The 71,268-nt window shown below is 48.9% G+C and overlaps 1 protein-coding gene and 1 pseudogene across 2 annotated transcripts; both read right to left on the bottom strand.

Annotated features, from left to right (window-relative positions):
• Positions 1-3,783: 3,783 nt before the first annotated feature.
• Positions 3,784-36,245, bottom strand: TRIM62 (tripartite motif containing 62). Of its 2 annotated transcripts, none has more exons than XM_067725365.1 (6): positions 36,175-36,245; positions 35,213-35,737; positions 21,134-21,229; positions 16,231-16,487; positions 15,283-15,398; positions 3,784-6,359 (listed from the first exon to the last, which is right to left on the bottom strand). In XM_067725365.1, the coding sequence occupies exons 2-6, from the start codon at positions 35,618-35,620 to the stop codon at positions 5,809-5,811; spliced, it is 1,428 nt and encodes a 475-aa protein (XP_067581466.1). In that variant the 5' UTR covers positions 35,621-35,737; positions 36,175-36,245; the 3' UTR covers positions 3,784-5,808. The 2 variants fall into 2 exon arrangements, with proteins under 2 accessions (XP_067581466.1, XP_067581467.1); XM_067725366.1 differs by having other exon boundaries at positions 36,084-36,207.
• Positions 36,246-53,238: 16,993 nt separating this feature from the next.
• On the bottom strand, positions 53,239-53,839 carry LOC137210239 (protein FAM136A pseudogene; annotated as a pseudogene).
• Between the last annotated feature and the right edge of the window lie 17,429 nt (positions 53,840-71,268).

Genomic DNA, 71,268 nt, shown 5'->3' on the forward strand with positions numbered 1-71,268 from the left:
AGCCTCTTGAAAGGCCCTCCCTTGTCATGACGTCAGAGTAGGAAGCCCCTGGTCCTCTGGTCCAAAGTGTCCACCCTTCCCCTAGTTCACTGAATTCCTAGGTTGAATGGTGGGTATTTTGTAATAGAAATATGATAGAACTGTCAAAATTTTGAAAGAAGATGGAAGACTGTTCTTTTCTCTATCTAGGGTAAACAAAAATCCACATAATTTAATCCAGATAGAAAAGAAAAACAAAGGAAAATGAGCATATTTCAGAATAAAAGTATCCCCCCCACTATTTTTTGGAGGCTGTTCTTCCTGAATGCATCTCTACTTCTCTCTCCTTCCCTCCCCCTCCCCCCTCACTCCCTCTACTTCTGATTTCTGCTCTGCTTCCCATCACCCCTTGTTCCCCCGAGACACTGGCTAGAATTGTAGGTGTCCCAGAGTAAGGAGAAATCATCATGCCCTGGTGGCCAATGACAATTCAGCACCTTGGCCAGCACACCACCCCTCCCCCGACCTCACCACTCCTGGCCACCTGCATTTAAGCCTGTGACATGGTCCTTTGTGATGGACATTCTGGTGGAGCATTTGAGGATAGTGAACAGGGCAAGACTCAGGCAGGAGGGGAAGAAGCCAGGAATTCTGCCCAGGTGTGAACAGTCAGCCTCCCAGGATGTCCTCTCTGGCAGGAGGGAAGGCCCATCCCTAGAGCCCCTGAGCTGAGACTGTGCTGTCAAGAGACCTTATTTCCTCTCTCCATCTTCTTCTCCTTCTCTCTCTCTCTCTTTTCCCCCACCCCACGTTGGGCCCTCTCCCCCTCTCCCTTTCAAAGCTGAGCTAACGGGAGACTGTTTAACTTCACTGTTTCTATAGGAGCCTGTTGTAGTTTAACTCCTGCACACCAGTAGCTGAGGTGAACAAAGGAGAGACTCGAGGTCCAACTATTCATCCTTTCTTTGCACTTAAAAAAAAAAGGAAAAAACACACAAAAAAGAGACCTTATCTCTGTTTTTTGTTCCTGCTGCCTGCTGCCACCCCAGAGAGAAAGACCCAGAGCTAATGGCCTTGTTAGGTGCTGAGCAGGCCAAGCCCTGGGGCCAACATTAGACTTAGAGAATCCTGGATCATTAGAGCTAGTAGCTTGGCAATCAGTTAACTAGATCCCTAGCCCCTCTCTAATAGAGATGGAGAAACAGAGGTCGAGGAAGGGAGAGGGACCCGCTCAGGGTCACATAGTGCCTTCATGAGTCCACCTCTGGCCTGGGAAGTACATGAGGCGGAGCCTGCAGATGAGACTTGACTCACAATTGTGTAATTCTTTTTTTTTTTTTTTTTGTGGTACGTGGGCCTCTCACTGTTGTGGCCTCTCCCGTTGCGGAGCACAGGCTCCGGACGCGCAGGCTCAGCGGCCATGGCTCACGGGCCCAGCCGCTCCGCGGCATGTGGGATCTTCCCGGACCAGGGCATGAACCCACGTCCCCTGCATCGGTAGGCGGACTCCCAACCACTGCGCCACCAGGGAAGCCCCCATGAGCAATCTTTAAAGCTATATTAGTCTTAGGCTCTGCCTCCATTATTCATAATTAAAATGATGAGCAAGATCTTCAAAAATAGGAGGCCCATTTAAAGCTCTGCCTTTTACTAAATCTTTGCTGAATATTGGAAGTCTAGCGCCAACAGGCATACCATTCTTGACAGGCTTCTATTATGAGAAAAGGACAACGGAAGTAAGGCCAATCTTTCAAAAGTTCTTTACATTAAATAGATGAAGTAATCTTAATCGAAATAATAAACACTAGCTCTGCTCCCATATGGGCTTGTTAAGGTAGCAGAGCCTGGTACAATTGCACAATTCAATGGTGTGCAGCCTGGGTTAAGCTCCCATCTTGAATCCCACGGGGATCACAGCTCTGGTGGCTGCTGCCTGTCACTGAAGCGGTCCTCGAAGTTGAAAGGCATTTCCAGGGAGGTAAGTGAAGAACTGGTCTTCAGCTTTGGACAGGCCTGGGTCTGATTTCCAGCTCTGCTGAGTACTGGCTGAGGGTTCCCCGGCAAGTAGTGTTTCCCAGCTCAAACACTGAGATAATGATACCAACCTCATGGGCTTGTCTTGATGTTAGAGAAGGTGCAAAAAGTACCAGCGCTTTGCTTGCTGACCACAAACAGGGATGCAAATGGGGTTTCCTGTCATTCTATCAATTCTTTCCTGCTCTGGGGAAGATCTTTCCTGATCCCTCCTTCCTCTCCAATGCTGTGCTGCCTTTACCTCCCCTCTTTGCTTACCTGTTCAATGTGGGGTTCCTGGTATTAGCCTGATAATCCCAGATTCTTTCATTCAGGATTTCTCTGGACACTTCATACCTCTTAGAGGTACCCTGATTTCCCAGAGTTCCCAGTTGTGTGTTCAGATTAGGTCCCTACAGTTACTCCCAGACACTTGGAAACTGGGAGTGAAGACTGGGCAGCGACCAGCCTTTTTTGGACCTGGTGCTGAGACTGAGTGGGGGAAGGCGAAGGAAGGAGCATGGATGGGGTGCTTCTCCTCCAGAGGACAGATCCACTGAGCAAAAATAGAGGGGTGTGGCTTTGGGGGAGTCACAGGGATCTGAGAGCATGGAGCTGGGGGGTGGAGATACTCTAGTTCCAGTATCAACTCCTACAACTTCTCTGTAAACTGGGGTGTTCTCCATCAGCCAATCAAAGACCTCTCCCTCTGCCCTTGCCAATGGCCCCTCCTCCTCCTTGTTCATGTCCCTCTTCTTAGAACTGCAAACAAATCATGACTGGGGTTGTTCCCTCTCTCCCCTTCCCCGCCTCCTTGTATAGGTGAAGGTCCACCTCAGAGAGCATCCAGTATAACCTCCCTCATTCTGCAGGTGAGGAGACTGTGGAAAGGACCCTCACGGTACAAAATGAATCAGCACAGAACGAAGACTAGGCCCAGGAGTCCTGTTTCCAAGGCTGCTGCAGTGCACAACTGCAGGGGGTCCCAGTGGCCTTTCTACTTACAGTGTGAACAGCCTTTGTGTCCACATACAGGGCCCTGTCTCCTGGCCAGGCTGCTTCCCCATGAGTCAGAGGTGGGATGGACCTCCTTCAACACAGCAGACCTGGGGACCTTCCTGGCCTAGGTGGTCCCACACCCCTCACAAGGCACAAGGAAGAAGATAGACTGCTTAGGGGCAGAGCCAGCCCAGAGGTTCAGAAAACCCACACAGTTCCAGGCACTGATTCTGGGTGGCAGCTGGTGTGAGGGGCAGGTCCTCCCTAAATGCACTGCACTTTGCAGCTTCTCCTCCAGAGGAGAGCCGCTGAGCAAAAATTATGTGAGATTGGTGTGATTATCCCCATTTTCCATCTAAGAAAACTGAGGTCCAGAGAGGTTAAGTCATTTCTCTAAAGGCATCCGGTGACGGAGCCTGGATTTAAGCCTAGGTCTGCGGGGTTCCAGTGACTAGGCTCTTGCCACTGTCTCATAATCTCCCCTCTGTCTGCTCCCAAGGCTACCACCACGCCCTCCTCCAGGCAAAGACTGACAGTCTTCCCTGGCTGGTAAGTTCTGACGTGAGTGCCTTGGGCTCACTCAGTTCTAAACTCACTTACCAGGTGTGCGACATGGGACTGTAGGCAAGTCATGTCCTCTCTATGAACCTCATTTTTCCCCCTCTGTAAAATGGGCATAATACTATCTACCTGGTAGGGTTGCTTTGTGGTTTAGCCATGCTGATGTATGTATGCTGCCTGCGCCAGGATAGATGGGCCTCTGTGTGTGTCAAAATGAATGGAACTGACCGCTCACAGCCTGTAACTTTAATTTAATATAAATGCATCATAACTCACAAAATGGGCAACATTTAAAATAAAAATACTGCTGGGGGTGGCCCAGATTCTGGTAGCTGAATGGTTGGGGTGAGACTGAGGATTCCTCCCACCCAAGGGAGGCCCCAGTGGGCAGCAGTTGTGAGGTGGGAGCACCCCCAAGTTCAGCTAGTCTGGCTCCTTTGAGATGGGGGTGGTCAGAGACGCCAAGTTCAGAATCTAGGCCCCAGGACTAGAAAGAAAAGCTAAGGCCTGGGAGACATTTCAGCTTGGTCCTGCAGGCCCGCTCCTGGGGCTCCTGTCCTGGACAAGGACAAAGCCACGGAGCAGGACAACTAGAGGCTCTGCTGCTTCAAAGCCAAGGCCTAGAGGTGGATTCCAATGGCGAAAACTGAAGGTGGGCTTGTTCAACAACCATTCTAACTTTCTCCTATTGTGCCTTTTTGTACGGATGAGGCTGGAAAGAAGAAAAGTACATTTCCCAGACTCCCTTGCAGCCCAGGTTCTGGATCTGACTTAAGTTTCCCCACACAGAATCCCTCGTAGACATTTGTTTTTTGTTTTTTTGCAGTACGCGGGCCTCTCACTGTTGTGGCCTCTCCCGTTGCGGAGCACAGGCTCCGGACGCGCAGGCTCAGCGGCCATGGCTCACAGGCCCAGCCGCTCCGCGGCACGTGGGATCTTCCCGGACCGGGGCACGAACCCGCATCCCCTGCATCGGCAGGCGGACTCTCAACCACTGCGCCACCAGGAAAGCCCCCCCTCGTAGACATTTGGATCTGGAAATTGAATTGAATGGGGGGAGGCGGCCCTCAGGACATCCACTGACTGGCGCGGACAGTAGCAGAGTCAGCGCAGTTCTGCAGCCAGCGGCTTCTTCATGCAGGGGCTTCCTGCAGATGCGAGCAGTGTTCCTGGTCTCAACAGACATGATGAATTTGGCGGCTGGGAGCTGTTCCTGGAAATTCAGCAGAGTCTGCTCCTCCAGCCCTTCCAATGATTTTACAAAGCCACTAGGGACCTGGTAATAAATCCTTGTCTAAAGCTAAAGCAGCTCTTGTTTTCTGCAACAGGATCCCAACTGAGACACATGCCAAGATTGATGAGGGGGGCCCAGCTGACACCCACCCCAGTGCTCAGGGCCTGACTAAAACACTGCTCCCCACAGCCTCGCTACACCCTAGCCTGGTCACAGAGGCCTGGCTGGACCCTTGTTTGGAGCTGCTGGGGACCTCCACCATCCAGTGATGCTTGTCCTACGTCCGGGTGTGCCATTATCTGGCCTTAAGACCTGTGGGCAGGAAGGTGGTGGCACAGTGACCGTAACATGTGGGCTTAACTACTGACAGTCTTCCCTGGCTGGTAAGTTCTGACGTGAGTGCCTTGGGCTCACACGGCCTGTGCCTGTGGCTTCCACAGGCCACAACATCATTTCTACCCGCAGATAAGTGGGAAAATCATGAAGCTCTTGGTACAGGGATGGAAGGAGAAGGTGGTTCTCAGGCAACCCTGGGACTAGCTACCGCCTGTGTCCACTGTGGGCTGGGATTGAGGTTAAAACGGCCCATCACTAGCTTGATCAGGGGCAAGTCTTAGGCCTGGAAGCATAAGAGGGTTCTGTGTCTCTTTCAGGCAGACAACTGCTGGCAACCACTGACACATCCTGAGCTTAGGGCATGTGGGCAGGAGGGAGACATAGGGACGCAGTCCCCTGCCCCTGAGAGGAGGGGCATGAGGGTTGGGCAGGGGCTGCCCTGAGGAGAAGCCACGTCACACCCTTGGACCAAAGCTGCATCCCCAGTAAGTTCAGAGCTACAGAACATCAGTGCTGGAAGAGCTTCGGAATCGTGGAGCACAACCTCCATTTTACAGGGAAACGAGGGTAAACAACAGGCCAGAGATATCAGGTTGGCCCGGCTGGGCTGGAGTCCCGGCCTCCGCTCTCCGGGGCAAGGCTCTCGCTGGTGGCCATGCTCAGGCCTGCGGTCTCCCTCCGCGGCACTAGATGCGGACCGTGTTGATCCGCAGCGGCTGCACGTTCTTGCCATTGGCGTGGCTCTGCCCGGGGCTGAAGTAGGAGCAGAGCTTGCCGGGGAACTTCTCGCGGAAGGTGTACAGCCAGGACATGTCATCGGCGTTATAGAAGATGAGCAGGCCTTGGTCGTAGTCCAGGAAGACGCCCACCTTGTCGAGCTTGTCGCGGACATTGAGCCGCGTCCAGGGCTCGGTGCAGGCGCTGTACTGGTTGCCGTCGTGCATGACGATGCAGTAGAAGCCGCGGCTAGGCTGGATCTGGATGCTGCCCTTACGGCTCGCGGCTTCGTGCGCCAGCCCGATCACCCACTGGGTCTTCTCCGCCACCACCACCTCCCAGTAGTGGACGCCACCACTGAAGGCCTCAGAGCCCAGCACCGACACCTCCACATCGAAGCGCTTTGGTGAGTCCTGCAGCGGCTGTGGGTGCAGGTTGCCGTAGGCCACGATGGTGCAGTCGTCGGACAGGATGAGGCGCTGGTGGGCGGTGCCCGGGTCCAGGGTCAGGGCGGCTGGCACTGCCAGGGATGGAGGAGGAAGAGAAGATGAGTGGAGAGAAGGCGGTGGACCCACTCTATGGTTCCTCCCTGAGGACAGGTTCTGGTTGGCCCCCAGGAGGCTGTGTGATGCTGAATCTGAATACAAGCCTGCCCTCCCCGGGCCTCAGCTTCCTCCTCTGTAACATGGAAGGGCGACAGCTAAGGTCCTTTCAGATTTTAACCTGGCTGCAGGGGACAGGAGCTATGGCTGCTTGCTCACTGATGGTGTCCTGGGGCAAGGCACACAGTGGGCACTCCACAAAATTTGTTGAATAAATCTGAATGCGGTCCAGAATTGGGTAATTTCAGAGCTGGGAGGGAGCTTAAAGATTATTCGGGGGTTGGATAATCACCCTATGGGGTGCTTTGGAAATTTGTTGGGGTGGGATCCAGGGATGCTAAATGCCCTGTATGAAATGCACAGGGCGGTCCCATGCCCCCACCGATGAGTTTCAGATGCTCCACCAGATATTCGTGTGGATGAAAAATCTTCACAATGACCTGAAGCTACAGCTTAACTCCGTTTTACATATAAACATGAAATAATTTTTGTACAGTTTTAATATACACTGAATGTTTTGAAATGCAATTACCATATAAACTGGGGGAAGACTGAATTTGTTTTGTCTGGAACGCCACTGAGAATTGTTCACTTTTTTGGAAAATACATCTCTAAGAACACTGTTGACCAATAAAACCTACCTAGTTAAGACTGCATTTGAGGCAGAATGATATTTTAGCTATGGTGTGAGCACCTGACTCGTTCACTATGTTTTCTAGGGTGGTTGTGAGTGAGCATCTACATATTGACATATACAATGCTTTATTATACATAATTTCCTTCTATTTTTCCTTTATATCATAGAGTATATACACACATATACGTATATATGTATATGTGTATATATACTTGAAATTGTGAAAAGGTCATACTATCTTTGAGACATTACAAATTATTTGTTATGAAAAGTAGATGATGGGTCTGAAAAAGTTGAAAACCCCTGATTCTAGGCCAACTCTCCCATTTGACAGATGGGGAAACTGAGACCCAGAGAGGAGATGTGACTAGTCTCAGGTCACCAGGCAAACACTGGCAGAGCCAGGTCTAATCAAGACCATGGGCAATCCAGCCCCAGCCCTCTTCCTGCCTACCTCTAACTCAACACCCGCCACCCCACTCAGGCCCAAAGCCTTCGCCCAGACTGTTCCCTCCACCGCCTCATCTCTGCTTGTTGTAATCACACCCCATGAGGCTCAGTTCCAGGGCCCATCCTCAGGGAAGCCTTCCTGGTTGCCCAGCAGGTATGCTCACTCCTTACTCTGAAATTCCTTAACTTTGTTTGTGCCCCTCTCCTGATACGTGGGGTAGTCTTCTGTGCCCATTTCTTACCCCCATGTACACCAGGAGGGCAAGGACTGGGTACTCTCCTACCAGGCCCTCCCTGGTGGGCCCATTGCCCAGCACACAGCCTGGCATGCTGAATGTTTCCAGAAAGGCTCACCAAATTAAACTGACCCCGCTTGTGTTGGTCTTTGGGCAGGCAGCACAGGCTGGGGCACCCGGTTCTGGGCCAGCCACACTGGCTTAGCAGGTCTGGCTCTCAAAGTCTCATGAACTCTTGTCAAGGACTCTGTTTACTCTTGCCTCCCTGAGGGAGCTGATGCTCAGCCGGAAGGAGGAACCTAGAATTGGCTCTCATTAGCCTGGATGAGCATTTCCAGGGCAGAGTAAGGCAGAGGGGAGAAAAGAAGAAGGAATCCTGTCACTAGTTCCTTGGAGCAAAGAAAGGACTCCTCCAGCTGGCTGTCTGGTGCTTTCCTTATCTGGCAGAGCGGAGGCATGACTATACGTGGCAGGAGCATCATCACCTCCTACTGGAGCCACCTCTGCTGGCTGCATATACACAGAGAAGTAAAATGCCTCAATGATGGCAATCATCTCTAACAGGGGGTGACAGCCCGTCCCTGAACTGTGCTCCTGTTCACAGTCCACTGACAAAACTGGTCATTGACTTGCAGCAAGCTCATTCCATGAGCTCTGTCAGGAATACATTTAGTCTTGAGTTTTACACTCTTCTTTCCTGTTCTTAGAAGTCAGAGGGCTGTATGGAAACAATTAGCCCTGTGACTAGAGGGGTCAATGCAAACACAATTTTCTATCCAGGGACATAGAAGAGGGGAGCCATGAGAAGGAGTTCATACACTGAGTCAGCGTATGAACGTTTCGCCCTGTCATCTGGTCACAGCGCAGCCTGTCGGACCAGAAGGCTCCTGCCGTGTGGAATGTGGGTGTTCCCACAGTGGGATCCAGAGGTAGGAGGCGGAAGCGATGTAGGAAGTATGTGTGAGGGGGAGCTCGGGAGAGAAGAATCATCTAATCAGACACACATGGGGCCACTCCTACTGGCTGTGGAATGTGGGTCATACTCAGGTGTCTATGGCAGAGGGGCAAGAGGGACAGAGCGGGCACATTGCCAAGGTGTGGGCAGCTGTGGTTGAGTGCCTCACGGGAAACTGGGCCTTATGTCTCAGGTGCCCAGGATGATTTGAGGAGACCAGCGACAGGTAGAAACCGAGGTTAGAAGGACCAGTGGGGAGACTAGCACGCAGGCAGGAGGGCTCAGCCCCATACTCTTAAGCCTAACTAGGGCAACGTGGGCCCTTTCAGTGCCACTGATGAGTGGGGAGGACACCCTAGGAGGCAGGCAAGTGGGCTTTCAGTGGGTTCTGAGATTGGGCCTGTAGGACGGAGGAAATCCTCACTGCACTGAGGGCTAACTCCTTGGCGTGGACCCACAGGCTTGAAGCACAAGGGACTTACCGGAGATAGGACCTGCCACTCATTGGGTGTGCTTAGGGGCGGGGTCTGCCGTTCATTGGTCAGTTCTGGCAATAGAGGCAGGGCTGGGGGGCGGGACCTGATCCACAGGGGGCAGGGCCCAACAGCCCATAGGGTGAGGCTAGGGGCAGGGCCTGGCATTCTTCTGAGGCAAAGGGTTGGCCTGATGCTTAGGAGGCTTTTACACCCCAAAGGGTGGGCTGAGGTCCACCTCCTCATAAACAGGTCCTGTCTTCGGGCCTCTCTCAAGTCCTCCCAGGGGCTAGGGCTGACAGGCGTTAACAGCCTTTAGGCCAGAGAGGTACCCAGCTGGGGACATGGCAATACCTTTTCCCCCTCTGAGAAGTCAGTCCCTGTGCGGGGACTGGCAATCCCTCCACCCATCCTTTATTCTCAGGAGAGGTGACAGACTCGTCAGACAGACGCAAAACAAATCCCGTCCCCTGGGGTTCACAATTTTACAGGTCAGAGCTCTTTTCTAGGTCCTGGGACACTTTTATAAAAACAGAAAGCAGGCACTGAGGCAGTCCATCTGGTCTCCAGGTGTGTTCTCCATCCATTTAAGCCTCTCTGAGACCTCCAGGTCAAAAGGCAAGGAGCGTGGACTGCGGGGGGCCCAGGAACTGTCTCCTGGCCACCATCAGCCACATACCGCAGTGGCCCAAGCGGCAGAGGAACCCCAAAGTCCAGCACCATCACCTGGCAGCGAGTGGCTTGTGCCTCTTTGTTCTCGAGGACAATCAGCTCTTTCCTCTGGCCAGGCCTTTAAGAAGTCTGGCCCCTCAGTCCTCCTGCCTTCTCAGGCCCTCAGCTGCACAGTACAGGCATTCGAAAAACATTTTCACACCTTCTAGCTCATGGGACCAGTACAGCAGCTCCAGGAGCACAAATTACTATACCCATTTTTCAGAAGAGGAAACTGAGGCTCCAGGGAGATTTCTCTGAGTTAAGTGGCTTGCTCAAGTTGCCACTTTGGGTGGAAGCAGAGCTGGAACTTGAGCTAATATCTTTCACACCATGTCCTTTCCTTTATGTGGCCCTAGAAAGCCTGTTCAGCAAGACTGAGGAACCATCTGATAATTCATGATAATCATAAGAAACAGGTATCAAGCATTTACTAAGTTCCAGGATTATTATCACAAATAAATAATCTTATTTAATTCTCCTACCTACCCTGGGAGACAAATCACACCTTCCGCATCCCTGTTTTACAGATGAGGAAACAGGCTCAGAGAAGGCAGACGTCTGCCCTGCGTCACACAGCTAGGCAGTGAACATGCTGGAACCCAAAATGATTGGATTCAGATAAGCAGGAGGAGGAGAGAGCAGCCCAGGAGAGGGAGGTGGCCGGAGCAAAGGAAGTAGTGTCTGGTGTCCTCTGGACAATGGCCACCTGGCCTGGGTGGGGAGGAAGTTTGTGCCTGGGAGCTGGGGCAATCAGGCCAGGCAGTTGGAGGAGAGTTTCCAGTGTCAGCTGAGAGGTGGGGCAGGGGTGTGGGTAGTGGTGGAGAGTGGAGGTTCCAGATCACGGGAGTGACAGGTGCTCTATGGAGTTCTCAGGTGACCCAATAGGAAGGCTGAACTGGAAGAGGGGCAGGCAGGAAGCTGCTAGAATCCAGGGCTAGGTCCCTGGGGGCACCTGCCCCTCCCAACTGGACAAAAAGAACCTTGGTTTTGGTAGAGGAACCAGAGTGACTTCACAGGTCCTACAGACAAAGGAAGGGGCCCAGCTAACCAGGTCACTGTTCTCTGAACCCCCAGGGGCCACTGTCCTTGGCAGGATGTTCAGGGCATACCCTACTGCTCCCTCAGCCCCCCTCCTACAGGCAGCTTTCCCTGGGGCAGCGGTTCTTAACTGGGGCTGATTTGCCCCATAGGGGACATTGGGCAATGTCTGGAGACGAATTTGGTTGTCACAGCTGGAGGGGGTGTGTGCGGCATCTAGTTGGGTGGAGACCAGCGATGCTGTTAAACGTCCTACCATGCACGGGACAGCCCCCAAGACAAGGAATTATCCAGCCCCAAATGTCAATAGTGCTGAGGCTGAGAAACCCTGCCCTGGGGCAATCAGCAAATTCCCACATCCATTTGTCCACTTGTGAGGGAGTCAAGGAGGGAACACTAGCACCCTTATAATACAGAGGAGGAAACTGAGGTTCAGAGGGAGGAAGTGACTTGTCCAAGGATGTGCAGCAAGTTCCTTCATTCAACAAATAATTACTGAGCACATACTTAATGCCAGGCCCTATTCTATTGGGTTGGCCAAAAAGTTCATTCAGATTTTTCCATATGTAAAGGACAAACCTGAACGAACTTTTTGGCCAACCCAATAGTAACAGAACTGAGAGCAGGACTCATTCATTTCTTTATTCATTCATCCACAAACATTTACTGTGCTGGCTGCTGGGGATGCATAGTGATGAATCAGACTCAGCCCCTGACCCCTCAGAGCTCACGGTCTAGTAAGAGAGACAGCCATGCAGACATTAACAAAACAGTGAGACCAGGAAAGCCCAGGGCTACCTGGAGAAATCCAGGAAGGCTTCCCAGAGGAGGTGTTTATAAACTAAGATGTGAAGGAGAGTAGCAGTTAGTCATCAAAGATTAAGGTTTGTGTCGAGTGTTCTTGGCAAAGGGAAGAGCATGTGCAAAAGTGCGGAGGAGAGGGAATATGGCTCATGTAAAACCTGAAGATGGTTCAGTGTGGCTGACTGTGATACAGAGGGGAGAATGAGAGAATGGCTGGGCCCAGATCTCATAGGGCCTTGACTGTCAGGCTGAGGTGCCTGGGTTGCCTCTGAGCTGTGGCAGCTGAGATAAATAGAGCTCCTGAGACCATCTGCCTGAGGGGCCTCCCTGGGTCAGGGGAGGGGACAGGACCCTTGGAGGGGCTTCTTGCCTCCTTCAGTTATGCTGCTTCACCCATGTGTGGCCCTCACCCTGCTGGGTCCCAGTGTGCAGGTCTCTCCAAGGCTGGGAGCACACAGAGACCCACAACCCCAGGAGGAGAGCCAAGAGCCCCACCCAGTCGGCTGGAAAGTGGGCCCTTCGCCCAACTACTGCCCCCTTTGTCAATGAGGGCACAGATCCAGATTTAAGGGCTCTAGGAGATGTCCCTTCACTTTTGTGCAATTGGTCATGATGCATCCATCCAATGAGGTCTTCAGTCACCGGGAGGGGAGCCCCATCCCTGTTCAGCATTCACACCCTCAGTGATTGTCCTCAGTCCTTCTCCATCTGTACCTGAAGGCCAATCGTGAACATCCTGGGATCATTCATGCCCCTGCCCTCCCCATCGCCTTTGCCTACACAGTTCCCAATGCCAGGGATTGTCCGAGGCACCTCCAGGCCCCATCCTTTCCTGAGTGGGAAAGCCCTCAGTTTTCAGCGCTCAGTTCAAATATCATCTACTCAGTGTTCCCCTGGCTCCTCCCTCGCCCCATCCAGAGCCTCCTGTTGTCCCTCTGGGCTCCCATGACCCCATGTAAGTCCCTCATCATGGTCCTGGTCCCACCGGACTATCAGGGTCTGTTGTCCCATCTGTCACCCCTGATTCTGAAAGTGCCTCGAAGGACTTTCAGTGTTTGTAGATCAAAAGAATGAATCCAGATAGGTGGAAAGAGCACTGATTGCTGTGTGACCTTGGGAAATCAGTGAGCCTCTCTGAGCCTCAGTCTCCCCAGCAGTCTTCCTGGGTTGGTAGTATGAGGCCAGAGAATGCCTGGTTAGTTTAGTAGGTAAGGGCACAGGCTCTGGCATCCGACGTGTCTGGGTTTAAATCCTGGCTATACCATTTACAGGTTGTGACCACGACAAGTTCCTAACAGCTCTGTGCCTCAGTTTCCTCATCAAAAAAATGATAATAACAGTGTCTACCTCTTAGGGAGAAATCTCCTCTATATCTATATTGTCTCACCTCTAAAGGACATTGCGCCTGACTCAGGAACACAGAAGGTTCCCTGCTGCCAATAGGTTCCACTCTGATGCCCTTGTGGGTTGTGTGATTTCGGGAAGGTGTTGACCTCCCAGTCCCAGGGTCTACTAACTCTACTAGAAACCCATTTCAGACTTTCTCCTCTCTCGGAAGATTTCCCATGACCTCCTCTAGCCCATCCTCATCTCAGCGGATGACCTTGCTTCCTGCCTTACTGGGAGAGGTGAAGAGAATTCCCAGGAGCCCCCACCACTGCCCGCTCTGCTTCGGGGCCCATTCATTCTACCTTCTCCTGGCTCCCAGCAAAGGCAGAGGCAGGTCCCACTCGTGGCGGTCACCCCGGCACCTCTCCCTCCTTCACCCTCAATTCTGCCTTCTGCTACTGGATCTTTTCCATGCCCCCCACCCCTCCCATATATGCTGCCATTTCTTCTACCTTAAACAAATAGCCACGGTCACATTCTCTCTCCTTCCCTTAAATAAAACTCATTGAAAGCACTGTCTCCACTTCCTCTCTCATTTTCTCTTGGACGGTCTCCAGTCAGGCTTTTGCCTCTATTGCTCCACCAAAGCAGCTCTTGTCAAGGTCACCAAGACCCGGAGAACAGTCAGTTCTGATCCTCCCACACTTGGGGTCACAGCTTTGCCACCATTATCCACTCTCTCCTCCTCGAAACACTTTCTCCACTTGGCTTCCAGGACAGACGCAGGTCTTCCTCCTATTCTCTGGCTGTTCCTTCTCGGTCTCCTTGGCTGGGTCCCCCTCCTGTCCTTGACTTCTAGGAGCGGCCCAGGGCTCCATGTGTTAGAGTGGCCCTCTCTCTTTTCTCTCTACCCCCACTTCCCAGGTGACCTCATCCCGGCTCATTCAATACCGTCCACAGGTAGACAATGCCAGCCCTGACCCTCCTCCCGTACTGCAGACGTGTCATTCCCACTACCTTCTCCATGTCTGCACTGAGACTTCTAACTGGCATCGCGAACCTCACAGGATTACAACTTCATCTTCCCAGTCACCTCAGCCAAAATCGTTGTAGTCTTCCTTGTCATTTTTTTCCTCACACCCGAGATCCAATCCGTTAGCAAATCCTGTTGGCTCTCTGTTCAAAATAGATCCTAAATCCGATCACTTCTCACCACCTCCACTGCCACCACCCTGCTCCAGGCCACCATCATCTCTCACTTGCATTGTTGCAGTGGTCTCCTAACCTCTACCCTTTACCCCCTGCAGTCTATTCTCAAGCCAGCACCCAGAGGGATACTTTAAAAACTTAAGCCGGCTTATGTCACTTCACTGCCCCAAACCTTCCAATGGCTCCCATCTCACTCAGCATAAAATTTAAAGTTTTCATATGGGCCTCTAGGCTCTCATGGTCTGGCTACTGCTACTGACCTGACCTCCTCACCTCCACCCTCCCTCTCACTCATTCCACTCCAGCCACGCGAGTCTCCTTACCGTCCCTTGAACATGCCAGGCTTGCTCCTGCCTCAGGGCCTTTGCACTTCCTATTCCCACTGCCAGGAACACTCTTTCCTCAGATACCTACATGGCTCATTCTTCTCTTTCCTCCCTCAGGTCTTTACTCTACTGCTTCCTTCTCAGGGAGGTCTTCTAACTGGATCCCCTACTAAACGTTCAATCCTACCTCAACATCCCTTAGCCCCTTTCCTTATCTTTTATCATTTTCTAAAAAACTATGTATTTTACTTATTTAATTTTGTTTTCTTTCTCTCTCACACCCTAGGATGTAAGTAAGATGCACGAGGGTAGGGATTTTTGCCTGTTTTGCTCACTGCTATATCTCCAGTACCTAGAATAGTGCCTGGTGTGAGGTAGGTGCTTGATATATCCTGTACCCATAGAGTGAATGAGTGAACCACCCAGGGCCTCAGTCTCTTCATCTAGAGAATGGGTACACTAGTAGAACCTACCTCCTCTTGTGCTGGTGCCCAGCACAGGCCCTGGAACACAGTAGGTGCTCAGCAAGGCACTCTTCTCATCCCTCTGCCCTGCCCCCATGTCATGTGTAGAGCAAGGGGTGGGCTGGGCCGGGCCCCATCTAGCTCCAACCCATGATAATCCTTGCCTCTTCCTGAGCCCTACTGGAGAGTGGCAGGAAGGGTCTTACCTGGGTGGATGTCCTGGAACAGGGACTTCCAGATGGTGTACTGCAGGGGGCCTGTGTACTTGGAGGTTGGGAAGTCTTCGTAGGTCAGATTGGTCTCATGGATTTTCCCTTTGAGCCTGGAAGGAGAGCAAGAGAGCAGGCCACATTGGGGGCTGGATTCCTGTCCCAGCACCTCAGGGAAGCTGGCATAGGGCGAGGTCATGTGTGGGAAGTCTGCTGGACCCAAGCGCCGACTCAAGTGCCTGCTTGTGCCACTTCCTAATTCTCTAGCTATTGCCCTCAGTTTCCTCATCTTTAAAATGGGTACTATGATAACACCTGCTTCCTAGGCTTGTGAGGATTACATGGCATAATGTATGTAAAATGCTTAGCACGGTACTTGGCTCAAGGTCAACACTGAATACATGATGTTAGCTATCAGTATTGGTCATTAATGAACCAATAATTAAGTGTTATTATTATTAAAGGCAGCTATGGAACTAGAGAGACCTGGGCTTGAATCCTGGCTCCCCCACATACCAGACGAAGGGTCTTGGCCAATTGCTGTAGCTTCTTTGTGTCTCAGTTTCTACATGTGTGAAATGGAGATGGCAGTGGTAACTACCCCCAAGGGGCTATTAGGATTATAATAATTTACATATTATTATTTATTATATATAGTATCAATGTTATTATAAATAATAGATAATGTAAAACACATATTTGTAATATAATATAAAGCACAGAAAACAATATCCTATATGATTATAAGTATTATATATAAAATAATATGAACACATAAAGCTTTTGCCCTAGGCTCTGGCACATAGCAGATGTCCTGCGTATTTGATGGAGATTTGAATGAATGAATTCTCTGCTAACCACCCCATCTACCTCCAATCCCAGCATCCCACAAGGGCCAGGGAGGGGATACCCCCTGGAGAAGACCCACAGCAGGCGGGTACTTACCGCTCAGACAGCGAGGCCACCCCGGCCAGGAAGGTGTGCCGGTCAGTTTCAGCCAGCCGCTCCTGCAGGATCTGGGCCCCCTCCTGCACCTTGCGCAGCTGCTGGCTGTAGCGCTGGACTTTCTGCTCAATGTCAGTCAGTGTGCGGGCCGTGTCTGCCTCTAGCTCCTCCAGCATGGCCTTCTGCCGTTCCCGCAGCAGCCGGTGCAGCCGCTCAAAGACCTCCCCAATGGTGGTCCGCAGGCTTTTGGTGGAAGACTGTGGAGACAGTCATCAGGGGTCAGTCAGGGAGAGTGGATGGGGTGATCCCTGGGTGAGAGGAGGAAACCGAGCGTCTTGGCACGCACAGAGGAAAGGGCGGGAAAGGCATGTCGGTGAGGGGATGGCACATGCAAAAGCATGGTGGCAGGAGAGAACTGGCATAGCAGGGACAGCAGATGATTGTTCTCCATTAGGAAACTAATGAAATGGTCCAGGTGAGACAATGAGGCTTGAACTAGGGGAGCAGCAGATGGACACGGCTTGAAAGACATTTGTAGGAGAGCCTCTTTGACCCTGGTGACCAACTGGCTGGCTGTAGGGGTACAGGAGAGACAGGTGTAAGGATGATGTCCAGATTTCTGGCTTGGCGTGGGAGGGATGGGGAAGCTGGCAGGAGACGTGGGGGGCAGGGAGAGGATGCTGAGTTCAGTCTGGAAGACGGTGAAAATTTTATTTATTTATTTATGTGGCTGCACCACATGGCTTGTGGGATCTTAGTTCCCCAACCAGGGATCGAACTTGGGCCCACGGCAGTGAAAGCACAGAGTCCTAACCACCGGACTGCCAGGCAATTCTCTTAAATTTTTATTTTTAAAAAAATCACTCATGGGGCCGAAGCAAAGATGACAAGATCACAGATGTTAAAGAGCTTTATAAATGGCAATGTGCTGGGCAAAGCTTGGTGGTCACTCGCCCTGTCCCGCCACCCCGAGACCCTCTGGGAACAAGAGCTGGGGGGTTAAAGCCATCGTCACAGGAGACAAGCATGGACTTTCGTGTTTCTCTCTGCCCCCAAGGGCACTGCCAGGCCCAGGAAGGGTTGAGTGGTAAAGGGCACAGCTTTGGTGCCCAATGGCTCTGGGTCTCCAGCTGTGGCAACCTTAGTTGCCTGATATCTCTGAACCTTAATTTTCTTATCTGGGAAAAGGGTATACAACGACATTGCAGGGCTATCTATGGTAAGTGAGGGAACATTCACAAAGTGCATGGTATTGTTTGAGGTGCAGACCCAGAGCCTGGTTATTAAAACACTGGAACAGGCACATCCTAGAAGTCTTCGTGGAGAGATGACTTCTGAGCTGGGGCCTGAACGACGGGCAGGATGTCAGTTGGGTGGTGCGGGCAGCGGGCCGAGGGGACAGCACGAGGCAGGATGACACTGGGTACACAAGTGCAGCTCGGCTGCAGCAGCAGCGTGTGGGGCCTGCCTCTGCAATTTGACTTTGTGGGATCCTGGCTGGGAGTTCACGGAGTCAGAGACCCTGCTGTGTTCAGTGCCCAGGGCTCTGTGGGAGGCTCCACAAAGGCTCAATTAGGGCCTGTTCCCTCCCAGTCGTCGCGGCTGGCTGCGGGCTGCCTGCGGCAGGAAGAGCTGCTGGCAGTGGGCCAGCCTCCCTGCGCATGCCCACCCAGTATGCAGGGCAGACAAAGGGGGTGGCCGAGAGGCTGAGGATAAAGGGCCAGGCTGTCTGTGGCCTCCCGGAGCCCCCTCACCCAGGGAGGGCCAAGGCTCCGGCAGCGGCAGGTCACGGTGGGGAAGCTGGGGCCTGCCCTCCCTGCACCGTCCGCCACTGCTCTCCAAAGAGCCCCAGATCTCATGGCCACCCCTTCCGGCTGCTCTTCGGCCAATCTGCAGCAGCGTTTGGCCCAAGGGCCACCCTCTACTAATAGAAACTTCTGGTTTGCCTCCCACCTCTGTGGCTGCTCCCTCCCTGCCACCCCTGTTCCTGAGGACTCGTCCAGGCTGGCTCCTTTGTTCACACCCCACGACTCCCACTGCTTCGAGGATGGCTTCCAAGTCCATTTCGAAGGTCTTACACGTCTCTTGAGCGCCACATTCATCTCTCCACCTGCCTCCTCCACGCATGCCCCTGGGTCCCACCAACTCACTGGTTCCATGTGTCAACTCCACATCTTTGTCAACAAACTTGCTGCCAGAGTGATCCTTCTAACGTGCAAACTGGGTCACAGCCTACCTCGTCTTTAGGAAACCTTCTTGGCTCCTTGATGACTAGTACAGTGCTAAATTTCTTAGCCTGGAATTCAAAGTCCTTAATCTGATCCCTGCTTACCTCTCTAGTGCTACTGCATCATAATTCCACCTGCCTAGAGTGGACCCCTCCCCCAGCAAATGCTTTATTCAACTGACAAACTCCTACTCATCCTGCAAGACTCAGATCAAAAGCCACCTTCTCTGTGATACCTTCCTTAACTTTTCCAGGCAGTTAAATAGCTAAATGTTCCCAGAGCATTTTGTAAATATTCTGAATATACTGCCCCACATTTTATGTGGCTTCCCAGTTAGTGGATGAACCCCTCCCGGTAGGAATGACATCTTCCTTAGCCCTGCATCCCAGAGCCTGGCACAAGGCTGATGGTCAGGACCTGCTTGAGAGGTAAAGGAGGGAGAGGTCTTGCCCAAGATTGCTCTGTAGAGGTGGGTGCAGACTCCATCTTCTCTCTCAGGTAGGGGTCCAGTGTCCCCAGGACAAGAGGAGAGAAAGAGGCTGGGAGAGGGCAGCTCAGAAGTGGAATATCAGCCAACCCAGGAGCCCGAAATATGTCCCTGATGGGTTCTCCAGGCCTACCCGGCTTGCAGCCCACAAAGCCAGAGATCTCGCTGAGGACATTCCAGCATGAGGCTGGAATATGCACTAGGCTCAGACAGAACTGGACAGTAAGGTCTCAATTAGCTCCTTATTAGCTGTGGGGCCTTAGGCCTGTCCCTCAACCTCTCTGGGCCTCAGTTTCCTTGGCAATAAAATGGAGACAACAACTATTCCTACCTCAAAAGGTGTATCTTTTCCCCCCACTCATTTGTTCCACAACTATTTACTGTGTGCTAGACACCGTGTAGGTTCTGGGGAATCCTGCAGTCATGGAGGGGACATTCTGTGCGGTTCGGCGAGACAATGAATGGGGAACACAGTTCCCAGCACAGAGAAAGGTTCAGCTAAACCGGTGTGTCCCATTTACTCTAGTTTTTTCTAGGGCAGAGCCAGCCCCGCCCCACTCCCAATCCCTTCAGTCACAACTGGGAGAGCAGCTCCCACCCTGACCCACCACATCCCTGGGAACACACTGGGGCCTGGAAGAGCTGGGGCCATTTCAGAACGACACGCTGCCAAGAATGCGTCACTCGGTCAGGGCCGACCAAGGAAAACACTGGGCTGGGGGAGGGAGCTCAGACAGGCCCTCAGGCCGGGCCACTGAAGGGGCAGGCGCCACAGGAAAGCCGAGTCAGGCACCAGGTGAAATATGACCCCCAAAGCATCCATAGGCATTTCTTGTATAAACATCCCAGTCCAGACAGGAAGCAGGGCTGGGGGAACTGGAGGGGAAGGTGGCCCCAGAGGACACCCCAGAGGTAGACAGATGGACAGGAAGGCAGGGGAGGAAAAGGTCAGCGGAGAAAAACAATGCGGGTGGGGAGTGGAGAGAACAGAATGCTGGGGAGAAGAAACAGACCATAATATTCCCCTCTCATCCAGACAGAGGCTTCCATTTGCTTCTCTTCACCTGAGAGGTGTGGGATCACCAGGCAGGTGGGGAAAATGAGGCTGTGAGAAGCAAAGAGGCCAGAGTCCTGTGACTGCTTCCCAGCTGATGCCCACTGAGGGTCCTGCCTGGAGGCACTCCAGAGTGTTCTCTGAAGAGATGTTCGTCATGACTTCCCTAAGACCCCACAGTGGGTTGGTGGCCAAGTTGGGGCACAGGTCTGGATCTCCAATGGCCTCTCCAGGCCTCAGGGGGACCTCTGGAGGCCCAGAGCATTCCAAAGGCTCTGCTTCAGCTGCTGCTGGCAGTGGCACTCCTGCAAATGGAGTGGAGCCACGCTGAAATCACCCAAGAGCTTAGCAGTCAGGCCTGGGTCCCCAGTGCTTGGTTCCAGAAGGACAGCAGAAATCAGAGCAAGCCTTGCCCAGTTAGGGGTATCTGTGGGGGACTTGGAGGGAGCCCCTTGGAAGTGTGCTAGGATCCAGAAGATCACAGCTGGAAGGAGCCTGGCAGAGTCCCTACAGCACGGATGGGAAGACTAGGGGCCCAGATAAGTATGCAGTTTACCCAAAGTCACACAGCACGGTAGTGGCTGGATCAGAGCCCAGGGCCTTCCTCTCAGGTCAAGAAAAAAGCCTTTTCTTTTCAAACCACTGTGGCCAGAGCCTGCAGGGTTTGACGCTACTTTTCAGAGTCTATATCTCCAGTCAGAGTTGAAGAGGGGAGCTGATACCAGGGCTGAGCCACAAATCATCAGGAGGGCTTCGAAGGAACATTCTCAGGATTGGTTCCTTGGGCAATGGGTGTGTTTAGCAACGGGAGAAAAAAAAAAGAGACTAGGTACATTCTTCCAGCCCCGCAGGACGCCAGGGTTTTCCAAAGAGTCTCTGGTCCCACCTCAACTTTCACCCAAAGCAGGAAGGGAGAAAGGATCCCACTTGCCCTCAGTCATCTTGGAGTGGGTCCCCGCCCCATTTACCTTCAGGGAAGCCCCAGCCTCCGCCCCACCCCCATGCCCCGGCCTAACACCTGGAGTTTGGACCCTCGAAGCCCCGCCCCCACAGCAGGCCCAAAGCCACGCCCCTCAGCTTCCCAACGGGCCCTGCCCCCACGAAGCCCCGCCCCCACGTCCAGGCCTGGCTCACCTTGGTCTCCGCCAGCTGTCTCTTGAGCAGCTGCAGCGCCTCCGTGTGCTCCCGCTCACTGTCCTGAAGGGCCTGAAGCTGCTCCTTCAGCTCCCTCTGGAACACAGACAAGATCGGGATGGGGGCGCGGGTCAGATCCGGCCCGGGTATTCCGTGGTGATGCAGAGCCCAGGCCTGTCCACTGCGGGCACTGGAAGCTATCCTGGCCCCGTCTGTCTCCTGCCCCAGCACCCGCCTCCCTTCACAGTTTAACAACCACCACGTTCCGCAGAGTCTGTCTCCTAACTATCTCCAGAGTCTGTTCCCATCTTCCATCTGGAGTTTTGCAACAGCCTCCACTCTGGCCATCCTAGGGGCTCTGGTCTCCCTGTTTCCAATCTACCTCCACATACTTTCTGACCCACCCTGATTTGCTGGCCAAGACTCCTTGCTTAGAATCCTCTGGCAGGAACCAAGCCTGTACTGCTGTCCAGGGCTATGACTGACTGCCAACATCACCTGAGCGCTTCCGGTGGGCTAGGCACTGTTCTTAGACCTTGGCTTGTCATTTAATCCTCTCAATAACCCTGAGCTGGCACTATTATCAGCCCCCTTTTCCGATGGAGACACTGGTACAGAGAGGTCGAGAAACTGGCCCCGAGGCATACAGCTAAGCATGCAGGGGTAGTGCCAGAAATGGAACTCAGGAAGTCTGGTTCTGGAAACCATGATCGTGACACCAGGTGACATGTTTTCTATAGTGATGACACCCATGATGAACAACAACAAAAATCCATGATAGACAACAGGTCAAATTTTTAAATAAGGGCAGGATCGGTATTACTCATTTTTCCTTTGCATCTGGTTCCTATACGGCTCAGCATGACACTGCTAGTCATCTTGTCTTTATTTAAAAATATGATATTTTGTTCCTCATGGGGGTTTTGGCATTAACTTTGATTTTTAAAAATTGCATTAGATATTATCTTGATTACTGAGTTTTGGGGCGCCTGCTTCAATTTTGCACCTGAAGCAAGTGCCTCAGTCCCCTGTCCCTAGTCCCACCTCTGTCTTCACATCCTTCCGCCATCACTCCCAACCAGCCAAAGCTGTCTTCTTCCTGTGCCTCCTGGCACAGGAAGACAAGCCCGCTGGGCTTGTTTCAGCCTTATGACTTTGCACTTGCTGCTCCCTCTGCCTGGTGCACTTCACTCTCAGATTTTCTCCCTGTGATTCCTTTGTATCATTAACGTATCAACTCAGATGCTGCCTCCTCGGAGAGGTCTTGCCTGACCAGCCCATGCACAGCAGCATCCCTTCCACCCTCCTGTTTAGTGGTCTCCATAGCACCTCCTGCTGTCCATGATCTTGCATATTTATTTGACATTGTGTTTACTGTTTATCTCCTCCATTGGCATGTGAGTTTTATGAGGGCAAGAATCTTGTCTGGCTTGTCCACTGTTCCATTCCCAATGCTTAGAATAGTGTCCAGCACACAGTAGGGTCTCAGTAAGTATTTGCCAAATGAATGAATGGGGTATGGAGGCTGGTGGCCCCCAGTACTTCTGGACTTTTAGCCCATTGTATCACAGCTCGTTGTTCTTCTGGCTGTCCATTATCCATCCCCATGCAGGGCAGGTCCTCGCTACCATTTTCTCTCTATATCCCCCGTACCCATCAATGGCCTGGCACTGAGATGGGGCTCAAGGAAGTTTGCTTTGGGAGTGAATTTCCAAGGAAAGAGCCTCTGAGCAGGGCCCGGGCTCCCTAGTCAGCCTGGGCTGTGAGTGATGCCAGGGAGTTGACTTCCCTGTTCACACTCACCTCCTGCCCACTCATCCCGTCAGAGCAGGGAGGGCCCTCAGAAAACATCTAGTCCAACTAATTCTACAGACTAAATAGCAACATGAGAAAATGGTCATGATGACACACTAAGGGATTTCTGTGCATTAATTTTGTATCCTGCTACTTTACCAAATTCATTGATTAGCTCTAATGACACACTAAGGGAAGCATGTAGAAAACAAAATGATCTGTGCTTACTATCCCTTATTCACTCAACAAGTATTTACTGAGCAATTATGATGTACCAGGCACTGTTGAGGCACTCGGGACACAGCAGAGAACCAGACAGATGCAGTCCCTACTAATAGGGATCTTCCAGTCTAGTGGGGAAGACAGATAATAACAAGGAAAATAATAAAAGAATCAGAGAGCTACCCATTATGGTCTATGCTCTGGAGAAAATAAAGCTGAACGGGATGGGTGGTGAATTTAGGTAGCGTGTCGGGGAAGGCTTCTCTGTGGAGGTCACACCTGAGATGACAGCTGAAGGATGAAGAGGAGGCAGCCTTGAAAATACGAGTTAGATAGAAAAATTGGAATAGCTGGTTTTGCGGGAGTAGAGAGCTTACACAGATATAATGACTGGAACTCTGGAAGCCATCTCAGGCTGTAAGGCAGCCAGAAAGATGGATGTGACAGGCTGAAACCAGAGAAATAGAAGGAAGATGCAGCCTGGGTCCCTGATGGGGTAGCCACACCATCACTGCACTCAGTGATATGCTAGGAAGCTTGCCCTCTGGAAAAAAGAAAAACAGCCCCAATTTATAGTGTTGGCCAATTTCCTTGGTGTAAAGGCTCCCCCACAAAGCCAATTTGAAGCTCTCCATGTGAGGTCACCGGATGCAGAGCTGGGAAGAGATCTGCACAACTAGTTCTCAGGAACTGGGACAAGCTGGCTCTGGCACACCACTGCCTGGGGTCCTGTCCTATAGACCTGTTTTACGTGGGAAAGAAATACACCCCTATCTAATTTCAGCTACTCTGGGCAGCTCTCTATTACTAACAGCTGGAAGTCATTCCTAATAGATTCATGTGCATCAGAGCCACTGGAACAGACAGATCGTTTTCACCTAAGACTACTCCTCTCTGACTGCCTGGGGTCTGTCCAGCTTGGGACATAGTCTGCTAGAGACACAGATTTTGAGGAGATGAACCAAATGCTACAACCCTTCCCCTTGGTGGTCCTCATAGACCCAGCCACCCAGGCAGCTCTTCAGAGTCTCTGAGAAAACTGCCCTGGAGGCCACGTTCCTCATATCACTCAGGGCACCCCAGGGACATGGTCAAATTTCTCCCTGCTTTCAAGGCCAGGGAACAACGGGATCCCGGGAGTAATGGAACACTCATTCGTCCATTCCGCAAACATGTGCTGAATGAGGCCTCCTTGGGCCCCACATGCTGCTGTGTCAGCGACAGGGAGAGGGATGGGGTATGAGTCTCAACCCATGATGCCTCAGGAAGTGTGCAGATGGGCTGGGGGGAGACAGGGACATAGACACTCAATCACAGTGGATGCTGGAACAGTGGTACAGGACCCCAAAACTGCCCCTCCTCCACGTTCCCCATCACAGTGAAGGGCACCCCCCCACCCCCGCTGCCATCCAAGCCAGAAATCTGGGGGTCACCCTTGACATGGCCCACGCCCCCAATCCAATCAGTCATCAAGCTTGCCCTGGAATTTGTTCTCTCCTCTCTATACCCACCACCCTGGTTCAGTTTTCATCACTTCTTTTCTGGACTGTGGCCCCAGGCTCCTCCCTGCCCCACAGAGCCGCTGGGGTAATCGTTTGACAGGACAGATGTGTCCCTGCCTCTCCTCCCCAGGCCACTGCAGGATTTCTACATTGTCTGGGAAGAAGGGCACGAAGCCTGAGTGTGGCATTCAAGGCCTTTCACTACTGGCCCCAAATTTCTTCTCCAGCCTTTTCTTTTCATCCAGACCTGTACTGTTCAATACAGTAGCCACTAGCCACATGCGGCTATTGAAATTCAAATGAATTTAAATGAAATACAATTGAAATTCAGTTCCTCGGTTATACCAGTTGCACCAGGTTGCACATTTCAAGTGCCCAATAGCTCCAGGTGACCAGTGGCTACGGTATCAGCACAGATGCAGAACACTTCCATTATCCCAGAAAGTTCTACTGGACAGCGCAGCTCTAGACGCACTAAACAACTTGCAGTGCTCTCCGCCAGGCCTTTGCTCATGCTGTTCCCTCTGTCTGGAATGCTCACCCACATGGTTTTCTCCACTTGTCAGGCTCATGCTCATCTCGTAAGATCTAGATCAGACATCACCTCCACTGAGAAGCCATACCCCAAACTCCATTCTGTCCTCAGACAATCCTCTGTGTACAGAGCCTTCCCTCATACTATCTGGCACACACTGTATTTTAACAGCAAGGTGACCTGTCAGTTTTCTCCATGAGATATGGGCTCTTAGGCCAGGGACTGTGTCAGATAGATTTTCACACTATCAGTACCTAGGACAGGGCCAGGCACAGAGTTTACGGAATGAATCTGCCCACAGAAGAGTCTGGGCTGGGTCAGAGCTCACCTCCAAAAGGGTAGGAGGAGATCCCAGGGAGACAGCTCTCCTCAGGTGGGCTACTGAGCCTGAGGGAACAGCTAACTTAGGAAAAACAAAACCTAGAACCCACAGAGCAAGACTAGGAGGCAGCCTGCACTTTGTCACCCCCTCTGCCTTCCCTCCTTCCAGGCCTGGGACCAGACCTGATTCCCTGGGTTAGGAGACTGGCTTTGCCACCCACTAGCTGTGTGACGTTGGGCAGGTACCCTAACCTCTCTGTGCCCCAGTCCCTCGTCTGTGAAATGGGGATAATAATACCTCCTAGGGTTGGGAGGGTGAAATGAGATAACAGTAAGTTTAACCACAGTGGAGAGCCTGGCCACACTGGCTGCTCGGGAGACAGAGAGGTCACCATGTCCCACATGAGGCTCCTGGGTCACTTCTCCACGTCCCCACCGTTCACTATGTCCAGGCCCCTTCTTTCCTCCTCAGATGGCCAGAGCAGGAAGGAGCCCCAGGGACCATCTGGTCCAACAATCTGGATTTCTAGAACAAGAAACTGAGGTCCAAGAAAAGTGACTGAGTGGCCCATGGCCACACAGCTTTACAGAGAACCAACTGGAAAATTTCCTCCCAGCAAAGATCAGACAGGAAACAGGAAGCTGTTGATAAACTCCTAAGCAATAGAGCTAACTGTGAGGAAGGACACTAGCCATGCCAGAGGCTCAGAACCATGTCTGGAGGTGGTATGGTTTGGGTTTGAACTTCACAGGCATCATGTCACTTAATTCTCACAACAGCCTCATGAGGTTAGTGCCTTTATCACCTCAGTCTCACAGAGAGGGAAATGGAGGCTCAGAGAGGTCAGGCAGGTTGCCTAAGGTCACACAGCCCACAAGAGTCAGAAGTGGGAATTTGAGTGACTCCAAAATCCATGCTGGAAACCGCTCGGCCTCTCTGCCTCCCGCTCAGTTCAATACAGCCATCACGTCCGGGCACCCACGGTCAGGCGGAGTGCCAGCCGCTCCGAGTCTGCAGGTTCTAGGGGAGGCAGAAATGCGGATAGGTAGACTGTAAGGGAGAGCAGGACAACGCAGAGGGGACACCAGGAAGCCGGCTGTGTGTGTGACACCCTCCCTCCCACCTCAGCTTCCAAACCTGTGAAGTGCAGCTAATGACAGTGCCAGCTCTGTGGTTGCTGTGAGGATTAGGTGACTTAATACCTGACCTGAAGTGAGGCACAGGAAATGCTCAGTCACTCGTAGTTATTGTCATTATCATCACGATAATTATAATTGTATGTGAGGGCTTCCCTGGTGGCGCAGTGGTTAAGGATCCGCCAGCCAATGCAGGGGACGCGGGTTCGAGCCCTAGTCCGGGAAGATCCCACATGCTGCAGAGCCACTAAGCCCGTGTGCCACAACTGCTGAGCCTGAGCTCTACAGCCTGCGAGCCACAACTACTGAGGCCTGCGTGCCACAACTACTGAAGCCCGCGCACCACAACTACTGAAGCCCGCGCGCCTAGAGCCTTAGGCGCGCAACAAGCTCCGCAACAAGGGAAGCCACCGCAGTGAGAAGCCCTTGCACCTCAACGAAGACTGGCCCCTGCTAGCCACAACTAGAGAAACCCCGCGGGCAGCAACGAAGACACAACGCAGACAAAAACAAAAAATTAAAAAAAAAATTGTATGTGCAATAGGGACTCAGAACTGTGGGAGTTTCTTGGTGAGAGTTTATTTCTGATGGGAGGATCAGGGAAGATGGATGGATGGATGGATGGATGGATGGGCAGGGTCACTTCAAGTCTCCAGGGCAGGGCCAGAGCATTCCAGGTAGAGAGAACAGGAAGTGGGGGGGGGGCAGTTGGGGATAGCGGGAGCCAGGTGTGTGGATGGAGTTACAAGCTGGAAAGGCCAGTGGGGCTAGCAGGGGTGAGGGCAGTGTGGGTGGGGTGGAGGATGCCTTGGAGGTCAGCCTGGGGAAGCTGGATGCAGCAGGCCCCATCAACTCTGGGGCAGGGCAGGAATCAGGGATGGGAGGAGGGCCCTTCTGAGGGCAGAACCATAGCTCTGTACCCCTCCCTCTGGAGAGAGGTCAGACTCAGGGCTGGTGCAGACCTAAGCACACAATTATGCAAATATGTCAGCTGAGAGGCTCTGGGGCTCGGGCAGCCACTGAGGGGGAGAACAGAGAGCCAGGGCTCGCATGCCCCAAAGGCCAGACCTCCCCTCCTACAAGGCCATCTCTCTCCCGGCCCAGAGGAAAAAGCTGTTGCCGGAAGCCATCTCCCCTGGCTTCAGGGACCGACACCCTCTCCCCCCGACCCCCGGTCACTAAGCAGTGCTGCCCAGTGGAAATAGCATAAACTTGGGTGTCAGAAAAACCTGGGTTTGAATCCTGCCTGCGTGCCCTTGGGTAGATCATTTCCTCCCCTCTCAGTGTCCACCTCTCAGAGCCTTATCTATAAAATGAGGACCGGAGTCACTCGCGGGGGTGCGAAGAGGATTAAATGAGATGACACCCTTGAAGGGCCCAGCATGACGTGGCGCACAGTAGGTGCTCAAGGCCCCCTCCCCTTCTCCGTGCCCAGTTACTGCCTTCTCTTTCCCTCTCTGCCCCAAGGGGACACCAAATCTTCACATGGCAAACTGAACTTGCCCCTCTTCTCCTTTCCCCCAATCTCTCTTCTACTCGCAGCCCTCTGATGTCCTGGTCCTCCCGACAGACCTGAACTCTCATACATCTTCTCTGCCTCTGAGCCCCAACCCTGTCCACTCTGAGCCTCGCGGTCTCTGGCAGGCAGCACCTCATGGCTGCTCCCCTTCCTCCAGGCTGCCCCCCACCTGTCCCACCTGCACGCTGCCCCTCAGTGCACACCGACCAGGCCAGCCTCACCTGCTCCAACCTGTTCCTGGCTCCCCCGGATCTCCAGGATCAAGTCCAAGCTCCTTGGGTAGGGGTGGCACCTTCGAGGTCCTTCATGAGCTGGTCAAGCCTCACTTTCCCACCCCTTCCCCTGCAGCTACAACGAATCACTGGCTCCCCTCCATGCCTGCCCCTGGCTGACTCAGATCATCTGAGTCTGAGTTCTAGCTTCAGCGACACTTATTGGGTATGTGGTCTTAGGCACAGTTTCTGAGCCTCAGTTTCCTTATGTATAAAAAGGGGTAATGAGGGGCTTCCCTGGTGGTGCAGTGGTTGAGAGTCCGCCTGCCGATGCAGGGGACGCGGGTTCATGCCCCGGTCCGGGAAGATCCCACACGCCGCGGAGAGGCTGGGCCCGTGAGCCATGGCCGCTGAGCCTGCGCGTCCAGAGCCTGTGCTCTGCAACACGAGGGGCCACAACAGTGAGAGGCCCGTGTACCGTAAAAAAAAAAAAAAAAAAAAAAAGGGGCAATGAGACCCACCTCCTAGGGCTGCTGTGAGGATTAAACGAGAAAGGGTGCCTGCCCCCGGCACTCTCTGCACCCAGGCAGTGGGGCTGTGGATGTTGTTACTCCCTCTGTCTGTAACGTTTCCTTTCTCTGCTCTCAGGATTCAGCTCAGTTGTCAGCTCCAGGGGGACCTGGGCAACCCTGACGTATGGCCAGAGGAGCCTAGGACATGACCTTGCGGCTTCTGGGCCTATCCCCCAAGAACCACTGCAGGGTCAAGCTTGTCCTACTCTCTTCTGGGCCCAGGACCTGGCCCTCAGTTAGCTACAGCAGAAATGTTGACTGAAGAAATTATTGAATGAATCCCTGAATCCAAGATAGAACCATCTCCAGATCCTCCACACCTGCCCCAGTGTTCAAGCAGAATTCAAGGTCCGCAAGGTAAATGATGCTGTGAAAATAGCACTGGACTGAGATTCCAGGGAGCTGGGCTCTGGACCAACCTCGGGCAAGTCAGTTTCCCCATCTGTAAAGTGGGGAGAGGATGGAAGTGGATGGTTTCTGAGGTACCTCCCCATTTGGATGCTCCCTGAGGCAGTTAGGGTTTTGGTGAGGAGGTTGAGTTCTGAGCCAGGCAGACGTGAGTCTGAATCCCAGCTCTGCCTCCTGCTCGCAGTGTGGCCTTCGGCAAGTTACTGAGCCTCTGAGCCTCAACGTTTTCTTCTGTGAAATGGGGCTGATCCTAGCCCCACTGGGGGAGTAGGGAAAGGGAAAACGGCTGCTGTGAGGATTCAATGCCCGTAACAGCACCTAGCACATAACAAGGGTGCAATACCCTCTGACTAGAGTTTTTTTTAGGGTTGTTACTGTTTCTGTTGTCACTTCCTACCAGATCCTTTTCTCTCTAGAAAATAAACATCCTGCGGCCCCAACTTCAATTCTGAGTTTTGACACCGTGGCCTGTGCTTAGCCAAGGTGTCCTGGATGAACAGGCTTTCCTGGCTGCTGACTGACAGACACCTGTGAAGAGGGAAGTAGAGATGCTAACAGCAGCCCAGGGTCTGACCCATTGCCAGCCTCGCCCCCATGGAGGCTGCTCTTTGCACACAAATCCTGCCCTCTCTTGGGAAAAGTAACATCAGAGGCCACTTCCCCAGGACACAGACAACCTGGCTGCCTCCCTGTCCACAGCACAAAATAAAGCACCTTCACATCAGTTGTCTCTGGATAGGCAGCAACTCCCTCTCCCTCTTTATACATTAAGTGGACAGTTTTGTTCTTATTTCCACTTCCCAAGCTGGGAAACGGTGCAGAGAAGGCAGCACCTTCCACTCAGCTGGAAGAAGCCAGCACCAGGATTTGAATCCAGTCCCCCAGCTCTGTTCTTTCCCCGTGTGGCTGCCTCAGCGTCTCTGAATCCCTATGCCCAACTCCTCAGGGCTCCCATCCCAGGCTGATCCACTGCTGTCTCCCTTGGCACGAAGGAGGCCTTGGGAAGGGCTCCAGTGGTCACATGAGACCTGGAGAGGGTGGCTGGGACTGCATCCAATCCCTCCTCTGGAGGTTAGGAAGCTGAGAAGGCCAGAGAGCCGGATGCCATGCCTGAGCAAGATGACAGCCAGCACCTGCCCTCGGTGCATCAGCTGGCACGGGCAGACTGTGTCCTTAGCCTGACCCTGTGCTGAGTACACTTGAAATACAAAGACAGACAGGGTGCAGGGGAGACAACTACCCAGCCCTCAGAGGCGGCTCCGAGGCCATGTGTGGCCAGTTAGCTAAGCTTCAAATCCTGTCCCTGCCATTTACCATCTGGGTGACCAAAGAAGTCACTGAATTCCTCTGAGCCTCTGTTTTCTTATCTGTAAAAAGAATAAATTACAGTACCCACTCAACAGGGTGTTATGAAGATTAAATGAGGCAATATCAGAAAAGCGCTTAGTATAGTCCCAGGCAGTGGGCTAGGGCTCAGTAAGTATTGGCCGAGAAGCCCCCAAACCCTTCTGAGATGGGGCTCCTTCCATCCTCTTTGCTCTATGGTCCAGTGCTCAGCAGTGAAAAAAAAAGGGAAGGTACATGCACACACGCACACACACACACACACACTCACACACACACACAAAACATGCTCACATGCCGTTTACACAACAAAAATTCTGTAGAACTATAAAGCAAATCTTTAAGAAAAAGACCATGTTTTTCCAAGGGGTAGAATTATGGGGGATTTTAACTTTTACATTATATAGCTCTGTTTATTATGTTAATTTTATAATCAGAAAAAATAAAGATATTTAAAAATTGTCGTGTGCTGTGTGCCAGGCACAGCATCAGGCACTTTTTTTTTTTTTTTTTTTTTTGCGGTACACGGGCCTTTCACTGTCGTGGCCTCTCCCGTTGTGGAGCACAGGCTCCGGACGCGCAGGCTCAGCGGCCATGGCTCACGGGCCCAGCCACTCCGCGGCATGTGGGATCTTCCCGGACCGGGGCACGAATCCGTGTCCCCTGCATCGGCAGGCGGACTCTCAACCACTGCACCACCAGGGAAGCCCCATCAGGCACTTTTGATACAGCCTCCCTCACCCCTACAGCATCCTTCCCAGGAAGGTCATGTTATCCCCACGTTCTAGATGAGCCGGTGGAGGCTTAGAGAAGTGAAGTGATCTGACCAAGGACACACAGATTACCAGTGACGATGCCAGGATCTGACCCCAGTATTGGAATCTGGGGTACAAAGCGATTCTGCCTGGCAGGTCAGGGGAAGCTTCATGAAGGAGGTGATATCTGCGCTGAGCCTGGAAAGCTGAGTAGGATTTCTGTAGGCCTGGGTTCTCAGCCAGGGGTGACGTTGACGCTGGAGGACATTTGATGAAGCCTGGAGACATTCTCGGTTGTCAGAGCTTGGGGTGGGTGGTGCTACTGGCATCCAGTGGGTGGAGGCCAGGGATGCTACGAAACATCCTACGGTGCATAGGATTGCCTTGCATCACAAAGACTTATCTGGCCCCAAATGTCAATAGTGCCAAATACGATGTAACATACTAGAGCTGTCATTTATCGAGTGCTTACTATGTGTCAAGTTCTGTACCAAGTTCTTGCAAATGTCGTCTTACTTAATTCAACCCCATTATTCCCATGCTGTGAACGAGGGACCTGCGGCTCAGAGATGATAAAGAACTTCCCAAAGGTCACACAGCCAGAAAATAGGAGTGCAAGATTCGAGCTGCCTGAATACAAAGCCAGAGCCTTTCACCTTTCTGCTCTGCTGCCTCTAGGATTTATAATAAATGAAAAAAGCTCCAGGCCAACTGCTAAGCAGCCGGGTGTGAGGAGGAGTAGCCTCCTCTGGCCTCAAGGCCTTGGGAAAGGTCCCCCCTGCCCCGGGGCATTTCCCCATCTGTCAAATGAAGTTTGTATCAGGCGATCTGCAAGGCCCTGCCGGCTCTGAGTCTGTTATTCTCCAGGAGAGGGGTCCAAGGCTCCAGGAGCCCTGGGGACAAACCACCAGCTGCTGGGAGAGGAAGGGGTGTGATGGCCAGGCTCAGCCTCATTTCCAGTGCATAACTAGCTAATGAGCCCCACTTCCCCATGAAGAGAGGGGGTGGGGTGGGGAGGGTGGGGAGTGGCTTGAACCTCACCCAGGAGCTTACTTCTCCAGGGGGAGGCATGTTTCTCTGCTACTTTCTTGCCAAGCCCAAAGGAGGCACCAAAGCAAGGCCTCCTGCTCAAGTGAGAGGCAGCTCTGGGCATTTGCCCAGCTGGGCACATGAGTTCTCAGAGGTAGAAGGAGAAAGAATGGGAGCACTTGCCGATCCAGCCCCTACCAAGTGCCAGGCATCTATCTCAACACAGGTTCATCTCAGGTCAGCCTCATGAAAATCCTGGTAGGAAAGAATCACCCTGACCCCGGTTTACAGGCGAGAGAATCAAGGCTTCCATGTGCTGATTACACAGACAGTGCTAAAGGAAGGTTTGGAACCCAAGTGTGACTGACCCCAGGACAGTACACTAGAGGGTAAGTGAGTGGCAGTCCTTTTTTTCTTTTCACCCAGGAATGACAGTGTTTCAGTAACGTTTGGGGAAAATATATGTTCATTTTCTCCTGCCTGCCCCAGGTCATGGAATGGACTGAAAAAAACCACAACACAATAATTTGGATTTCCTGGTTTGCGGACAGGGGAACAAGCCTTGGAATACAGAGTTCTCTCCAGCTAGCAAGTCAGACAGGGAGAGGAGGGGGTGAGCAGGAAGGGTGGGATCCAGCCGGGGTCAGGCTGAGCTTTCCCGGCCGGTGCTCTCACTGTCTGGCAGTGTGGCTTTGGGTAAGTCACATAGCCTCTCTGGACCTCAGTCTGCACATCTACATAATGAAGAGGTTGGGCAGATGGTTTCAGACAGAGTCCCTTCAAACTCATGACCTGCACCTAGTCCTGTCCAAGCTTCTCTCCTCTTCCCTGTTTATGTGATTTCATAGACGGGGAGATGGGGATACCAGTGCCTGACCCCGGTTTACAAGAGGCTCTGGGGGTGGACGGTCAATGCCAATCTTGTGCAAGCTCCCAGAGGCACCAACTCTTGCTCTCCATCCTCAAACAGCCAAACTGGAAGGGAGTCAGTGGTGGTTGGGGATTAAAGGGACAAGGAGCGGGTAAGGTGAACATGGAGTCATTTCTCCTAATAGGGCCAGGGCATCTGCTGGTGCAGGCTGGCTCACAGAGACTCATGTATAAGTTGGGGGGGGGGTGACCCCCTACAACAGGGAAAATAGTTATTTCGCTCCTGCTTAAGGAGCCAAAAACCTTCTTCTTCTGAAGGCTTCACAGCCTGGGCCAGCTCAGGTCAGGACTAGTCATTCATTCAGCCTTTACTGATGTTCACTGTGGGCCAGGCCTTGTGGCAGGCTTTGAGGCCATAGATATGATGACTGAGAGACTTCTCTTGGGGACTGTGTGCTAGCCTGGTATCCCAAGGCCAAATACACGGGGCTACTAGATTTAAATGGTTTAGCTTGAGAAAAAGATTCCAGGCTCAAGTAACCTTGGGAATCATTTTATTAAACACAGCAAAATGGGTTTCTTTGCTACAAGATTTCTCCAAGCCTTTAATATGCAAATGTACATTGAGAATCCTCCAAGGAGGGTATAGAGAATATACTATATATCCCAAATGTAGCTAATCTTGGAACACTGTTTTTTTTAAAAAACATTATACTTATTAACAAAGATTGGGAAGATGCAGCTCTAATGCTATTGTTTTGGCCAGTGGAGCTTAGAGAAGGCTTACACAGAGAGGGCATTTGAGCAGGGCTTTGAGAGTTGAGTAGGAGTTAGTCCGTGAGGACAGGAAGGCTTAAGGGAGACCAATTACAGTCCTAGGCTGACTATGTTCAGGTTACCCTGCATGTACTGTTTCATTTAGTCCTCAAGTTCCTGATGCTGGTGACAGAGCTAAGGAGGTCACCAAAAGTCCCCGGAGACTTCTAGAGGTCCACCTCCCTCGCTTTTCTTGAATCACCTCACCTCGGGGCCTTATTCTCCAAATCTTGAGTCTTTAAGTCCTGTCCTCACTCTCAACTTGGCCTCTACTGTGATTTAAACCCAGAATGGTCTTTACAGTATCTGAACTTGATCCCAGCCTTAGCCCCTCATACACCTTGGCCTAGCCCCTGGCACCAAAACCTGCTCTCTCAGCAGTTTGCTGACACTCATTTAGACCCTCTCTTAGATTTAACCCTGACCTGCCCAGAGCGATCTAGCCCACGTACTGCTCCCCAGGCCCTGATGCATACCTGATTGAACCCCGGGTCATCATGCCCCAAAGCCTGCAGCTCAGCTACTCCGTATAGTCCAAACTCATCCTCGGATGGCGGCCCCACCTCCTGTCTAGCCCCGACTTTGTCCCATTCCCCATCTGTGTCTTTGTCTCCAACTCAGTCCTGAACCCTTCTTACGTGGGTCCTGTCTCCAGGTCCAGCCCCATGACCCCTTACAGTGGCCCTGCCCTTGCCCAGCTCTGATTCGGCTCCGTCCCTAACCTTGTCCAGGCGGTACCTGGTTCAGCTCTGATTTCATCTGTCTCTGCCGTTCTACTCCATTGGTGATCTCTCCCCAACTATGGACCCCCCCACCCCCCACTTCAGGTCTCTCTGAGACCCCGCCTGGTGAGCACTGCCCAAGGCCCCACCCTCAACACCGCCTCCTCGCCGCGGCCCCGCCCCGTCCTAATTCTGATAGGGCCCTGACCCTGCCGGCGGCCCCGCCCCATGGCAATTCTGACTGGGCCCTGCCTGCGGTCCAACCCTGACCCCGCCCCCGGGCCGGCCCCGCCCCCGCCCCAGGCCCGCCAAGCGGCTCACCTGCAACTCCTCGAAGGCGTCATCGATGCCCGTGACCTGGTGCTGCTCGTGCAGCGCGGGTTCATCGCAGAAAAAGCAAAGCAGCGCGCGGTCCGTGAGGCAGAAGAGCTTGACCTTGTCGTGTGCCTGGCAGGGTCGCGCGGCACGGCGTGCACTGAGGATGGCGTCCAGCGGGAAGGCGCTGTAGCGCTCCACGATGTTGGCCAGCTTGAGGCTGGGCGCGAGCGCGGGCTCGGCAAACGTGCGCCGGCACTCGGGGCAGTCGCGGGCGCCCTGAGCCTCCTGCCTCACCCAGTGCTCGGTGATGCAGCGGCGGCAGAAGTAGTGCTCGCAGCCCAGGCTCACCGGGTCCTGGTAGATGCTCAGACAGATAGAGCAGAGCAGCTCGTCCTTGAGGCTGCACGCCATGGCGCCGGGGACGGCGGAGAGGGTCCCCCGAGATGCAGGGGGCCGGCTAGAGAGCGCGACGCTGTCGGGGACAGCACCTAGGGATGGGTGCGGGGAGCAGGCCCGGAGAAGCAGGAGCTACAGGAGAAGGAATGGGTGCTGTCTGGGAGTGGGGTAGCGCGAGTAAGAGGTGTGGGGTAGAGACTACCCGGGAAGCGAGCCCAGGAAGGTGGTCTCGAGGCAGAGGGTGACCCGGAGCGATGGGTGCTGGAGGGAGGGAGCCGTAGGTGTCTGAGGGAAGGTGCACCTAGCAAGAAGCTTCTCGGGAAAGGGGCAGTCAGAAGGGATGTGTGCTGGGAGAAGGGGCTCTAGGAGGGGGGCGGAGGCCTTGGGGGGCTGTAATACCGGTATGGGTGCGGTGGGGGGAGGGGGAGAAGCTGGGGATGGGGAATTCAGGGGGAGGGGAAGCCCGGCAGAGCCTCACCTCGGCTGTGCCTGGCAGAGGAGAGGAGGGCTGTGAGCACGCTCAGCTGCCCGATCCCGGCCCCAAGACCCGGCCCCGCGCGGCCCCTTACCCCCGCCGGCTCAGCGGCCACTGCTCCGGTCCGAGCGCCAGCCTCTCAACCCGGAACCAGCCGAGCCTGAGTAGCCGGCGGAGGCGGCTCCCTCCCCGCCCCCAAGGGCGGGGCCTCAGCGACTCCACCCCCGCAGCGGGCGGGGGAGAGGAGGGGCGTGGCCCGGCCTGCAGCCAGCTGACCCCCTCCCGGCCCCCACCATTCACCAGCTCCCGGGGGTGCGAAACCCAGCTGTTCCTTCAGGGTGTGCACTTGGAACAACATCCAGGTCTCTCTTGGGGTCCCTGCGGCGGATGGGGGCTGGGGAACAGCTAATTTGAGAGGATAACGAATAAAGGAGGCATATCTTGTTGGATCATCAATGTGAAGATTTGGGAAAAATATTTTGTATTAAAACAAACACGGATATGTTGTTTAATCTGCATAGAATACAACTTTTGCATAAGATATAAAGATAAAACTCGAGAAATACCCTGCTTGCTTAGAGCAATTTCAAGTCCCTCACACTCCGAAGCCCTGGGGTCCCATTTCCTCTTCACTTTCTTAAGGAGTGCTAGCTGGAGAAGTTGGAGAGCCCTGGCCCTGACTAATATCTGACCCAAGGAGTTGTCTCCACTCAGCAGACATTTCTGGAGTGCTATATTGTGTGCGTGGGGGTGGAGGTGGAAGGGGGAGGAGGGAGAAGGAGAGAGGGAGGAAGAGTAATAGGAGACCTTGACTTGTATGCCAGATGGAGAGGGGATAAGGGATTTCTAGGCAGAGGGGGCAGCATGTGCAAGAGCATGGAGGCGTGAAAGGGGAAGGCACATTTGGGGAAGTGCAAGTGGTTCTCTACTGTTGGGGGTGGGGTGGGAAAGGGGCTAGGGTGAGGTGGAGGACATTGAGGGTCATGGTGATGGATTTCCTGAAAGCATTGGGCTTTCAAGCAGGGGAATGAACTGGTCTGATGTGGATTTCAGGAAGCAAGGAGATGCTCATTATCCCACCAGCAAGATGAAGGCAGGGGCGCTTTCTGACGTGCCTGCATATGTGCAGCGCTCTTTGAACAGTGAAGGTATGTCACCGAATAACAGTAGCAAAGATGTGGATTTCAGGAAGAGAGACTGGGCACCAGTAGATTACCATTGTCATAGTGCCTGCGGGAGATGAGACCTGAACTGGGGCCATGAGAGTGCATAAGGAGAGAAAACCAGGGCACTGAAAATACAGACACTACGAAATTTTGTAATGGATTGAATAAGGGGTGAGAAGGAAGGAGGCATGAGGGTGGCTCCCCCAGGTTTCTGGCTCCTTCAGCAATATCTTCACTGGAGTTAAACTTTATTAAGGCACAATTTAAGAAAAAGCTTGAGGTTTATGCCTCTGCTGTTTATGTGTCCTCCATCACATCATCGTCTGGTTCCATGTCTCCATCATTGCCAGAAACAAGTTGGTAGCTCACGCAGCAACCATTCATTGACTTTTCCTTGCAGTCAGAGCCTTGATTTTGTTCAGGTGGCCCCCTTCCCCACGTGACGAAGGAATGGCTGACCTCAGCCCCCCTCTAGCGGTAAATCCCGTTTGGTCCAAGTCTGTCATGGTGGTTGCATTCCTCTTACCAGTGATGATTTTTTTTTTTTGAAATTGGGTAAATTGTAATAGATTTGTATCCTAAGAGACCATTAATTAGCATGAGTTAAGTATTTTTCTTTAAATCTTTTTTTTTTTTAACATCTTTATTGGGGTATAATTGCTTTACAATGGTGTGTTAGTTTCTGCTTTATAACAAAGTGAATCAGTTATACATATACATATGTTCCCATATCTCTTCCCTCTTGCGTCTCCCTCCCTCCCACCCTCCCTATCCTACCCCTCCAGGTGGTCACAGAGCACCTAGCTGATCTCCGTGTGCTATGCGGCTGCTTCCCGCTAGCTATCTACCTTACGTTTGGTAGTGTATATATGTCCATGTCTCTCTCTTGCTTTGTCACAGCTCACCCTTCCCCCTCCCCATATCCTCAAGTCCGTTCTCCAGTAGGTCTGTGTCTTTATTCCTGTCTTACCCCTAGGTTCTTCATGACATTTTTTTTCTTAAATTCCATATATATGTGTTAGCATACGGTATTTGTCTTTCTCTTACTGACTTACTTCTCTCTGTATGACAGACTCTAGGTCTATCCACCTCATTACAAATAGCTCAATTTCGTTTCTTTTTATGGCTGAGTAATATTCCATTGTATATATGTGCCACATCTTCTTTATCCATTCGTCCGATGGTGGGCACTTAGGTTGTTTCCATCTCCGGGCTATTGTAAATAGAGCTGCAATGAACATTTTGGTACATGACTCTTTTTGAATTACGGTTTTCTCAGGGTATATGCCCAGTAGTGGGATTGCTGGGTCATATGGTAGTAAATTTACAAGCAGCTCATGCAGCTCAATAACAAGAAAACAAACAACCCAATCCAAAAATGGGCAGAAGACCTAAATAGACATTTCTCCAAAGAAGATATACAGACTGCCAACAAACACATGAAAGAATGCTCAACATCATCAATCATTAGAGAAATGCAAATCAAAACTACAGTGAGTTATCATCTCACACCAGTCAGAATGGCCATCATCAAAAAATCTAGAAACAATAAATGCTGGAGAGGGTGTGGAGAAAATGGAACACTCCTGCACTGCTGGTGGGAATGTGAATTGGTTCAGCCACTATGGAGAACAGTATGGAGTTTCCTTAAAAAACTACAAATAGAACCAGTGATGATTTGCGTTTAGACCTGTGATGCAAGTCTGGCCTGAAAAACCAGAGGGGAAGCCTGTGGCAGGGAGGTGGCTTTTGCAAAGGGTCTCTTCCCTTTCAAAAACAGTCTGCCCCCTTGGCTGGATGTGGATGTGTTTGGTGGTGATACTTGGAATTGCTCCCAGTCTGAGGATGCAGCCAACACGTGACAGAGGTGGGGAGAATCCTGGGAAAGAGGAGCTAGTGCACTGATGCAGAGCCTAGACTTTTGGATATATGAGATGGTCCATCTTATTGCTTAAGCAGGTTTAATAGCAGTGTGCTGTCTCTTGGCAAACGTAAGAATCCCAAATGATGCACTGATATGCACGTCCAATTTTTTTTTTGTAAAGAAGGCAGGGTCTAAATTATTGAAGCCTTTGAAATGAAATGAAAAAAGGCTTGATGATGGATGAAACAGTGGGTTTCACTTAATTCAACATGTAATCCACCCTCCTCTTCTATAGCAATATAATACCTGGAGAACTGGCTAGTCCACCAGACACTGCATTTTCCAGCTGCTCTTGCAGTTCAGTGTGGCTTTGTGACTAAATCCTTTCCAATAAAAAGTAAATAGAAATAGTCCTAAGGCTTTTGCTCTTCCGTGCTCCATTTCCTCTTGCCTCGAGTTGAAACACAGATGTGTAAGGAACCCAGCTTCAGTAATGCTTCAAAGAGGCTGACAGAGCAAAGATAAGGAAGGAACCTGGGTTCCTGAATGACTGCATGGAGTGGAGCCACCCACCAACGTGGACTAGAGAATGAGAAATAAACTTCCATTTTCTAGAAGCCATTGTATTTTCGGGCTCTGTTGCAGCAGCTTAGTCTACCCCATGCTACTCTACAGCTGTTTTTAGAAGAGGCTTTGGTACTATTTTATGCTATTGTCTAAATCCTTTCAGTAGCTAAGTTCCTCTTAATATCCAGCACCAATATCTTCTGAAGTGTAAAGAGCATGGTTTTTTTTTGTTTGTTTGTTTTGTTTTTTCTGGTTTTTTTTTGTTTTTGCAGTACGCGGGCCTCTCACTGCTGTGGCCTCTCCCGTTGCGGAGCACAGGCTCCGGACGCGCAGGCTCAGTGGCCATGGCTCACGGGCCCAGCCGCTCCGTGGCATGTGGGATCTTCCCGGACCGGGGCACGAACCCGTGTCCCCTGCATCGGCAGGCGGACTCTCAACCACTGCGCCACCAGGGAAGCCCAACAGCACGGTTTTCTCTGGCTGAAAGTCACAGTTTCTTGGGCCCTTCACAATACTTTCCAGCGTTTAGTCTTTTCACCCTTCTAGCTGTTGTTCTTCTAAACTTACCCCATCTCCATTAAGATGCTGAACACTACACTCCCGCAGACTACTGGTTATACTTAAGTTTGGCAAGTCATTGACCTTTCTGGATCTGTTTCCCCAACCTGATGTGGTTGAGGGGTCTGAACCAAGACTTCCTGATCCTGACTGCAGTGTATGCCACCCACTTCTATTCATCTCTAAAAAAAACCTCAGGAGTTTAAAAAAAGTTTTTTTCACAGCTATCCAAGAGATGTTGTTGAGTGAAAAGAAAAAGGGAGACCCAAATACACACAGATACACAGACATGGACACACGCAGTCCTACCCATGCTCACAGGCATTATTGTGCATAGCAAAAATCTGTGGAACACTACAGCAATCCTAACCGTGCTTATCTGTGGGCTAGGGTAGGGGGAGGACTTTAATTATGACACTGTATAGTTCTGTTTATTATTTAATTTTATAATCAGAAAAAATATTTGCTGTACAGCAGAGACTGGCATAACATTGTAAATCAACTATACTTCAATTTAAAAAAAAGAAAAAAGAAAGACACATTTGATTCTCATTATTCATGGACTCTGTATTTGCAAGTTTGCCCACCCCTCAAATTTACTTGGAACCCCCAATCAATACTTGAGGTGTTTTCACTGTCACCTGTGGACATACACAGGCCCAGGGTGGCAAAAATTTAGATTGCCCAACACGCATGTTCCCAGGAGAGGTGGAACCAGGGGACATTCTGCCTTCTTCTTTCAGCTCTCATTGTCAACTTTCTGTGGTCTATTCCATGCCACGTTTTTCTCACTTTGGGGCTTTTTGTTGATTTTTCTGTCTTAAAATAAGTCCCAAGGGCTTCCCTGGTGGCGCAGTGGTTGAGAGTCTGCCTGCCGATGCAGGGGACACGGGTTCGTGCCCCGGTCTGGGAGGATCCCACATGCCATGGAGCGGCTGGGCCCGTGGGCCATGGCCGCTGAGCCTGCGCGTCCGGAGCCTGTGCTCCGCAATGGGAGAGGCCACAACAGTGAGAGGCCCGCGTACCGCAAAAAAAAAAAAAAAGTCCCAAGCGCGGCACTGAAGGGCTGTCTAGTGTTCCCAAGTGCACGAAGGCTGTGATGGGCATTGGGGAGAAAATACGTGTGTTTGATAAGCTTCATTCAGGCGTGAGTTATAGTGCTGTTGGCCATGAGTTCGACGTTAATGAAACAACAACATATATTAAATAAGGCGTCTTTAAACAGAAACACACATAAAACAAGGTTATGTATTGATCGGTTGATGAAAATGTGGCCAGAGGCTCGCAGGAACCTAACGCTGTATTTCCTCAAGGGGCAATGATTCAATATTCCCTATTTCAGTCTCTGCAGCAACTTAGTAGAACATAACTACATGAATGTCGAGAGTCACCTGTATTTAAAGTTGTGTCTAACAGCAGCCATCAATGTGAGGTACCAATCCCCATGCCTCCTTCTGTCCAGGTAACATTGATTCAGTCCCGTCCAAGGGGGAGGGGCAAGAGAATGAACATGGATTGAGCCACTTCTGTGCACCAGATACTGCACTAGGTGCTTGGTGTCCGTGGCTTTATTTAACCCTCACAGCAGCCCTCCAGACTTGTCATTTTTCTCCCCCTTTGCGGATGAGGAAACCGCAGCTCAGCGGAGTGATGTGACTTGCCTCAAGCCACAGCAAGTAAGAGGCCCGGGCTTCTCCACTCCCAGCTGCTGGAGAAGATTCCACAGTTGTGGACCTTGGAGCTGGGCCAAATCTGGGCCCTTGGCTCCATCCAATGGTCTTTATAAACCATCCATAACCCCCCTTCCTCTGTCCCTTCCCCATCATGCCAAACCTTTGCCTGTCTCCTCAAGCCCTACAGACACACCACTGCTTCTTTCTCAGTGGGGGACCTTGTGTCCCACACCAGGAAGAAAGTCCCTCCAAGGGGACTTCTCAATGGCCACTCCCCTTCAACCTGTCAATCCTTTGTGAAATGACGCTGAGTGTAAAATAAACAAATGGATGAAGTCAGTGCATTTATGACTTTATCCCTCCTCACCTCCCTTCCTCTGGTTTGACTTCTGTTCAAAACGAATTCCTCCACCTGGGTCTGGGTCTAATCCTCTCAGGCCTCCTCTGGGACCTGACTTCTCGAGCTCTCCCCCTCTCCACTCTGTATTTTTGTTTCCTTCCTTGGCATTGGCTACTTGCCCTCAGCCTATAAACAGCCTCGAGTTTCTCCTAAAACAGCCCTCCCTCCACTTCCCCCCACTTCAGCGACCACCTCATTGCCTTTCTCTAGCCCAGCCTCTTGAAAGAATCGTCTACACACCCTCCCCTGCCATTCATCAACCACAGCAGCCTGGCCCTGCTCCCCATCACTCCGCTGAACTCATTAGTAATCTCCTAATTGCCAATTAAATATAGCAGCTAATACATAGTGGTCGCTGCAGAAAAACGAAACACAGAGACAAATTAAAAGGAACTTTGAAATATTCATGATTGCACCACCCAGAAAGAACTAGTGTTAATACTTGGTTTATATCCTTATAGGCCCTTTTCACGTATTATCCATGCTTGTGCGCGCGTGTCACACACACAGGGGAGGAGGGGAGAAGGGAGGGGGAGGAGGGAAGGGGAGGGGGGGAGAAGGGAGGGGGAGGAGGGAGGGGGAGGAGGGAGGGGGAGGAGGGGGAGAAGGAGAGGAACACGCAGAGGGAGAGGGAGAGAGATTTTTTAAAAATAGAAATGAGGGCTTCCCTGGTGGCGCAGTGGTTGAGAGTCTGCCTGCCAATGCAGGGGACGCGGGTTCGTGTCCCAGTCCGGGAGGATTACACATGCCACGGAGCAGCTGGGCCCGTGAGCCATGGCCGCTGAGCCTGTGCATCTGGAGCCTGTGCTCCGCAACGGGAGAGGCCACAACAGTGAGAGGCCCACGTACCGCAAAAAAAAAAAATAGAAATGAGTTCACGCTCTAAATCATTGCTCCTTTTGAACCACATGTGTCTTTAGCATAGGTCCTTCCAGGAGATGACCTGGAGAAAATAGCGTATTTGGGAGGTATAAGCAACACGGCAGAGAAGTGGGAAAGTGATACAGGGAAGGGGGAGGCAGCCCCCTAAGGCTGCACTATTAAGCCAGCTAGCGCAGAGGGCAAGTGAAGATTTCTCCCATAGGGAAGCCGTAGGAAGTGGGATAAAACACATGCCTCAGAAGGATCCCAGCCAAAGGACAAGGGAATGGGCATTTATACATCACCTCTGAGTGTTGAGGCTGCTCCCCGGCACTTGTGACCTGTGATGTATGCAGTCAGCTTCCTGCAGTCCTGGGGAAAAGATCCCTCAGCCATGATGCAGGTGCTGGCAGCTGGAAGTCTTGGAGGCACACTGACGGGTTTGAAGGATAAGGGCAGGGCAATGACAGTATCTGTTTCAGTCCTCCCTTGTACCTGCTCTGATCAACTTGCACCCCACATTGAGTTTCATGTCCTTCCACTGCTTCTTCAAGGTGGTGGCCTGTCACTATATTTTAAAAAGGAAGACAATAGTAGGGTTAGTGGAACAAGCCAAAATGCCACTGCTGTAGTTGGTCCTGAGACTAAGTGATGTGCACCATCTTCCTTCTCTACCACCCATTCTAGATGCCCCTCACCTGGGCCAGCCGGGATCACTTACCCTTGCCAGTTCTGTAACCCCTTTCTATGCCTGCTGGTCTCCTGGCATGAGAAGCTCAAAGTTGCCAGGAGGCACATATACTTTTAGATTTAGTAAAACCATTACTGTGTCCTCTGGTAGCAGTGTTCTCCCCTTACCCTCTGGGAACTAGGATCTCTAGTCTAACAGAGCCTAAGGATTTGGGGAGAGGAAGCATAAATTTACCAAGTGGGACACTGGGATTAATGGCAAGAAGGGCCACTTCCATGGTTCCCAGAGCTGTATAGTCTACTGATCATGAATACAGCTTGTATATATATATAATGGCTATTGGCTGAAGGTATATAAGTATATCTTAAGGACAGCACCTCGACCTTACCTTCTAGCTGATGTCTTAGTTATACCTTCAAGTGATTATTCCAAGATTTTCTCAGGATGGCAGCTTCTGGTTGATATGTCATATAGGAGGACCGGTGGATAATATGGTCATGCCCACTTCCTCCATGGTTGTATTATTGGGGGAATCCCATGATGAGAAATTAGACACTCTGAAAGCCTTCAGATAGTAGTGCTAGCCAAGACATTATGAATTGAGAAGACAAACCTGTATCAATCCCATGAAGTCATAGAAGAATCATGGCCCCTCTGGAATGGTTGGGTTCTTTGTAATCAACCTGTCACCCTGTGGTTCAGTGCTCTCCTTCAGGGGTGGTACCGTATCAAGAGCTTGTCATCAGTCTTTGCTCTTACAGACTGGACTCTGAGTAGTAGTAATACCTAGATCACCTTTAGTGAGGGGAGCCTAGGCGGTTGGGCCATGCATGGCTTCCATCCTTGCCGCCATGGCTGCTTGGTCCACTGGCCCATTGCGCCTGCTCTGAGATGAGAGGATGGTTCATTTCCACGGGATGAATCATGCTATCTAACTGGCTGTTCGGTGCCTCCTCTGCAGTGAGCACTGTCTGGTAGACATTGAAATGAGACCGAGATCCACACACTTTGTACCTACCCTCAGAGGTCAATCCACAAGCTTCTTCTCCAGATTTCTTTAACTCCAAGTTCTCAGTCTTGCCCTTTGCAGGTTCCTGATTAATCAACCAAACCACCACCACTGCCCAGAGGTGTCCTTTACTCGGGCCACTTCTCATTTTGAACCAAGATCAGAACTCCAAGGTTTATTAGCGAAGCTTTGGATCCGTGGGTAAAGGTCCTTTGGTAGACTTTCCATCCACCTTGCCTCTGACGGTTAAGTGCTGCCGCCTGGCCTCTGCAGTTCTGGAATCCCACTGTCACACCATTAACAGACACGAGGGGGTCCATGCACGTAGCAGCCTCCCCTACTATCCTCTTAGCTTAGAAAGGACAGCCACCACTGGGCTGGTCCATGATGCCTTCACACACTCATTTCTTATTGCTCCAGTGAAAGGAGCTTGCTGAGAACATCTCAGCTGGAGGGTCCTCTGGTTTTAGGTAATACTTTTCTTCTAGAGAGTCGACTTCTCTGAACCTTTTGAGTGCTTCCTCCAGTCCTGGCAGTTCATGTGTTGCTACATCATTGTTTGTAGCTATTCTTTCTGTCAGTTGTTAAGCTATTGCCTAAGCGCTATACCCTGTTGTTTAGTGCTGGAGCCAGGACTCAGAAAATCATATTTCAGCATCTCCAGTTGCTCACCATTATGTCCTGCCAATAAGGAGTGCAGAAGGGAGTTGATAAGGCTAAAGCACGAAGGAGGGACTTGCTTCTTCCTATTGGCTTCCTGTCGGCTTCCTGTTCCCACGAGCATCACCCTGGCGAAGCTTCTCCACCCTGGCACAGCAGTGACTTCCCTTCGTGGCAGCTGAATCCATTTTGCAGTTTTCCCAGTACTCTGCAGCACCAGTTTCCAACACTTTGGTGCCCCTCCTCAGAGATCGGAGTTTTAGTTTCTTGGAATCCCTCCTCTAAGCTTTTTAATTTTGGTAATTCCACCCTCTTACCTTATTTCACCAGCCCTGGGTATGGCATCTGCTCCTGTAATTGCTGCCTTTGTGATAACTTAGCGATCACTCTTTTTACCTTTTCAGTTACCTAGTTAATATCGTTATACCTACTTAATACTTTACATTAGATTCTATTTAAATTAGTATTGTGGATTCTGTCTCCTGACTGAACCCTGATCTTGCTTTTTTTTCCTCCAAGTTTCAAGGAGTCATCCCAGCTCCAGGTGCCCTTGCCGGGATGATAAATTGAGAGACCCAGGAAAGTACCTCCATCTCAACAAACTTCTCTAATCCAGCCCCATGTTCCATTCCTCTCCTCACTCAACACCCTCAATATCCATTCCCAGGTATGTTCTCTAGATTTCTCTTGCTACTTATTAGTCAGATCCTGCGGTTCCTTTTGTAAAAATCCAATTTCTCTAAGCAGAGATAGTACCTCCTCAGGGGTGCCATGCTGGGACTTGACCTTAGGGATTAGTCTAGAAGTCACAAGAGAACGTAGTAGCAGGCCTTGAAGAGAGCAAGTGTCCTCTCACAAGGTATCTGCCTTAGGTGAGGCCTCTGCCTGTTCTCCAGGCAAGGAGGGGGAGCCTCTTACCCTCCAACAAAGGTGAGTGGGACACTTCTGCCACTCTAATCGTTGGATCCTGGACCTGGTTGTCAGCCCTTTCTTCCCTCCAGCTGCAGAAGATTAGGAGATTTTTAAATGCTGTCATAGAAGTTTGCTTTTCATGCCATGACCTAGATTGGTAGTTGGCTAGTTAGTTACAGTGTATCATTTTCTTCATTCACCACATTAATGGTACTTAACAACAACAAATAAACACCACAAGGTCTTTTAAGTACCATTGCCTCCGTATCTCTCAGATGTTAGAGAGGCTATATAAACCATCACATCCCCTTACACTTGTATCCTAACCCCCATTCACCACAAGTGTCCTTATAACAGAGCTTCTATGACACGTCAAGGACTGTCAACAATGGGGTCTTTCTGTCATTGACTGGCAAGTGACCCCACTCTAGAATTCCATCGTAAGGACCTACTTCCTAACACCACTTCTGGTACAACCTGTCCAGATTTGACAAGGATTTGAATTCACTTCGTTTATTTGAGAAGTGTCAGTTACTTTGGGAGAGAAGTGGGAGGTGATGAAGGAAAGGAAGACAACCAGGGAGCGTGTAATATTAAGCCAGCTACCGGGACTTCCCTGGTGGCGCAGTGGTTAAGAATCAGCCTGCCAATGCAGGGGACATGTGTTCGAGCCCTGGTCCGGGAAGATCCACATGCCACGGAGCAACTAAGCCCGTGCGCCACAACTACTGAGCCCACGCGCTGCAACTACTGAAGCTCACACACCTAGAGCCTGTGTTCCACAAGAAGAGAAGCCACTGCAATGAGAAGCCCGCCCGCTGCAACGAAGAGTAGCCCCTGCTAGCCGCAACTAGAGAAAGTCCACGCGCAGCAACAAAGACCCAATGCAGCCAAAAAACAAACAAAAACAAAAACAGAAAACAAAAAAGCCCCAGCTACCACAGTTGGTTATCAAAGCTTCATCCATCAGGGAATCTCTAGGAAATGGTACCAAACACATGCTTCAGAAATAACCCATGTGAGAGGTGAGGGAGCTGGGGTGTTTATATACCAACTCTGAGCATCATTGGTTAGGTGTGGAACTGACAGCATCTACATCTGAGCCATCTGATTACTTGTTTAAAATGCAGATTCCTGATTGGGCGAAACTATGAAGAGCATATGTGACTTCTCTGCAACTTCCTGAGAATCTATAATTATTTCAAAATTAAAAGTTAAAAAGATAGATAGGATGACCAGAGAAACCATTATATGGAAAACCAGTTATATTCAATTAACAGACTACATCACATACTTAATGTGTGTTTTGGGGTTTCCTTTCGGTAAGTATGGGATACTATGGTGAAGAAGAAGCCCCTTTCATATCCCACTGTAAATAAATAGATATGGTGGATAAAATATAACAAATGTCTTTTTAAATATATAGCTGAGATCAAAAGCTATAGGTAGAAAAGAGTCACCTGAGCATCATTGTAATCACAGTTTGTAATAATGTGGGTATGAGGGTTAAGTTTGTAATAAAAATGCAATGGTGGTGGTGGTGGTGTTTGGGGGAAACCTTAGCCAAGAAACTGAAAGAAAATTTGTCATGGAACAGGTTAAGCGAATGGAGCTTCTTGTGAAACTACCCATGGCACTCCTCTGCAGTTTAGGGCCCACGGGGCTTCTCTAGAAACAACTCTCACTAGTAAAATAGTACAAAGAATGAGAAGAGAAAGACTCCTAGGAGATAAAGTCAGAAGGTGAAACAACTTGGATAATTCACATGTTGTGTTAGCTGGGTCCTCCAGAAAATAAATGCAGGGATGGAGTTAGGAGTACAAGGGGTGTATTGAGGGGTAATGCTTGTGAAGGATAAGACAGGAGGAAGCAAGATTGGGCAGTGAGAGCCTTGGACGTGATGCAGATCTGACCAAGTCTTAGCTAACCCGAAGGGGAATTACAGAGCAAATACTGCCCATTAGAGAAGTCCCGTGTTGGGCAAAAATGGCGAGACTCTAGTACCCCGTTTGTAACCAGTCATTGCTTGGAGACTGTCAAGGAAGAGCATGGCCTCAACTCAAAAGCCAAGGCAGATCCTGAAGGTACTAACATCCCTAGGTTGTCAGCTAACTGCACCCCTTGTGGCTGAATGGCAAGTTTTTTAATGAAGGGAGATCTGAATGGTGCACAAGCCAAAAATTAGGGTAACAGAATAATCTTAAAGACTTTAATAGAAGTATGTTTAAAGAGATAGAATTAGGAATAGAAGGCATATGGCTTATGAAAAAAAGAACCAAATAGACATAGTAGAAATAAACTATCAGAAACTCATTTGATGTTTTGAGAAGTAGACTAGATAGTAGAAATAAACTATCAAAATCTCATTGGATGTTTTGAAAAGTAGACTAGACATAGGCTGGAGTGAGAATTAATAAACTCAAATTGGTCTGAAGACATCACCCAGATTGCAGCACATAAAGCAACACAAAAAGATGAAATTATGGCAGCTAGTATAGAATATTAGCGGAGAGCATGGGCTCTGAAGCCACACACCCAGGATTAAATTTCAACTCTATTACTTACTAGTTATAAGGCCTTAGGTGTGTGTGTGTTGTTTTTTGTTTTGTTTTGTTTTTTTGCGGTACGCGGGCCTCTCACTGCTGTGGCCTCTCCCATTGCGGAGCACAGGCTCCGGACGCGCAGGCTCAGCGGCCATGGCTCACGGGCCCAGCCGCTCCGTGGCATGTGGGATCCTCCCGGACCGGGGCACGAACCCATGTCCCCTGCATCGGCAGGCGGACTCTCAACCTCTGCACCACCAGGGAAGCCCGTTAGGTGTGTTTTTAAACCTCTTTGGGTCTCAGTTTTTCCAAAGGTAAAATAAAGATATACTAGTACCTACCTCATGGTATTGCCATTAGGATTAAATGAGTTTATAGTTCCTATCGACAAGTTATAGTTCTTATAGCACATAGTAAGTACTCAGTAAACATTACCAAATATTATAGAGGAATGGAAAATATGAAAGATAAATTAAAAGTCATGGTGGAGAAAACGAGAAGTTCCAACACTTATCTAATCAGTCCCAGAAGGAGACAGTAAGGAAGAAGCAGCATTTGAACAAATGATGGTGGAGAATTTTCTATACATGAAGAAAAATTAGCCCCTAAAATGAAAAACACTAAGTTCTGAGTAGGTTTTTAAAATGTCATCCCTAGAGATGTTGTAGGGAAATTAAAAAATCATAAAGATAAAGAAATAAATCTGAAAAGCTGCTATAGGGGAAACAGATTATCCACAAATGAATGACATTTGCCTGAAGCCAATTTCTCATCAGCAACAATAGATGCCAATGGAATAATAGCCTCAGAGTGATCAGAAAAACAATCCTACATCCAGCTAACCAGCATGTAGGCATGGGTGTAAAATAAAGAAATATTCAGATACACACAGACTGAGAGATAAGGGAATCTTATCTCAGACTTTTGCTCCAAAAATGTATGAAGGATGAACTTCAGCAAGAAGAAAATTAAACTCAGAGGAAAAGACTCCTCTACCAGTTAAGGTGGAATAACAAGAACCAGACTTACGTTCCTACCTGGAACAACTTGAAAAGAAAAGAAAAGAAAAAGGACAAAATATACGAAACAGTGGTTCTCAAGGCATTGGACATCAGACAACAAAGGGCAGTGATCTCTGAGAGATGGGAAACAAACAAAGTGAGCCCTACAATTGCTCTAGCTTACTGCCTAGAGAAAGTTTCCAGGTCACAGTGCAGGGAGAGGGAACTCAGACAGACCCTGGAGGTCTTCCTGAGATAAGGAGACAGAGCTGGGAGTCCAAGGAGGCCAAAGAAGTTAGAGTTCGCAGGACAAATTACCAGGTGGGGAAGAGGTGCACAGTACCGCATATGAGGAAATGACCCAAGGCTGGGGAGAGAACCTCCCAGAAGGATTAGAGGAAAAAATTCTCAGAGTTCACATATAGCCAGGAATTGTGCCATTCCCACCAGCTAGAGTGGAAAATATCACTGAGTAGAGTAGTCAAAAGGGTTTTGCCTCAGTAGTGGGGAAAATTATCTCTAGACTAAATGCTACTCTGGTCCTGTCAAACAAGTTTAAAAGCAAGACTTTTGAAAGAGTCAAATTAGTCCCAAGTAACTTAACCATATCCAGAGCAAAGCTAAAGAATATTTATAGGAATACAAAAATTATTCAGCATCCAACAAGGTAAAATTCACAATGTCTGACATCCAATAAGAAAGTACCAGGCGTGTAAATAAACAGGGAAATACTACTTATAAGGAAGAGAAAAATCAACCAAAACCACCCAGAAGGACTTCCCTGGTGGTCCAGTGGTTAAGACTCCACACTTTCAGTGCAGGGGTTGCAGGTTTGATCTCTGGTTGGGGAGCTAAGATCCCACAAGCCATGCGGTGAGGCCAAAAAAAACAAAAACAAAACCACCCAGAAACGACACATGATAGAAATAAGAGACAAAGACATTAAAACACCTACTATAACTGAATCCCCTATGTTCAAGAAGCTAGGAGAAAGATTAAGCATGTTAAGTAGAGTCATGGAAGTTATAAAAAAGACCCAAATCGAATTTCAAGAGATGAGTACTATATGTCAATTATATCTCGATAAAACTGGAAGAAAAAAACATTTCTAGAGATGAAAATTACGAAGTTTGGGTTGAAAAATACACTGAATGGGATTAATGACAGTTTTGATGTTGCAGAAGGAAAGATTTGTGAACTTAAAGACATAGCTATAGAAACTAACCAAAATAAAACATAGAAAGAAAAAAAAAGGACTGTAACAAATGAAATGAGCATCAATAAGCTGTGGGATAACTTTAAAGCAGCCTAAGATACGTACATTAGGAGGGAAAAGAGAGGAGGAGGGACAGAAAACAATTTGAAGAAAAGTTTCCAAATCTGATGAAAACTATAAACTCACAGATCCAAGAAACTCAATAAAACACAAACATAAGAACCGTAAAGAAAAATACACCAAGACACATCGTATCAAACTGCTTAAGACAAGCGATAAAGAGAAAATCTTAATAGCCGCCAGAGTAAGAAGACGCACTGCATGCAGAGGAAGAAGAAGAATGACAGCCAGTTTTGTATTTGGAAACAATGCAAGCTAAAAGGCAACGGATCTTCAAAGACATGTAAGGTACTGAAAGAAAACTCTGCCAATCTAAGTTTGATAACTTAGATAAAGTGGACAAATTCTTTGAAAGATATAAACTACCAAAGTCCATTCAAGAAGTAATAGATAATCTGAACAACTCTACAAGTTTTAAATAAATGGAATTTGTAGTTAAAAACCTTTCCACAAAGAAAACTCCAGATCCAAATGGCTTCATTGAGGGATTCTTCCAAACATATAAAGAAGAAATAATACAAATTCTACACAAAATCTTCCATAATACTGAAGAGGAGGGAATACTTCCCGATTCATTTTATGAGGCCAGCAACTTGAATTCAACAATATATAAACAGGATACTACATGATGGTCAAAAGAATAATACATCCCAGCAGTGTAATCAACATAATTCGTCATATTAACAGACTGAGAAAGAAAAGCCGTGTGATCATCTTAATATGCAGAAAAAAAGAACATTTTACAAAAGCCAACATCCATTCTTTTTTTTTTTTTGAAGAAAAATTCTTATGTATTTTTAAAACCAAACCACTAGGAAAATATATCACAGTCTTGAAACAGCAAACAGACAGGCTATCTTATCATTTCAAGTAATAAGTTGGTAAAAACACAAGGTCCTTAATAAAACGATAAGGTGCCAGAACTGGGGCAGAACAATGCATGTCGCAAAAGTAGTATTTGGTAACGGAGGGCTGTCCTGTTTTTTGCTCTAAAGGAGTCACAGCTTGCCCCTGAGTTGCTTACTTTTTCTCCTTTGACCTTCGTGTTGCCAAGGGATTGTTTCAACAGAGCTGTGTTATCACAGGGGGCAAAGTAAGCAATCCTGGGTTTAGGCTTTCATTCTATTTTGTTTTATGAAAACCAGATTTTTCCAAAGCCAGTACTTCATAAGTCTCTTAATTAAGCAGCTAACAATTCCTCTTTCACTGTTCATTCTTGAATACTGGCATATAGCACAATCAAAATGCCCTTTCCCTTCAAGGGTGAGTGTCACTGCAAGATTGTCTTGTCACTCGCTGACTGTGCTGCCGACAGCCTCAGGGCTCATCATGGCTGCCAGTCAGAGGGAAGCTTTGCTTCCCCTACCAGCGTGATAGCGCTTCTTATATTTTTGCAGGGTCTCCAGGCTGAAAGATGTCATGTGTGAGAATTTTAAGAAATGCACCTCCACAGCCTGACGGCCAGAAATGAGTATCTGCAAGGACCCTTTCAAAGTTTTTATCCAAACTACCTCTCCCAACTCTACATCTTAAAAGTAACTTCATGTCCTTGTATGTAAAACAGAACCACGCAAAACAAATCCCCAGAGGCCCCCTTTCCCCTTCTAAATTAGTGACCTCATGGATTTTGTTTTATTTCCAGCTTGTGGGAAACGTTGTAGTGATCCTTCTGGTAAACAGGAGGTTGGCAACAAACAGAAACACCTCTCCTCACACTCCACCAGCTCATAAGCAGGTCAGATGAACCTGCCAGCCTGTTGGTATCTGTGTACTAAGAGAATCTGGTACCTTGGAGGGCTCTGGTTTGGTACAAGGGAGGCTCCCTGTTGCCAGGAAAAGCACTTGCCCCGCGAAATTCAGGCTCATAAAAACTCTCCTGTGTTATCTCTGACCCAAAGTTTAGCACCAGTTTTTTTTCACTTTCTAGGATTCAAACACAAAGGAACCAGTGTCCAGAGGCAAGTGATATAGGGTTTAAACTTGCTGCCATCCTTAATTTCCTCATTCATAAACTTTCCTTAGAAAACCCAAATCCCCATTTCTCTTTTTAAATAGACTCCTGCCTTCAGCCCCGATGGCCAATAGCAGACATCTATTTCCCAATGGATGAAAGAGACTCCTTCATCTTCTTGGTCATGGTTGGGATGAGGTTCATGTGGTCATCTACACACGTGGTCACGCAACTCTCCAGCTGCCGCTTCACCTGAAGCTCTTTACTCCCCGCATCAATTGAATCTTTGGCTTTGTCGTTGCAATGCATAGTGCACCGGGCCAGGCGGTCCTGGAACTTCTCCAACTCGCTGGTCACCAGGGCCTGGGCTTGACCCAGAGGGGCATGGCAGCGCTCAATGCACTGGTGCACTTGCTGCATGGACGCCTGGCTGTCCTCACTACAGCCGGCGCTGCACCGGAACATGAGACCCTGCATCTTCCGGATATTCTCTCTCTCCAGACTCTTCATAGAGTCCACCGCCTCCCGCACCCGGAGCTGCTGCAGCTCCGCCTTGGTGACAGGGCGCTGCTCCGTGCCGCGCCGGCGCCCACATGGACTTCCGGGCACGGGCCCGCCTCCTCGCCGCCTCTTCCCCCAACATCCATTCTTGATTAAAACTCTCAATGCTCTAGAAATAGTAGTTCCTCAACTTGATAAAGGGCATTTATGAAAAACCTACAATTTCTATCATACTTCATGGTAAAAGATTGAATGCTTTCCCTTAAGATCAGAATCAAAGTAGAGATGTTTGCACGCATCACTTTTATTGAACATTATACTAGAGATTCTTGCCAGTGCTACTGGAAAAAACAACTGAGTTTAGTAAGGTTTGACACAAGGTTAATATGAAAGAATCCATTTTATTTCTGTTTATTAGCAACAAATAATCAGAAATTAAAACTTAAAACATTATTTACAATATAATAAAATATATGAAATACTTGGAGATGAATCTGACAAAAGATGCGTAAGACCTATACACTGAATGCTGCAATGCATTGCTAAGAGGAATTAAAGAAGACCTAAATAAATGGGAAGTTATGTCATGGTCTTAGATTACAGGACTCAATATTGTTAAATGTCAATTCACCCAAAATTCATCTATAGACTCAACACAATCCTAATGAAAACCCTAGCAGGTTGTGTGTGTGTGTGTGTGTGTGTGTGTGTGTAGAAATTGACAAGCTAATTCTGAAGTTTATATAAAAATACAGAGGACATAAACTAGCAAAAACAACTTTGAAAAAGAAGAGGAATGTTGGAGGATTTACTATAAAGCTACAGTAAACTAGACAGTGTGGTATTGGTTTCAAGAGAGACAAATAGATCAGTGGGACAGAATAGAGATTCCAGAAATAGAGCCACACTTAGACAATTGGTTTTTGAAAAGATATGAAGGCAATTCAGTTGAGAAAGGATTATCTTTTCAAGAAATAATACTAGAACAACTGGATGTCCATAGGCAAAAAACAAGAACAAAAATAAGACTCAAAATGAATCACAGACTTAAATGTAAGACATAAAACTATAAAACTTCTAGAAGAAAACATAGAAGAAATATTTTGTGTGTCTTGGATTAGGCAATGATTTCCTGTATACAATACTGAAATTTTTAAAGATTGGATATAACACACAAGAAAAAATTGATAAATTGGATTTCATCAACATTAAGAAAAATCTGTTCTTTGAAATACACTGTTACAATAATGAAAAGACAAGCCACAGACTGGGAGAAAGTATCTGCAAATCACATATCTAATAAAGGACTTTTTTTTTTTTTTTTTTTGCGGTACGCGGGCCTCTCACCGTTGTGGCCTCTCCCGTTGCGGAGCACAGGCTCCGGACGCGCAGGCTCAGCGGCCATGGCTCACGGGCCCAGCCACTCCGTGGCATGTGGGATCTTCCCGGACCGGGGCTCGAACCCGTGTCCCCTGCATCGGCAGGCGGACTCTCGACCACTGTGCCACCAGGGAAGCCCCTAATAAAGAACTTTTATCCAGAATATAAAGAACTCTGAAAACTCAATAATAATTAAAAAAACCCATAGCTCCCCACCAAATGGGTAAAAGATTTGCACAGACACTTCACCAAAGAATACATGTGGTTGGCCAGCAAGCATGTAAAAAGATGTTCGACATCGTTAGTCGTCATTAAAATGCAAATTAAAACCACAGTAAGATACTATAGTGCACCTATTGTAACATCTAAGGCCATTCAGAGTGCTGGTGAGGATGTGGAGCAAGTAAACCTTTCTTCTGCTGGGGAAATTGTCAAATGTACAACTATTTTGGAAAACAGTTTAGCAGTTTCTTAAAAAGTTAAACATACACCTACGACGTAACTCAGCCATTCCACTCCAAGGTACTTAAGAGAAATAAAACCATCGTTGCATAAGGATTTGTACACACATGTTCATTGCTGCTTTATTTATAATATCCCAAATTGGAAATAACTCAAAGGTCCCAAATCAACAGGTAAATGGATAAACAAAATGTAGTATATCTCTACAATGGAATACTACTCAGCAATAAAAAGAAGAAGCTATTTATATATGCAGCAACACAGCTGAATCTCAGAATAAATATGCTGAGTGAAAGAAGATAGACAAAGAGTACTTACTGTTATGATTCCACTCAAATAAAATTCTAGAAAATGAAACTAATCTATAGTGACAGAAAGCAGGTCAGTGCTTTCCTGAGGATGGGGTGGGGCAGGGAGTGGAGGGAAGGAGGGAGAAATTACAAAGAGGCACAGGGAAACTTTTGGGGTGATGTTCATTATCTGGACAGTGGTGATGATTTCACAGGTGTATATATATGTCAAAACTTATCAAAGTTGCTCACTTTAATTTTTTTTATATAAATTTATTTATTTTTGGCTGTATTGGGTCTTCGTTGCTGCGCGTGGGCTTTCTCTAGTTGCAACTAGTGGGAGCTACTCTTCGTTGTGGTGTGTGGGCTTCTCATTGTGGTGGCTTCTCTTGTTGCGGAGCTCAGGCTCTAGACGCGCGGACTTCAGTAGCTGTGGCACGTGGGATCTAGAGCACAGGCTCAGTAGTTGTGGCGCACGGGCTTAGTTACTCCGCAGCACGTAGGATCTTCGGGACCAGGGCTCGAAGCCATGTCCCCTGAATTGGCAGGCGGATTCCTAACCACTGCGTCACCAAGGAAGCCCCAAATTGCTCACTTTAAACATGAGTGGTTTATTACATGCCACTTATACTTCGATAAAGCTGTTAAAAAGAATCCCAGAAGAAAAGTGTGGGAAGCAAGAGGTAATGATGAACAAAGAAATTGGCAAACGTGTTAGTGAATCTAAATGAGCAATAATGATAATAATTTTAAAATGGATTGAAAACATCTGATTTTGTATTGGTTGGTAGAAGTAAGGCAAGGGATTTTTACTCAACTCTCAATTTTAAGTGTGCATTATGTATACTTCACTTCCATGCTAGCAGAGAGAACAAAGAAAGGGGATTTTTGAAAAATCAATTCAAAAGAAGATGTGAAATAAGAAAAATGAAGTAAAGAAAAAGCAGGAAGTGACTGAAGTCACAGGAAAGGAGGTAGGAATAGTTTAATGCACTTCCTTAAAAATTCTTGTGGGAGTCCAGGAAGGCTTCCTGGAAAGGGGGACATTTATTTAAGATGGTGTTTTAAAGAATGAGCAGAAATATTATAATACATAGAGGGGGTTGCATAACAAATGCACAGGGAGGTAAAAAGACATGTTAGAGGGACTAAAAAAAAAAAAAAAAAAAATTCTAGAGTCAGCACATAGGCTGTGACCCCGGGGGAGGGCTGGAGGGGATGGGCAGGAGGCTGCAAACATGGCTTGGGGCCACTCACTGAGGGCCTTGAATGAGGGCAGTGAGGGACCACAGAAAGATTTTCCAATCAGAGGTGACTCTGGTTGGAGGGGTGTTTTTGATGCATCCCTTGGGGGCGGTATAGAAAATGAACTATCGCGGCAGTACTGGAGGCAGGGAGGGTGGTGAGGACGGTTGAGGGGAGACCATGGGGACAGAGGGAAGAGGTCATTTCTCATTCCCCTACAACTCAGCTTCCTGGTCACCATCAGGCCTTTCGGTACAAAGATGTCTCCAGGGAGCTGTGACTTCCAGGCTCACAGATGAGACTAAGTTGAAGAGGATTGTTCTCCCAGCAAATCAGTGGCAGCACCGTATCTGTGGAAACATGCTGTTTAAAAGTGACCTAACTTCTGGGAATTCCCTGGCGGTCCAGTGGTTAGGACTCAGCGCTTTCACTGCTGTGTCCTGGGTTCAATCCCTTGTCAGGGAACTAAGATCTCACAAGCCATGTGGTGTGGCCAGAAAAAAAGTGACCTAACTTCTGACCTCCAGATCTGCCTTATGAAGTGAGCACAGCCAGCAAAGAGTCCTGGCCTTGAGTCTGAAGGCCTGCATTCTGGTGTCTGAGTCAGCACTGGCTCACTGTCTAACCTCGGCCAAGTCCCTTGCCCTCTCTGAACACCACCTAATCGATCAACTCCTGCCTCAAAGTGAGGGTGTTAGACCAGCAGGCCCTCCTTTGACCTTCACAATGGGCCAGCAGATCTGGCCCCGGTTCTGTCTCTCCTTAATGTCCCAGCCCAGTAGCATGCCCTCCTAGTAGGGTCATACCCAATCCCACCACTGGGCTCTACCTCTTGGAGAAGGAAGACCCTCTGATTTCTTCCTTTCCTAAAATGAAAATAGCATTACTCTTTTCATTATAACAATGACATGGGTTCATTGTTTAAAATTTAAGCCATAAGAGAAGTATAAAGGAGAAAGTAAAATTCAAGTGCAATTCTATTACACAAAGGTAGTCACCATTAAGATTTTGACAGCAATCTTCCAGACAATTCCCTCTGTTCACACACACACACACACACACACACACACACACACACACACACTTTAAATACCCACACACATAACTATGTGTAAATGAGCTCATAGTATTGATATTTTAACTATGCTGCAATCTAATCTAAAAAATCTAATTTTTTTCATTTAATAATATGTCTTGGAATCTATGTAAAAAATATTGTTATTAAAGTTTTTAAAAATGTTGATTACATACTCACATACAAATATACCATTATATTTATGCAAATGCATAAATGTGATCAGCCGGAACATGGGCAAACCCTAGTCACCTCTTTAGTTTTTGTGAATCCCTATTTTTCTCTGTCAACGAATGGACCATGAACGCTACTACAATGAACATCTTTAAACATATGCCCTTTTGCATTTTTAGGAGAAATATTCAGATGTGGAATTGTTGGGTCCAAAATGTGAACATTAAAGTTTTTTACGTATATTGCTCATCTATCCTCCAAAAATTAGTACCAGTTCTCTCTTCTCCCAACAATATGAGTGCCCATTTCTCAACACCCATCTTTTTTTGGTAGGTGGCAGTTTTCGTAAGCAATTGAACTTACATACGAGGCTTGCCTTGGTCAAAAACCTTTTTTAAAAGAAGGCATTATCTATTTCTAATCTAATAGGTGAACATGTCACTTCATTGTTTTTATTTTCATGCCTTGGGTTATTAGTGAAGTTGATCATCTGCTTATTAACTAGTTGGATGGTTTCTTTTGTGAAATGGCCTGTTTATGTCCTTTATCCATTTTTCTGTTGGGTTTGTCTCTTATTGTTTTTTAAGAGCTCTTTATATATTAGGGATTTAACCTCAGACCACCTGGTTTTTCAGGGTCCCTAGAGTTGGGCAACATGGTCCCCTGCAGTCAGATTCCCAAGAGACTGGAGCAATTCTGCCTCTGGTCAGCGGAGGGCAGCAGTGGGCAAGATTCACTTCCAGTCTGCACACACACACACACACACACACACACACACACACACACACACACACACACGCTCTCACACACCACGAAGACCCTTCCAGAGAGCTTCTTGGTCCACTGACTCTTAAGGGCCCCCCAACACAGATTATTTCCCCTCAGTCTCTGGAGACAGCTGTGAACACTGAAGGGAATCAGGCTGTAAAGACTGGAGTTCCAAATCCATCTCTGTCACCTCCCAGCTGTAGGTTGGGTGCAGACTTTGCGACCCCCCTACCTCGGTTTTCTCATCTGTAAAATGGGTCCAGTGATACCCACCTTCCCAGGGTGTGGTGAAGGAACAGTGAACAGAGGAATGTTGTAGTCTGGCACGCATAGGTGCTGGGAGATTACAGCCCAGCCCACTCCCCCCACTCCCCCCACCCCCACGCCGGGCGCATTCACTCTCTGGCTGAACAAAGGGAATCACTGCCTCCTGCTTCTTCCCAAGCCTGCCCCATGTTTGATCAGTTCTGTGTCTAAGGAAGATGCCCCATGGGCTGGCTGTGTGGAGACAGACTGCAGGAGAGGAGACCAGTGAGGAGGGGGAGAGCTAATGAGGACCCACCCCAGGGCAGTGGGGCAAGACTTGTGGGCAGGAGGGACCAGTGAGAGAGAGGCAGAAAAGGTCAGCGCCTGGCAACCCGTGAGATGCACTGGCCAGAGGAGGGGTGGGGTGGTGGCTCCCAGGTGTTCTACCTGAGGGACTGCAGCGACGGCTGGGGGAGGTGCGGTTTGGTCATAGAGGAGGAGAGTTCGGCTTGCATTGTGCTGAGTTTGAGGTGCTAGAGAGACTTCCAGGACCACCCCCTCAAGCAGTGGGAAATCATGGCTCTAGCCTCTCCCCTCCTCCCTGCCTTACCTCCCGACCCCTCAGGCCTGCAAAATCTGGGTTCATCCCTGTTCTAGATCTAATTCAGGCCAAGGGAGGGAATCATCTCCTTCCTTGCTTCCTTTCCCGTCTCTCCCCTCCCCTTGCTCTCCCAGCTCCCTCTAGGTCCCAGGTGTGGGGAGAGGGACAAGAGGGAGACCTTTATTTGACCCAGGGTCCCGTACCACTCCCTTATGCTAGGAACAAGGCAGGGCCCAAGGGGCCCCCGACTCAGGAGGGGAAACCAGAAAAATGGGTTTCTGATGGGAACAACTGTGGCCTGGAGCTGGGATGAATCATCAGAGTCATTAGGCAGAGAAGGCAGTGAGCTGGAGAGGGCTGGACCCAGGCCCCTAAGCGGCAGGCTTCTGGGGGAGGAGAGGTGGGCAGGTAAGAGGCAATGAGGTGCTGGGACTCTACAAGGGCGGCAGGGTTAGAGGGGGTCTCTTCAATCTCCAGCCTGGTCCCACGGCTGAGACAGGAATTACAGACTCTTATTCCTTTGTTTCTATTAATGACGATGGCAATAGCATCATTTATAGATTGCTTACTATGTGCCCAGCCTCCTTAAACTCTTTACAGACGTTATTTTATTTAATCCTTGCTTACCTTATTGTCAATCTCCATTTTATAGATGAGGTCACCGGAGCTCAGAGAGGTTAAACCATTTGCCCCAGGTCACAAGTGCAGAGTCAGGGAGTTAGGGCACAGCCCTCTGTTTGACCCCAGAGGCAAAGAACTCCTCTCCTCTTTCCCCACCTCCCTCCACAGTGATGGCTGGACTGTGTCCTGCACCCATCAAGATCAGTGGGTTCCCACCTGGGTCCCAGGCACGCAGAGTCCTCGGAGCTATCATCAAGGTGAAGATGCCCAGAGGGTGATGGGTACGTTTGTCCACCATTAGGTCACACTAGGCACGGTTTCCCTAAAGCCAAAGGATTTTGAGCATGTTTTTAAAATATGTGGACTTGGCGTGGAGGAAAGGATGAAGCTGGTTGGTGCTACCTGGGGAATGTGGTGAGGCCCCCCACAAGATTGGCAGGGCCAGGGTCATCTGAAGAAGGGTGCTGGGGGCTCTTTGGGGCTCCTTAAAGCTGCACTGTCTGTGGTTCTGGGAGGAAGGGGCAGGGGCGCGTGCATGTGGAGGGGGTCCTGGCCGGCAGCCCCTGCTATGTGGAGGGGGAAGGCCTGTGCTCCTCTCCTCTCCAGCCTGAGGTAGGCAGTGGGTGGTGGGCGTGGCTTCCAGAATCCTATCAATGCCTCAGGAATGCATGTGGCTTTAGCAAACCCCAGACGCAGGCAGAGGAGTGGGGTACAAGCCAGGGCTTGTCCTGGCTTAGGGTGGGGACCCTGGAGAGTGTCCCCACCAGGCAGGCTTGGCCTGAGGCCAGGTTTGGGGTGGGGCTGACCAAGCAAGCTGTGCAGTGAGCATCAGGCATCCCTGCCTGCTGCCCCCAGCTGGCTTCCATCCGCTGCTGCCAGGCTCCACTCCAGCTTCACATCTCCCCACCCAGGGTGGGTGCTACAGCCTTTGCTACGTCCTCATTCATCAAACCACAGAGTACTTGAACTGTACCAGACATTTCTCTTCAAGATCTTATTTAATCCTCATAACCCATCGAATTATACGTTTTTAATCATTAGATGAGGAAAAATAAGCCTCAGAGAGGTTAAGTGACTTGTCCAAGGCCATACAGCTACTAAATGTCAGAGCCTTGTGGCGTCCAGGTGTCTGACTCCAAAGCCGATTCACTTTTAATTTTACTAACCTAGGGGTTCAGGGGGAATAGAAGGTGGTGCTTACCCTTGAGGGGTGTCTTGTTTGTTCCTAGAGGGATGAACAGATAGGTAAGTGATCTCACACCGTGTGAGTGATCAGACAGTAGAATACAGCGGTAGGAGCACAGGCGGTGGGATGGCTGCATTTTCTCCTGCTGTGGACAGTTTCCTCAGTGAGAGGGGCATGGCTGCAGTCACTCAAAGCTTAAATCATCCCTCAAAAGGAGGGGGAGGAAAAGGGAGAGAAGGAGGAGGAGGAAGGAATAGAAAGATAGAAAGTGTGTGTGTGTGGTGATGACACTGTCTGGATCCAGCTGTTCATGAGGGTATATTTCCCAAGAGGGTCAGCCAACGATTTCCTATTTTTGCTTAAACCAGTTTGATACTTGCAACCAAAAGACATCAACTTAATGCCACTTGTATAGCATGTAAATGGCTTCAAAATGGAACTCTTGACTTTTATCCCCCAAACCTATGCCTTCCCTGTACTTCCCCATCTTGGTATATGGTACCACCATCCACCCTAGCCCTTGTCCTCCCACCCCATACCTAACCCAGCAACAAGCCCTGTCAATCCTACCTCCAACATATATCTCAAGTCCATCTATTTCTCTTTACTTGCACTGCCATCCTAGTCCAGGCCACCATCATCTGTCACTTGGATCACTGCAAATAGTCTTAACAATGGTCTCTCTGCTTCAGTTCTTGTTCCCTCATAAACAGCAGCCAGGGTGATCTTTCAAAAGCATGAATGATCATGTCACTCCCTTGTGTAAAACTCTTCAATAATTTCCCATTGCACTTGGAATGAAATCCACGCTCTTTGCCAGGGCTGTTAATATCTGACACTTATCTACCTTGTAATATCATCCTGTCTTCTTCCTATTTCACAAAGCTGCCAAATTCATTTCTATCTCAGGGAACTTGCATTTGCTTCTCACTCCATCTGGAAGGACCTACATCTTTGCGTGGCTGTTTCCTTCTCATCATTCAGGTTGGGCCTCAGTATCACCTCTCACAGAGGCCTTCCTTGAGCACCCTAGCTAAGGAAACATCTACCTCTCACTCCAATCCCAAATTGCTCTCTATCGTTCAGTTTACCTCCTTCATGGCATTTTTCATGTAATTTTGAGTGAATCAGAAATAGACTAGCCATCATAAGCACTGTAGACCAGCTTTGGGTAAGCTCAATCTCTGATTGCAATAAGGTGATCTGTCTCTACTACTTGTCAAAATTGAAAGTATATTCTTTCTTGAGAAAGGCAACATGAGCCAGAGCTTCAAATTATCTCTACATTTTTTATACATGATGCCAATTTTAATAAAAAGTTTCCAAACATACAAAGAGATATGAATTGACCAACAAAATCAAGAGAAAAAAAGTATATTAGAAAGAGACCCACAGGAGACCCAGTTATTAGCATTATCAGACTTTTCAATAACAGTGATTAATATGATCAACAAATTAAATGAAAAGGTATATTCAGCAGAGAAATGGAAAATTATTAAAAATAAATTCTATAACTTAAAAATATAAAAATTGAAATTGAGAACTCAACAGATGGGTTTGACAGCAGATTAGATGCAACTGAAGTGAGAATTAGTGGGCTAGAAATAGGCAAAAAGAAAACATCCAGACTAAAGTAAGGAGAGGCTAAAGGATGAAAAAATACAGAAAAGAATGTAAGAGACATATGAAACACAGTGAAAATGTCTAAGTTATGTGTAATTAAAATCTCATGAAAGGAAAGAGAAAATAGGTCAGATGCAATATTCAAAGACATGATGGTTGAGAATTCCCAAAACCAAAGAAAGACATCAAGTCGTAGGATGCATGAAGCACTATGAACTCTAGACAGAATTAATACAAAGAAAGCTGAATTCAGACACATAACAGCAAAACTTCTGAAAACTAAAGACAAAGAGAGAATGTTAAAAACAGCCAGAGGAAAAAAATATTTTATCTTCAAAGAATATGCAATAAGACTCCTAGCAGACTTCTACACAGAAACTATGGAAGCTGGAAGACAGTGAAATGAATGAGAATCTCAAATTGTTGAAGGAAAAAACTGCCAATCTAGAATTCTATATCCATTACTACTATGACCTCATCTTCTACTCTCCCTTGTACTTATTTAGTTCCAGTCATACTGGCTTCTTTGTTATACCTTGTATATTCCAGACATGTTCACACCACAGGTTCTTTGCATTGGCTGTTTCCTCTACTTGAGTCATTCTTCCATTAGATATTCATATGGCTATTGCCCTTATCACTTTCAAGTCTTTTCTCAAATATCACCATTTCAATGAGGCCTACCTTGAACATCCTATTTAAAACTGTAATCCACTTATTCCTGATCTTTCTTCCCTGGACTATTTTCTCTATATATTATTACCTTCTGATAGATTATATACTTTATTTATGATTTTTTGTCTCCCTTGACTTAAATATAAGCTGACAAATGTAACTGATTGGTTTAAAAATATATTTAAAATAGCTCCAGTTTTTTTAAAATCAGGAGGGTTGTTAAGGATATTTAGTATGCCATGATGTCAGAAACAGAAGTCTCCCTTCATTGCTTGTTTACCCTTGTTCTGATTTTTCCATGTGTCTTTTATTATAAGATAAGACTAATCCTCTCTGGAAGTAGATGGGAGAGATAGATAGACAGATGGATTGAAACTGATAGGTGTTTAAGTATGGATTTTTTCAGTTGCATGTTACAGGAAACCTAGCTAAAGTGACCTTAAAGAAAAAGGATATTTATTATCTTACACAAGAAGTCATCCAGAGGCCAGCCTTCTCCTGTGTCAGTTCAAGACTGACATCAATTTGCTTTCCATTTTCACATTTGATCACACTCAGCAGGCTGGTTGCTACAGTTTCACAAGAAGACATGAAAATATCTTGCTAAAGAGGGATAGTTTCTTCTTCTCCATCTCTTCTTAAGGGCTAAGAAACTCATCTGCAGGACTCCCAGCAGGCCTCTTTCCTGTTTCATTGACCAGGACTGCATCACAAGGCCATTCCAAAACCATTTACAGGGAAGGACAATGAATTATTGTGATTGGCTTAGACTGATCATGATTTGTCTGCTATGGTAGGAGGGGTCCAGACTCATGAGGCAGATAGCTGCTTTGATACCTGATGAAAATCAAGGTTCTGTCACCAAGGAAGGGAGTGCAGTTGGATGGGCAACCCATAGGATTCCTTACATAGCATCCCTCAGATTGTCATTTTAATAGTCACTTTACATCCTTGTGCTCACTCATCCTCACCGGTCCAGGGGTATTTTATCATTGTATTTTTCAGGTGAAGGTCACAGATGTTGGGTGACTTGCTGAAGGTCATAAAGCTAAGACATGTCAAGATCCTGTTTGGGGTCCACCCGTGGATGTCCTGTCTGTGGGTCTGTGATGGTTTAAAAAATTGGCCACAAAACTCATAACTGAATGTTCATGGCAGTATTATGCATAAGAGTCAAAGGTAGAAACGAACTAAATGTCCATCAGCTGATAAAAGGATAAACAAAATATGGTATATACATATAATGAAATATCATTTGGTCATAAAAAGAAATGAAGTTCTGATACATACTGCAACACAGATGAACCTTGAAAACATTATGCTAAGTAAAAGATGTAAGCCACAAAACAGAACATATGTGATTCCACTTATGTGAAATGTCCAGAAAAAGCAAATCCACTGAGACAGGAAGTAGATTAGTGGTTGCCAGGGGCTGGGTAGAGGGGTGGGAATATTGGGTAAAGTGAAAACTGAAGGATATAGGGTTTATTTTTGCAGTGATGAAAATGTTCTAAAATTGGTTGTGGTGATGGGTTGAACATATACTCAAAGCCAATGAATTTTATACTTTAAATGAGTGAATTGTATGACATGTGAATTTTATCTCAAACTATTACTAAAGAAATTGGCTGCAAATTGTTTGAAAAATCTTCCTATGGAAAGGTGGGGTCTATGTCACCTACCCTTGTGACTGCTTTGACCGATAAAGTACGAGGGAAATGACAACACGTGACTTCTGAGGCTCCACCTTGCAGCAGTTTCCACCTGGCTCTCTTGAGACACTGGTTCTTGAGATGTTCCCTCTCAGAACCCAACTGTCATGCTGTGAGAAGCCCAAGTCACATATAAGCCCTCCAGGTGGCATTCCCAGTTAAGCCCAGCCTTCAGCCATCCAAGGCCAGGAGCCAGACATGTGAGTGGAGGAGCCTCCAAATGATTCCAGTCCCCAGCCACTGAGTCTCCCCAGTTGAGGCCTCAGACATCCTGGAGCAGGGACAAACCCAAACCCTTCCCACTTGCTCTGTCCAAATTCCTGCCCCCGGAATCCATTAGCGTAATAAACATGTGGTTTTATCCTACAGAGTTGGGGTGGTTTATTATGCAGCAATAGAAAACCAGAGAGACACCTTCCTCCGCCCAACTCTACAAGCCCCATCTCTGTCCCATCTGATTCCTTCTAGGTCCCTCAAGAGTCCCTCATTCAGGTGTCCTGGAGAAGCAGATGGTGCTCAGAACTGGGGAGGGCAAGGGTCCTTCTCTTCCCCACACCCAGTTCTTTCCTGAGAGCGTTTCCCTCACATTATGTATGGTTGACGGCTTCACCTGTGGGTTCAAATTCCTGTTTTGATCCCCGGAACACCTGCATTGACACCTGTTTGCCCTGGCTCTGGGAATTGGGGAAAGGGCTCAGGTTTGTATAGATTTGCATTATTTTAATGTAAATTTGCTGGGCTTCAGTTCCGCTCTGTCTCTGGCCCAGACCTCTCTCCTGAGCTCATGACCTCAAGACCCGACTACCTGCCCGGCCACTCCCTGCTCCTCGTGATGTCCTAGAGCCACTCAGACTCAGTGTGTTCATAGAGAACACATCGTCTTCCCTTCAAAATCTGTTCCTCCTCCCGTGTTCTCCATCTCTGAAAAAGGAAAACCATCCATCCAGCAACCCAAGCCTGAAACCCAGTAATCACCTTCTCTATACTCACTCTTGGACCTTCTCATCCAGTACTTGGGCTTTAAACGTCACCTGCACATTGACAACTCCTAAATTTCTGCCTCCAGCCCTGACCTCTCCTCTGAACTTCTTTCCAGCATGTTCACCTGTCTCCTTGACATCTCCACATGGATGTCTGAAAGGTATCACAAACTTAATGTGTCCAACAGCTGCTCCTGGTTTGCCTTCCACAAATCGGGTTCTCTGGCAATGTCAACTCTATTCTCTCAATTGCATGGGCCACAAATTTGGACTTAACCTTGACTCCTCTTCTGCACCGCACATCCAGTAAGTCAGGAAATTCTGTTGGCTCTAATCAAAGTATATTCGGAATCCAACGCTGCTCAGTGTGGCTCTACCACCCTAGAAGCCAAGGTCATCTCTCCTCTGGATTATTGCAAAGGCGTCCTAACCAGGTCCCCTGCTTCCAACTTTGCCGACATCCATTTCCCACATAGCCGCCTCCTGATCCTCCTGATGAAGGCCAAGTCTGTCACTCCTCTCCTGGAAACCTCCACAGGCTTCCCGTCTCACTCAGAATAAGAGTCCAAGTCCTGAGGGTCGCTGACATCATTTGGGTCCCTTAGCTCTCCCTCCCATCGCCTACTACTGTTTTCCTCCCTCTTTCCAGCCACCCTGGCCTCCTTGCTTTTCCATGACACCCAAGACGCTCTTGTCACCAGGTGTTTGTGACTGCTGCTCCCTGTGCAAGAATGGGTTTCCTCAAGATACATGTAAGGCTTCTTCTCTCATTTTTCTTTCATTTCTGCTCAACTGTTTCTAAAAGAGAATCCTTCCCTAGCTGCCCCACACCCCACCTTGGCACTCTCTGTCCCCCTCGCCTGGCTTTGCTTTTCTCGGTAACACTTAACACCTGACTTCTCAGGCCCTGCTTGTTTATTATCTTCCTTCTCACAGTTGAACGGAAGCTCCGTGAGCTTAGGGTTTTATCTGTCCTGTGCAAGCTGGTTCCTAGAATAGCACGTAGATCACTAGTAGGCACCTTAATAGTCATCTGTGGGATGAAGGAATGATCCCACCAGCTCCCTCACCCATGTCCAGTCAGCCACAAAGTCGTTTCTATCCCCCTGGACCCACCGTTTCCTTCACACCCCTGAGTCAATGCCCTGGTTCTCCCCCGTCAACTATTGTAACTGTCTACTAACCAGTGTCCTTCCCTCTGCTCCCCATCCATTTAGGCTCTTGCCGCAGCCGCTTAAAACATTAATTTTGATTATTTCCCCCCAGTATAAAAATAATACATGTTGCCAATGGAAAACTTAGAAGACACAGATCAACGAAAAAAGAGGGCAAAAACCCCACCCATATCCCTACCATTTAGAGATAAGCACTATTTACATTTTGAAGTGTTTTCCTGCCAGTCTTTTTTGGTGGGCACAAGTGATTACATTTTGGACATAATAGCTGTGCTTCTGCTGATTCTTCAGATTAATGCTCTACTTTGAAAAAACCTATCATCATGGCAGCTAATTTAAATTTATTGTGTAACTTTAAGCATGTTATTTCACCTTTCTATGTCTCAGTTTCCTCACCTGTAAAATGGGAATGATATTAATCCCTACCTTCTTGGTGGGTTGTGAGGATTAAAGCTGGAAAGTGAAACTGGTAAGTGCTCAGTAAGCATTAGCTCTTATTATTGTTGTTGTTTCTGAGTGCTTATGCTGGACTAGGCACCTTTCCAAACATGCTGCAGGCACAAACTCATATAATCCTTACTCTCACCCTATGAAGTAGGTGTGCTTATAACATAACACAATTAACTAAAGAGGCTTCAGTGGCTTCACAAAGGGAAGGGAAAACAAAGATGGTGAGGGCTCTCTCCAGCTTACAGGAAAGTCTGATGCTCCCACCATCTGGAGGGTATGTAATATCAAAAACAATAGCTGGCGTTCCCTGAACAGTTAACATCCATTGGGCCCAGTGCTAAGTGTTTGCACGAGCAAGCATTCCTCCACAGCGCTGGTTTTCATAATCTGAGCTGCGCGTAGCTTGGTGGATCAATTAGGGAACACAATTTGCATCCCGCGGCTTGCGATTGGTTACACACCACTGCAAGCTGGAAGCAGCCCGGAAGCTGCAGCTGCATCTGGCTGCCGGCTGGGTCTTGCTTTGTTTATCCTAACAATGGTTGCTTCTCAAGGTGTGTTACTGATGGTGCTGGAGGTGATAGAAATAGGAAGGCCAGTACTCAGGAGGAATATCGAGATGTAATCAAACCCACAGATGCTCAGGGATGTTTAACATTCACAGCCGTACACATACTGCTAGGACAAACATCTTTATCATTAAAATATCAGTAAGAAAAATGACTTTGCATTGCTAGACTGAAAATCTCTAATCCGTCCATGCTTTCACATTCGTTTTTATGAGTAATTTCAAAACAACAGCACAATAATAATAATGATAATAATAACCTTCATCAATATTTCTTGAGCTTACTATGTGCCAGGCCCTGTGCTAAGAGTTTTCTATACATGATCTATTTAATCTTTACAACAACTCTATTTGTTATTGCTATTTTCCAGATGGGGAAACTGAGGCACAGAGAGATGTGGCAGTTGCTCAATGTCACACGACTAGAAGAAGGAGGCAGAGCCGTGTTCAAACACGTGCGGTCTGAACTGAGCTGGAAGACTCAAGCACTGCTGTACTGCCGGCTAGTTGAGAGCATGAGGTTTCTGCATTATTGCTTGATGGTCGAAAAAGCCCACAGCATCCCATTTAGTTTTCCTACCCATCCCAGGGGATGGTTACCACTATTTCTGCTGTTTCCCAATGAGGACCAAGGCCTAGGGATGTTAAGCAAATTGCCTTTGAAAGTCACACTGCCAGTAAGTGGCTGAGCCTGGGCTCAAAATGACACCAGCTGAATCCAAAGCCCTTGACCTCCCTGCCTGGGTCAGGTCCTCCTGCTCTTTCCTCTCTAGCATCATGTACCTGAAACAGCTCACACTGGATCATGGTTGTCATTTTACACACACCTGTGCGGTTATTTGATTGTCTCCCCATCTAGACCCTCTGCAAGGGCAGGGTCTGTATTGAGTTTTGCTCATTATTTGTCCCACCACAAAGCAGGTGCCCAATTAATATTGGTGTATTGAATGAATGAGTGATGGATTCTGGAAGAGGCACTGAGCTGGATGCAGGAGGCACAGACCCACTGAGGCTGTTTCTAAGACTCAGGGCATTGGACTCAGCGTGTCCTGACTTCAGGAGTCATAAAATGATCTCGGCATCTGAGCCCACCAGCACGTGTGGCCTGGAATTACTTTTTGGCCCAGAGCTTGGACCCAGGTCCTTGGAGTCATGTTAACGCTCATGGCCTAGCCAAAACCATCCCTACTTCTTTCTTGCTGGAAAGGCCTGTTTTGTTTGGGTGCTACTCTCTTGAGGCCAAGCACTCAGGAGACAGGCCCCTCCTCAGCCCTGGGGCATGAATCATGATTGGCCTAAGCCAGTCGTGGTGATTATATTCCCTTTGCCAGTATTGGCTTAATGAAAATTATGTGATCTAACCCTGGCCAATGGGAACTGAGGGGAAGTCTAATGGGGGGCTTCAAATAAAGGTTTTCTTCTTTTAAAAATGCATAGGAGGAAACATCTTGTTCATCTAACACTGTCATGTCTGCAGATGATGACAGGCACTGCTGCATCCATTTTGCAACCATGAGGCAAGCCATTGCCAACAGGGGAAGGAGGCTGATGCACCTTTGAAGGCATCACTGAGCCACTGAATTTCCAAACTCTAGAATGTCTCTCCCTTGTTATGTAAGAAAATGAACTCCTGTGGCTTAAATCATATTTAGTTGGAGATTCTGTTCCTTGCTGTTCAAAGCCTCCTGATTGGCACTCAGGGAGCCTCTGGATCCTGTGGCATTTGCCTAGTTGTTCAGCTGCATGTCTGCACATTGAGTCCTCATTTAGGGGGTGGAAACTAACATTTTTGAGGTTCCTACGACAAATGCATTGTCTCATTTATTCCATTGCAAAGTAGATTCTTTTACTTCTAACTTACTGATAAGGAAACTGAACAGCTGTCTGGTAAAATGACTTGTCCAGGACCACACAGCCAGGCTCCCTACTGCCCATGGGATAAGACACAAACTTCTTACCCTGGCATTCAGTGCCCGTCAGGATCCTTGGTCCCTCCACCCTCTTCAGCTTCAAGTCTCACTATTCCACACTCCCCACCTCCCTCCAAACTCTAGCAAGCCGGACATCCTTTAGTTTCCCTGCTGTGCCCTTTGCCCATTTTGCTCCATCTGCCCAGGATAACCTATTTCCTTTCTGCATGATTCTTTACTCTCTGGGCATTAGTTTTGCTGTCAGAAGCCCCTCTTGACCACCTGAACTGGCTTTGGCCTGCCCTTTCTCTGCCCTCTCTTCACACTTTATAGAATTGCCTGGAGTCATGTTTG

This window comes from Pseudorca crassidens, chromosome 2 (genome assembly GCF_039906515.1).
Source record: "Pseudorca crassidens isolate mPseCra1 chromosome 2, mPseCra1.hap1, whole genome shotgun sequence".
In the NCBI taxonomy this organism is placed as follows: Eukaryota; Metazoa; Chordata; class Mammalia; order Artiodactyla; family Delphinidae; genus Pseudorca; species Pseudorca crassidens.

Excerpts from the sequence above, each read along its gene's own strand:
- TRIM62 (XM_067725365.1), bottom strand. The coding sequence starts at position 35,620 with ATGGCGTGCAGCCTCAAGGACGAGCTGCTCTGCTCTATCTGTCTGAGC. Across the intron at positions 21,230-35,212 it reads ACGCCTTCGAGGAGTTGCAG|AGGGAGCTGAAGGAGCAGCT; the intron begins GTGAGCCGCTTG and ends TCTGTGTTCCAG. Across the intron at positions 15,399-16,230 it reads GTGGCCTCGCTGTCTGAGCG|GCTCAAAGGGAAAATCCATG; the intron begins GTAAGTACCCGC and ends CTCTCCTTCCAG.